Source organism: Bidens hawaiensis, unplaced genomic scaffold (genome assembly GCF_021521415.1).
Source record: "Bidens hawaiensis isolate Kalapana, Puna unplaced genomic scaffold, B.hawaiensis_p1.1 tig00050100_1, whole genome shotgun sequence".
Taxonomy (NCBI): Eukaryota; Viridiplantae; Streptophyta; class Magnoliopsida; order Asterales; family Asteraceae; genus Bidens; species Bidens hawaiensis.
The window spans coordinates 1,729-73,817 of NW_027498991.1; the positions used below are offsets into that span (position 1 = coordinate 1,729).

General features: G+C 36.6%; 2 protein-coding genes and 1 pseudogene across 2 annotated transcripts; all 3 read left to right on the forward strand.

Annotated features, from left to right (window-relative positions):
* Nucleotides 1–19,272: 19,272 nt before the first annotated feature.
* LOC143598422 (uncharacterized) lies at nt 19,273–20,373 on the forward strand. Its single transcript, XM_077076641.1, has 2 exons — nt 19,273–19,392; nt 19,510–20,373. Exons 1-2 carry the CDS (start codon nt 19,273–19,275, stop codon nt 20,371–20,373), a joined length of 984 nt encoding a protein of 327 aa, XP_076932756.1.
* Nucleotides 20,374–21,496: 1,123 nt separating this feature from the next.
* On the forward strand, nt 21,497–36,623 carry LOC143598424 (TMV resistance protein N-like; annotated as a pseudogene).
* A 31,306-nt stretch (nt 36,624–67,929) lies between these two features.
* On the forward strand, nt 67,930–70,469 carry LOC143598423 (TMV resistance protein N-like). Its single transcript, XM_077076642.1, has 3 exons — nt 67,930–68,447; nt 68,582–69,883; nt 70,023–70,469. The coding sequence occupies exons 2-3, from the start codon at nt 68,873–68,875 to the stop codon at nt 70,317–70,319; spliced, it is 1,308 nt and encodes a 435-aa protein (XP_076932757.1). The 5' UTR covers nt 67,930–68,447; nt 68,582–68,872; the 3' UTR covers nt 70,320–70,469.
* Nucleotides 70,470–72,089: the final 1,620 nt, after the last annotated feature.

A 72,089-nucleotide genomic window follows, 5' to 3' on the forward strand; every position in this document is an offset into this window, starting at 1 on the left:
GCATCATAAAGGCCATTGACCTGTGCTGCTACCAAGTTTGAATCAACATGTGCCTCTAGCTTTTTAACTCCGAATTTTTGCGCGATGCGCAGGCCAGCCAGCAGGGCTTCATACTCAGCCTCATTGTTGGTGCTTTTGAAGTCCATCCTGATGGCGTAAGTATATTCATGATTCTCTGGATCCACCAGTTTTAAGCCTGCGCCGGACCCTTCGTTGTTTGAAGCTCCGTCAGTGAACAATCTCCAAACATTTTCTTCATCATTGGCTCGCGGAGGGTCTACCTCGCGCTGAGCCTCTTCAACTCTTCCTTCGGGGACCTCGGCTATGAAATCAGCCAAGACTTGTCCCTTTATTGCTGGACGGGGCTTATAGGCGATCGTGTGCTCGCCTAATTCCAGCGCCCACTTTGTAAGCCTTCCCGAGAGCGCGGGGCGCCGCAAAACTTGCTGGATGTTGTAACCCGTCAGAACTTCAATGGGATGACCATTGAAATATCTATGAAGCTTGCGCGACGCGTGTGTTAGTGATAAAACTAACTTTTCCATGATGGAGTAGCGCGTCTCAGGATCTGTCAGCACCCGACTCACATAGTATATTGGCGTTTGGATTCCCTTGCGATCCACCAATAATACTGCGCCGATAGCGCGCTCTGCTGCTGATAGGTATAATGTCAAAGTTTCACCAGGAAATGGAGCTGTGAGCGCGGCAGATTTATCAAACACTCTTTTATCTCCCTGAAAGCTTGCTCGGCCTCAGGAGTCCATTTGAATTGGCTTTTCTTTAAGCAATTCCTCAATGTGTTGACAAATGGGGTAGATTTGCTTGCATGGTTCGCTAGAAACCTGTTGATTGAAACCAATCTACCATTCAGCTTCTGGACTTCTTTCATGGTGGATGGCGAGGGCATGTCAAGGATGGCCTCCACCTTCTCAGGGTTCACCTTGAAACCATCCTTGGTGACCATTACACCTAGAAATTTTCCCTCTAGTACGCCGAAAGTACATTTGCTCGGATTGAGCTTCATGTTAACTTCCTTTAGGCGCCCAAGGGTTTCTTCGATGTCTTTGAGCATTTGCTTTTCCTCCCTGCTCTTGATCACCAAATCATCCACATAGACTTCTAGGTTTCTTCCGATTTGCTCGCTGAAAACGGCATCCATAAGTCTTTGGTAGGTGGCGCCCGCATTCTTCAAACCAAAGGGCATTTTTGTATAGCAAAAAACACCCTTGTCGGTTCTGAAGGCGGTCTTGTCCTCATCTTGTGGTGCCATTTGAATCTGGTGATAGCCTTTGTATGCATCCAGGAAACATTTTAGCTTGAATGGCGCCACGGAGTCCACCTTTGCATCGATGTTTGGTAGGGGGTAACAATCATTTGGGCACGCTTTGTTGAGGTCCTTGAAGTCAATGCACATCCTCCATGACCCGTTACTTTTCTTTACCATCACAGGATTGACTACCCATGTCTGGTATCGTATCGGGCGGATGATGTTTGCGCACAATAGATCCTCAACCTGTTCATTCATGGCCCTCGCCTTTTCATCCCCCATGATTCTCTTCTTCTGAGCAATTGGCTCTACAGACTTGAAGGTGTTGAGAGAATGCTGAGCCAGGTCTCGCGGAACCCCAGTCATATCAGAGTGTTGCCACGCGAAGACCGACATATATGCTGTGAGCAATCTTTTCATTCTCACCCTCGTGTCGTCTGATATCGTTGCGCCAATTGTGATCTTCTGCTCCGGGAATTTTGGGTTGAGAATCCATTCCTCTGGCGCGTTGTCTGCCATTGGAAGTTTCATTCTCCCCTCTCGCGGAGTACTTGTCACTACGCACAAATGATCTCGGTATACAAAAGTTACACTTGTTGGTGTTGGGAACCCCAACGCGCCGTGCGCTGGCGACGGTATAGCGTTAAATTGGGCAATCGTTCCTCTACCCAAGATCATATTGTGGCAAGAAGTGGTGGGCAGAACCAAGAAGTTGACAACTTCGGCTCGCTTGTGTTTCTCATCCCCCATAGTTAGCTCAAATTGTATTTGACCTAGGGGATGAATGATTTCATTTGAAACACCAGAGATTGGTGCATTCACAATTTCAAGCCTCGCTTGGTCTGCCGGATCCAGTTTTCTGAAACATTGCTCATACATGATGTCTGATTCGCTGCCAGTGTCCACCAGGACTTTTGACACTTCGTAATGAGCAATGTGTGTAGTGATAACAAGAGGACTGCTGATGGAAGGGCCTCCCCTGATTCTTGGGAAGATGACTTGCTGCTCGCGCCAATCTCCTTGGATTTGCGCGCTTCTCTTTCTTGATGTCTGCCCTTGCCTTCCTCCCTCGGCTACACAGATTCTTTTGTACTTTTTGCTGGCTGAGGCTCCTGATTGTTCTTCGTCTGGTCTTGAGTTTTTCACCAGGTGAGCCAGCTTGCCTGATTTCACGTCCTTTTCAATTGCATCCTTCAAGTGGTGGCATGCATCAGTGTTGTGCCCTGTGGACTTGTGAAATTCACAGTACTTGCCACTGTCTGATGGTCCCTTGTAGTGTAGTGGCTTGGGGCTTTTGAATTGTACATTCTCAGTGTTTAACACCTGTGAAGGCGTTTTAGTGAGGGGAGTCCATATTCTTGGCAGAGGTCTGCTAGGATCTCTGCCGCCCTCCCTCTTGTCACCCTCCCCGCGATTACGAACATCTTTTTGGGGCTGGGGTGAGCTTGGTTGCGCCTGCTTTTATGCGGAAGAAAAACTGGTTGGTTGCAACCTGGACCATACAGAGTTCTGCTTGCCCCTTTTTTCTTTGTTGCACGGTGATTCAGCTTGATGCGCTCTTTCTCTTGCCCTATCTTGGGCAATTTGTTTTTCATTCCTCGCGAAAACTCGCGATGCTTCCATTAACTTGGCCCACGTGGTGGGCATGCCATCTCTGCTTACAAGAGCTCGGCGGAGTTGATCACTGCGCGCGCCTTGTATAAAGGCCACGCGCAGTAGTTGCTCAGTTATACCTCCGATTGCCAGAGACTCCTGATTGAAATGAGTGATGTAGTCTTCAATCGTTTCATCATTCCTGCGCACGCAGTGCATGATGTCATCAGGGTCGCGCATGTGTCTGCGCTGTTGTACGAAGTGGGCTTGGAATTTTTCCAATAGTTCCTCGAACCCATCAATTTGCCCAGTCGGCAAGCTCTCGAACCAGACACGCGCCGCGCCCGTGAGGCAGCAAGCAAACATGTGACACCATGTTGGCATCGTCCAGCTCTCTAGGTTTCCCGTGTTGTAAAAACCTTGCAAGAAATCGTCTGGATCTGTTGTGCCGTCATATTTACCCAAACCACTTGGCATCTTGGTTTTGTGCTGGATGGGAGCCTGCGCGATGCGCGCAGTGAACTTTGAATGTTTCACCAAGATGGCTGGTCTATACGGTGTGGTTACGTCCACTTGCCCTCTAACTGGTGGGCTGTACGGCATGTGCAGATCCAGATCGGCTCTGGCTCCAGGCGCCATGTTCACAGGCGCGCGGAGCTGTGAGCCTCCTGCATGAGTATCTCGCGTCTTCCTCATGCTGTGCACTTCTTCATCACTGAACTCAGTGTGTGCAGTGTGAACAGAATGTCCTTCTTCCGGCGCGCGCGGCCTTTTTGTCCCATGAACAGTTTGCTTATCAAGCGCTTGCCTTTGTGTTAAGTCGGCTAGCTTTTTCTGTTTGACCATCTCATTATACTTGTCCATTAGACGCCGCTGCTCGTTTATGAGCCATTCTTTAGGATCATTTGTTTCATCTTCTGGACCCATTGGTCCTTTTTGCTTCGCGCCGGCAAGATTTTGTAACTTGAGATCGTCTGGAGGAGTTTCAGTCTGGCCGTGAGGAGTTGTGATGAAGGGACGGTTACTGGTGGTGCGCGTAGAATCACGCGGCACCCTCAGAAACTGTTGTCCCTCATTAACAACCTCACGTTCAATATCCTCCAGAACTTGATCAACGTTATGAACGCCAGAAACCATGGTGAAAATTGGTTTTTTTTTTATAGATCTGATGAGATCTTGTTGCCGTTTGTAACAGTGGATGGCGCCAATGAAGAAGCGTGGATCGACTCACTGGTAGACGATCTACTTTCCTCGGGTGTGATTATGCTATTTCACCGATGGTTTCTCTTGGACCTGGGTTCTTCCACCTACAAAATGAACAGCACCGTCAACTTACCCCTCAGAAAGGGACAGAGGGGTCCTCTTTGGGGTAACCCTCCGGTGTGAGAATAAGTATTTGTGGAGAAGATAATAATATGAGAGTAAGGAAATCTGGAGAGTATTGCTTGATAGCTGAATACTCTGTGATTGAATATGATTGTGTATGTTACTGGCTGTAACTGTCTGTGATTGAATGTAATTGAATATGATTGAATGTAAATGAATGTATATCCCTCCTTGTGGAGTTGATGCTGTATTTATAGTGCTAGGGTTTCCATTGATTGGGCTCAGCCTTGTTGGCCTCCTCCAATCGCTTTGCGCCACGTGTCCTCTGGGACACCTGGTGCTTTCTCATTGGTTGTAATCACGTGGTAGCACATGTGTCATGCTGAGTTGTCCACCTTTCATTTGGCAGCTGTCAACATCTGCATATTCTTATTCCTTAAAAAGATACCTTCTGAAAGGTTGTCTGACGTGCACAATCAGGGTTGCCCTAATCCTGATTTGGATAAGGATGAGGTTGATTATGTGCATGTGTGATACGCGCCTATCCTGAGGATGCGCGAGGTCTTCTCTTTATTCTCACGCGCAGATGTTTCATGCGCAGATGTGAGATGCGCCGCGCGCATATGTGATATGCGTGAGCATATGTGATGCCTGAGCATATGTGGTGCCTGGGCATATGATGCCTGAGCATGTGTGGTGCCTGGGCATATGATGCCTGAGCATGTGTGGTATGCGCCATACGCATAGGTTTTGGCTTTGTGCCTTCGTAATGTCTTGATTTCAAGCCTGTTGTCTATATCTTGTGGGTTGACCCGCCTCGCTTGGTGTTGAGGCGGGTACATACCTCTTCACCAATCATGTTATGTTCGGTGCCTGTTATGCCTGAATGTTCTCCCGATCATGGTAGCTTGGTCATTAGTTAAAAACATTCAGTTTTATTTAGAAGTTGACACCATAGAGCAAGGGAGTAGAAGACAAAAATAACACAACACGCGGCTTTCAATGTACAAAGTTTAAAGGTTTTGATCTTAGTGAAATTCACACATGAACAAAATTTAACTTGTGATTTTTAGGTATGAACGTTTATAGTTTGGTTAGTCTAGGTTTGACTGTCTCAGTCAAACTAGTAGCAAGTGTTATAGTTTAGCAGTTATTTTGTAAAAAATCAATAGATTTCATGATAATAGACTACTTGCCACGGGGACTGTATAAATAATAATGTTTTCATAACCGGATCGGACAGTGAACCGGACAGACGACCGGTTCACGGGTTCAACAAGTTGGACCGGCCGAACAACTTCGGTAAAATAAACGACGGGTAAGGCTGGAAAAAAGATTTTTCAAAAAAAAAATTTTCATAGTAAACGGTCCGGTTGAACTGGTTTGGACCAGCCGGTTCTCTTGAAGCCGAGCGAACTACATAGAACCGGACTGGTCAATGGACCGAATCCCACCCCGGTTTCAACAATATTGTGCATAAAACTAGAAACGAGTACAGCGCTATATATTGTTGCTACTGCGACATCGCTGTAACATTCGTTACTTTTCAAACCTGAAAACGCGACATATTTTGAGTTTTCGATTTTGTTTATAAGTGTGTGTACACACACACACACATATATATTATAATGCTCTCAAGTTTCGTTTCATACGACATTTGCTAATGTTTATTTAAATTTGCTTTTGTATTCGTTAAACCGACCCATTTTGTTGTTTCAATGTATTCTTGTTCATCGTTTATCGTTAATATTATATTTCTGACGATTTACGATTATCGCTCGTTCGCTATATATGTGTTTTCATTAATTTACGAAACTCCGAAATTTAACGTTTTTATTAAGTTTAAACAATTTCCAAACTTTACATCTCTAATACGAAAATATCCTTTCCATTCTATTCTAACATATTTCAAATTAAGTTCAAGGTTTGTTATATAAATAATAGTTATTTTCTGTTTTAAATATAATATGAAAGTAGAGGGGCTAAAATGATAAATCTAATTCAATATATATTATTTAATAAAACAAAACCCAGCCGTCGTCCCCCCCCCCCACTTTATTCACGTTTTTCCGGCGAAGTGGATTCCGACGATGGCAGCGGCTCCGATGAACTCTAAAAACACCCCAAATCTCTCTCTTTGTCCCAATTAACTCGTATAACGATGTAGATTGTAATAACCAAGCCTTAATCATTATCAATTATATGTTTTAACAACTAATACGACCAATCTAACCTGAAACCGCCGGGGAAGGCCGGAGATTAATCAAAGAGCAATTAAGAGAATTAATCCATAGGCGCTCAAGTTGTTAGTATAAACACAACCTTCTCATTCATCTAAACTTGTTCATAATCTCTAAAATTACCAAGTTACTCTCTAAATCTTATAATTTCACCGTCAAAGTTAAGATTCCAGCGAGTCTCCGTTCACCTTCAAACAAGATCATTTCCAGGTAATTTTTATATGTTTCTTGAACGTTTTTCTAAGATTAAGAAAACCCTAAACTAATTTTAACGAACATGGAACCGAATTGGAGATTCAAAGTCTAGGGTTTGTTTTGTTACGATAAACATGTATTTTTATATTTAATAAATCGTTTATGAAAGTTTATCAACTGATCAGCTAGTGCATGTGGTTATTTCAGTTGGGTATGAATCTCAAGACTTGGTTCGAACCCAGATTAGCACTTTTAATATATTGTTTTTTTTAAAACCGTTTATTAATCAAATAAATTATTAAAAATTATTAAAAATCACACAAAATCTTTTTAAGTTAAATAAATTTATTATAAATTAATTTCACCAATTTTCATCCAAAAACACAACTTTTTCATACTCGTTAAGTTCGTGATTCCCGTTAATATTATATTATATTCATTTCCATGTTGTTAACTTTTATAATATGTTAAAGTAATCTTATTCGGAATAAAATTATATTGTCAAAATTCGTACTTCGTAATCAATATAAATTCCCATATTAATAACAAATTATTAATTATAATATTATAATCAAATAAGTCGTTAAAATTTCCGTTAAGCTAAAATAATATTAAAATAATCAAATACCATAAAATAGTAAAAGATATAATGAAATATTACATTTTCCCAATTAAACTTTATCAATCCCGTTAGTTAGACTTTAAATTTTTGTATTTATTTTATTTATAGTTCGTGAGGTTCAACCATTTCGACTTCTTTGATGTGCTTTCAGCCTTATCTTTATTTCCGCTTCAATTTCAAAGGTGAGTTTCTCATTGTACCGACATCTTCTGTTTTGTATTTGCGGTCCAAAGACTCCCATAATTCTTTGGCAGTCTTGGCCTTGCAATACACATTGTACAGTGCATCCACCATACCATTCAAAACATAATTTTGGCACAAGAAATTCGAATGATTCCAAGCTTGAACCGCACTCACTGAATGAGCATCCATTTCCCCTTCATTAAGTTGGGGAACAGTTTCAGTCAAGAATCTCGCTAGGTTCAATGTAGTCAGATAAAAGAACATCTTTTGCTGCCACTGTTTGAAATCACACCGGTGAATTTTTCCAGTTTCTCAGCATGAGACGTAACTGCGTGCATTAGGCAGTGTTGCAACCAAACCGGTTATGTCAGCAATAGCAGACGTGACGATCGTGGAAACGACAGTGCTCAAGGGATGGTATTCCATTATGAAATGAAAACATAGGAACAACTAATCTGTTTAAGTTTGTTGGTAATCCTGTATTAGAACCTGAAACAAGAAAATCGAAACAATATACGATAACGGTGAACCGGGCTTGTGTTTAACACAATTCCCTTAAATATATTCACGGCCTGTTCCCAGGGTACGCCGGTTCGAAAGTAGCCACAGTGTGCTGCCGGACTTGACGACATGCCTTAAATGAAATCGATGTAATGCTACCAAAAACTAGAGAGTGCTATGTATTTTTGGTGTGCCTAGAACTGCCGCATATGGTCTAGTTTTATAACCACAAAACCATAACATAATTCAAACTGAATAATGACCATTAAAGTGTAACAAAATCGCATAATGGTCCTTAGTGCAGCAGATGAAACCGAAAATAATAATAATACTCATTAAGAGATTTATTTAACTATACTATTAAAGCAACACAAGTTGTCTACATGGCATTTAACTAGGCACTACACATAGGATGCCAAGCAGATGTCATGTCGCTATTTCCTATTATATTATGACCTATGACCCATTTTCCTATTATAACTCATGACCCGTATGGCTTTATAAAATTTTGAAAAATATATTATTGTGTGATACAAGTTTCGAACCTAAGACCTCATGTTTCAAACCAAATGTGTTTACCAACTCCACTAAAATGGTAATTGTGTTTGATTTCTTGCCTTACCATGTATAAATGTGATTTCTTTCTTCAAGTATAAAACCAAAATTATATTTAATTGTTAACATTTTCATAATTCACAATATAACATTGTCTTCTCATATTTTTTAACACAACCATTTAAGATTATTCATCGTTTTTCTCTTTATTTTAAAATATAATATATTTTTATTTATTTTCTTTTACAACAAAACCTTAGTTTTTGTAAATTTAGTTTTTAAATATGTGACAACAATTTGTTATAAATATTATTATTATATACACACAATAATTAATATAAAAATATCGATATGAATGTTTTATTTGAAATAAATCAATCATCAAGATTTGGTTTTTAACTTAAAATTATAGTGCATAATATATCAAAAATTTAATAAAAAAAGTCATAAATAAAAATTATTATATGAAACAATTGAATTTACGTATTATATATAATAATTTTTTATTTTTATTATGTTTTTCACCCGTGTAGAACACGGGCTCTAACCTAGTGATCATTAATAATCATTGACCCACAGTTCTGAATTCTCCAAAACAAATGCAAAAAATTGCCTCACGCGGGCCCGGGTTTTCAGAGCTGCATTCTTGTTCTCACTCCTCGAGATGTGCGGGCACGCACGAGTTCAAAGGATTTTTAGTGTAGAAACTCAATTTTGCACCCCTGCTGCACGTAGGTAGGATTTGCAGTAAAACACATCACAAAGCTTCAAATGAGTAGTAAAGGTTTTACCTTATAAACCACTCTTCATTTTGTTCCCAATCCGATGTGGGACAAGTTTTTACCACTTTCATTTTTAAGACATTCATTCACACACATATATACCCAAAGGAAAATTATAAAGGAAAAAGATAGGGGCGGCTTGGAAGTTGGCAGTCTAAAAGCAATGAACACAGCATTACTTGCGAAATGGTTGTCACGACTTAAAACGGATAATTGGTCCTTATGGGTAAGAGTTATCTCTTCTATTCATAGAGGGTCTCACAAGTGGGAATTGGTACTTGCGAAGCGCTCACTAGGTGGCTCATGGAAGCAGATTTACCAAGAAGATAAAGAAAATAATAATGGCAACATTAGGATGATGGAAAGGTTAAAAGTGAAGTTGGGCAAAGGGGGATAAAACATTATTTTGGCTTGATAGATGGGTTGGCGAACTTCCGCTAAACGTGTTATTTCCAGATTTGCTCATGTTAGAAAAACAAAAAGATATATTGCTAATGGAATGTTATGAATGGGTTGAAAATGAAATGAAGTGGAAATGGAGATGGGAAAGGAGGCCCGTTTCGCCCGAACGTAAGGTTGATTTAAAAAACTGCATCAGGATTATTTCTTCGGTGGTTGTTTCCTTGAATCCGGATTGTTGGTTGTGGAAGGAGTGGGATGGCACACGTTCAAACTACGCGGTTAAATCGCTGCGGTGGGAACTTGATAATGCGGATCAACAAGTGCAAAACTCTACCTTCTGGCTCAAGTGGTTACCCATTAAAATAAATTGTTTCATATGGCGCCTATTGTTGGATCGTATTGCTACCAAGCATGCTTTAAGCACAAAGGGTATTAATGTGGGGGATTTATGTTGTGCAGTCTGTGGTTCAGTTCCGGAGACCACACAGCATTTGTTTGTTCGTTGTATAGGTTTCATTAATATTTGGGCGATTATCTTTGATTGGGTGAAGCTTCCTAGACGAACGAATTTTGAGTCAGTTGAAGAAATCATGGAATTTCCAAGAAAAATCATCAAGTGCAATGAAACTTGTTTGGCGGTTCAGTGTATTTTGGCAACAACATGTTGGATGATATGGTTGTCGAGGAATAATATAATTTTTAACATCCCTTTCTCAATGTCTAAGATGGTAGTTGAGATCAAATCGGCGTCGTTCTTATGGGTTAAACAAAGGAGCAAGAGGCCATGTTTGGATTGGGAGAGATGGTGTAGGTTCAATTTCGTTAACTTCCCATTATAGTGGGTCGTCGATCGCCTATGTTGTAGTGTTCTTTAGTTTTTTCTGTTTATTTTCCTTTGTTTGCTGGCTACTTGCCTCTTGTAAGTGGTCCTCTTTTGGTTTTTTAATATATTTGGCTTTTCAAAAAAAAAAAAAAAAAAAAAAAAAAAAAAAAAAAAAAAAACATATACCCAAAACTCACATTTCCCTCAATAAGATATCAGGTTAATCTCCGGCTAAAGTGTAGCCCACGATTACAGCAAAGATTGATTATGTTACCTTGTTTAGTTTATGTTTTCTTGTATTAATAGATAGCTTTTCATGTAGAAGAATTAAGCAATAAAATCAATATTATTTCATCTGCTCCTGTACTATGCAAATTCCTAACATGACATCAAAGTGGTGTTCTTGGTTCTAGGACCAACCTGCTCATCAAATATGGCTATCCTTTTTTTTTTCTTGTCTGATATCCAAAACAAACTGGGCTGCCGTAAACCGGGTCAGAACTATCAACCCAATTTGCCAATATGTTCATTAATGGCTTTAATTTCCATCTTCAAAATACAAAACTAGGTGACCCCGTCTCTTTAAACTTTAACATATCTTCTTCCAGTTTACTTCCCCGGAAGATAAAGGAAACAAAAACAACCCCTTCAAAAAGGGGGAATGCAAGTATGGCTCAAAATCATTTTGAAAAGGAAGATAAATCGGATATTTGATTGTGGGCAATCGACACCATAACTTATGAATTGTTGGATTTTATGTCGTCTTTAAAGCCGAGGAAGACACGCATACAAATGACAAATGGAGGAATAATGGATGTAAAAGAAGGGGGAACGATGGAGATTTCACCGACATTGAGACTCCCTAATTGCCTTTATGTTCCATCGTTATCACATAAACTACTTTCAATAAGCCACATGACAAAAGGACTCAACTGTACAGTTCTAATGCATCCTACATTTTTCATTTTATAGGATATATACCAGTACGGGAGTAATTATTGGGCATGACACTAAACGACAAGGGTTATATTACATGGACGAGGTGACTCGACAAGGTACCACGATGTTAGCTCATGGCACTACAATTCAGGAACCTTGGCTACGACAGAGACAACTAGGACATCCTTCCACCGGGTATTTACACATTTTATTTACCAAGCTTTTTCCTTCAAATAGTCAATTGGATTGTGAGATTGTCTGTTAGCAAAAAGCCATCAATCAACTTACAAACCAAGTGAGACGAAAGCTAACTTACCTTTCCCCCTCATCCATCCATTCGGATGTTTTGGGTCCAGCTCCTATTGATGGGGGACAAATTTTTTGGATTTTTTACTCTTTGTTGACTATTGTACCAAAATGACGTGGATTTATTTTTTAAAACATAAATCCGAAGTGTTTGTTAAATTCATCATGTTTTATACTATGATTGAAAACCCAATTTCAAAGAAACATTCAGGTCTTACAATCTGATAATGGTGAATTTGTGAATAAATTCTATGAAATATTTTTTAAAAAAGATGAGGGATGATTCACCAAACATCATGCACCCATACCCCCGAACAAAACAGAGTTGTTGAAAGGAAAAACCGCATTCTTTTAGAAATACCCCGAGCTCTACTAATTGAATCCCAAGTTCCTAAATCCTTCTCGCTCGAGGCTATTTCTATGGCTACGTATCTCCCAGACCGTCTTCCAACCAACACCCTCAAACTAAAAACCCCTCTCCAAGCCTTATCCAAGTTTACTAAGCTCCCACCAGCCCTCACTCTTCAACTATGGGTCTTCGATTGTTTTATATTTAACCACATACCCAAGGTCATGCGTACCAAACTTGATCTTTCCGCTGAAAAATGTGTATTCTTTGGTTATGGTGTTAACCAAAAAGGATACCGATGCTACATTCCCAAGAAACGTCGCATGCTCACCACCATGAACTGTAACTTTCTTGAAACATAATTCCTCTACACCCAAAAACAATGATCAGGTGGATAGAGACTACGACACACTGACTTGGTTAAAATATGTACCATCATTAGAAGAGATTAATCATAGTACCCAAACCGAGTCACCATCATCACCACCTCCCACAAGTCTCACCATCCTTGGCTATTCCTATCAGTGTCACCAAGAATGATTCTCCCGAGCTAACATCCGAGGTAAGTAACTCTGAAACCCTTTTGAAAAATAACTCTTCTGAGGCGTTTAATCATGAGAACCTTGAGATAGTCACAGAACATGATGCATCCTTATAAGAAGAACAAATAGGTGCACCTTCACAAGAAGAACAAAGTGCACCAAGTCATGAAGTACCAACCGAGAGGTAAATTTGTCCTCCAATAATGAACAGGGGAGTCCTATCAAACAATATTCTCCATAAAAAGAGAGTTGAGGTTCTAGATACTCTGTGGCTAATATAGCCGAGGGAAATTCGTCTAAAGAGGCTAAGGCTTTTGTTTCATCTTTATATCTGAAGCGATTCCAAACTGTATTGACCTAGCTCTTGAGTCAAGAAATTGGAAAAAGCAATGGAAGTCAAAATGGAGGCACTATTCAAAAACCACACTTGGGAAAGATGTACCCTCCCACAAGGGGAAGAAACCCGTCGGGTGTCGTCGGGTGTTCTTCGTCAAATATAAACCGAGAAAGATACAAGGCAAGGTTAGTTTCCAAAGGGTACACTCAAACTTACGGGATAGATTACTTCGAAACTTTCTCTTCATTTTCTAAGATTAGTACAATCAGGGTCCTCTTCCCAATAATCGCAAATATAGGGTGACCCTCCATCAATTTGACGTGAAGAACACCTTCCTACATGGAGAATTGAAAGAAAAAGTTCACGGGGAGAGACCACCCATGTTCATGGGAAAACTTAAAGCAAGGGAAGTATGTCGACTAAAGAAATATCAATACAGGTTAAAGCATTCCAACAGCATGGTTTGGAAGGTTTAACATGGCTATGACAAAATATGACGTTAAACAAAGCGAGTATGATCACACTCTCTTCATTAAACAAAGAGGAGAACTTATAGCTTATTTGATTATATATGTTGATGATATGATTATTACAGTGGATGATAAAGAAGAAATGACAAAGTTAAAGGAGAACCTTTTCTTTGAATTTGAAACGAAAGACTTGGGAAGGCTTAAGTATTTCCTTGGAATTGAAGTGCTTAGGTCCAAACAAGGGACATTCATTTGCTAAAAGAAGTATATCCTCGATTTATTGGCAAAAACAGGAATGATTAACTGCAAACCATCAGACACTCCAATGATTATTAATTATAATCTCCACATGGTAGAGGTAGCCGAACTTGTAGATAAAGAAAGGTATCAACGGATGGTGGGAAAACTTATCTATCTCTCACATACTTGACTAGGTATAGCCTATGCGGTAGGGGTAGTGAGCAAATTCATCCACCAACCTCAAGTTGCCCATATGGAAGCAGCATTGAGAATTATCAGGTACCTCAAAGGAAAAATTGGCCAAGGAGTATTGTTCAAACCAAATGGGAATCTGGATAGCCAAACATATACGATGCAGACTGGGTGGGGGATAAAGGAGACCGAAGATCGACATTTGGGTGCTTCACTCTAGTCGGTGGGAATCTTGCCAAGTGGAGAAGCAAAAAGCAAAAAGCAAAAAGCAAAAAGCAAAAGGCAAAAGGTAGTTGACATTTCAAGCACAGAAGCTGAATACAGAGAAGTAACACGGGTTTGGGAGAAGTAGTATGGATACAAAAACTCTTAATTGAAATCAGGTTCCCACCAACAATGGCTAGCGGGATTATGTGTGATAATAAAGCAACAATTCAAATTTGCAAAAACCCAGTACAACATGATAAACAAAAACACATCAAAGTTGATAGGAACTTTATTAAAGAAAAATTGGAAATGGTGATTATTGAACTTCCTTCCGTTCGATCAGAAGACCAACTAGCAGATATATTAACAAAAGCTGTCAACGGAAGAATCTTCAGTAACTGCTAGGCCAAGTCGAACTGTGATGATTCCACTAATCAACTTGAGAGGGAGTGTTAGAATGGAAATAACTAACGGGATCAGTCAAACATCATTTCCCTTGATAAAAGATCAGGACATTCTCCAGCTAATGTCTATCCTACGTACGATCAGCAAATATTGATTATGTTACCTTGTTTAATTTATGTTTTCTTGTATAAATAGATAGCTTTTCATGTAATGAAGAATTAAGCAATACAATCAATATTATTTCATTTGTTCCTGTACTATACCAATTCTTAACAAACAGTCACCATATTGTACATGGTTGTGTGTGGAAGCGGGAAAGACCCACGTCTGATAACAAGTGTGATAAGATGAAAAAAAATTGAAAAATACGAACACCAAATGATAATGTATATAATAATTTTTCAAGTTAATATCTATGATATATATAAACGAAAGCCTTTAAAAGCTCTCTGGTTGCTCTCTAAATTCTCTCAAGTCATCAGATTGCTTTATTTGTAAATGGAGGCTTCTCATGCACTTGACCCGAATTCACGGGTATGGGTCTCACCAAACCCATATAGCTCTTAAACGGGTTATAACATCTCATTAAATTAAAAATTAATCTTACCAAATATTTGATTAGAAAATCCTATAAAATAGGGATATACTAAAAATTAATATCTGATTTAAAAATATATATATTACTAGGTTAGAACCCATGTGACACACGGTTTGGTCAAAGATATAATAAAACAAAATAAAATAAACATATATATATATATATATATATATACATAATAAGATAGATAATGGCTTCATATTATATAAGCAATTATACTACTTTAAGTAAGCATATAAATTACAATTCTCTAAATATTTTCTTAACTTTGGTTTACAGTCATCGCAATATATGTACCGGAAATTTTAATTTATATCAATTAAATTTCAATAAAACTACTTACAATTATTTTGAACTAAACATGACCCTAAGCCGGTCATTTAAAATTACTTACAACTAATTGTATGATAAGGGTGATATAAAGTTGTATTATGATGTGGAGACTGATAATATATTTGGGAGGGATTCTTCTTTTTGTTATCACAAACCATTTTTCTTATCATTCGGTTTTCCTTTAAGTTAGCTAAACTTTAAAAAAATATATATAATATGATATAATAGTGATAGTAACATGGCTAGTTAAAAAAAATGAAACTTACAACTTATGGTCAATCTTTGTTGTGTTATTTGTTGTGTAGAGATTAAAAATTCTCATTGGTGATACCTGTAAAAAAATAAAAAAATTAAAGATGGTAATTTTACTGAATAAATAAATAACTATTATGTAATCAATAATAAGAATAAGAGTTTAGAGATATATACCATCAATAATATTAGATAGAGATATTCACAAAGTAGTATTGCTAAATGTAGAACATATCATCTCCTTAAAAATAATAAAAAGACTATAGTTCTTCGAAAACAATCAACTAAGAATAAAAGTAATTCAAAACATTTCATATTCGAAGACATTTACTTGTTAATCTATTAAACATTAAATCTTGAACTATATCAACTTGCTTTTTGGATAGTTTAATGTGTGTTTTTAAAGATAATATGTCTTTATTTAAATAATACTTATCGATAACTGATGACGTACTTTATTTTGTTTGTAATATATCTCTAAGTAAAAAATCGATGTTATATAATGATCATAGAATTAGGGTTTCAATTGAAAGACAAAGGATTACATATAAATCAACTACGTGAATCAGATTATATGACTCGTAGATTGATCGAATGAACCTGTGAATTGATTGAATCTGATTGAATATGTGTAGGTGAATCGACTGACTCCGATTGAGGATGTTAACCCGATTGAATCTGTGAAGGTGAAACAATTGAATACGTGAATCTTATTACAAATGTCTGATAGCTACCTTGAATACTGATGAATTTCAATGTGATAGGTAGATAGTGATTGCAAGGTTAAGAACATGTGAATTGAGATGAAAAAATTTTTGAATATGACAGGCATCGCAAGTTTGATTTTGAAATTGAATTAAAGTAATTAAAATAATTAAGAAATGTCATGTGAAACTTTGAAGAAATTTGATGTAAAATAGAAGGAGAATTTGATGGAAAATCCACTTGTCATGTACCATTTTGAAAACTTCTTGTTAATTTAAAATAAAAGGAAAGATATTGAGTTTTGAATTTAAAATAATTAAAAAATAATAGGAATTGATATGTGGCATTTTGAAGACTCCTTGTTAAATATAAAAAAGGAAGGTTTTTTAAAAATCCACTCTTTTATTATATAGGTAGATTTATAATTAAGAAATAATTTTATAGTACAAAAGATAAACGAGTCATGGGTCACCAAATCCAAATAGCTTTTAAACAGATTATAACATATCATTTATTTGTGAAACCCTTTCATCATCAAACCAAACCCTAATGGGGTGTTTGGGTTCCTTATTTTTTTTCCTTCTTGTAACTTATTAACTTTTATAAGTTAAAAAGGTGTTGGGTAATGTGACCTTTTTAAGTTTTTAAAGAAGGCAAAAGGAGGTTTTGATAAGTTTGGAAGGAGTAACTTATCAAAACCAACTTCCTAATGGGGTGTTAGGGATTCCTTATTTTTCCTTCTTGCAACTTATTAACTTTTATAAGTTAAAAAGGTGTTGGGTAATGTGACCTTTTTAAGTTTTTAAAGAAGGAAAAAGGAGGTTTTGATAAATTTGGAGGGAGTAACTTATCAAAAACAACTTATATAAGTCAAAAGGAGGTGCAAATAAGGAATCCCAAACATGGCCTAAGTATATTATTAACTTTCTTAAAATAAAGAAATTTAAAATCCAAAATATTAAAAATTGAAAAATATAAAACAACATCCGTAATACATGGTTCCGATGTTATATCCTCAACAATTCGAGAGATTATTTTTGATGTTTTATTTGTAAATGGAGGATTCTCATGAATTTGAACCGAATTTACGGGCATAGGTCTCACAAAAACCAGATAGCCTTTAAACAGGTTATAACATCTCATTAAATTAAAACTTAATCTCACCAAATATTTGATATGAAAATCTTACAACATAGAGATATACTAAAAAAGATATTATTAATAGTTAAAAAACAATTTTATAGTAAAAAAAATTAAGCGGATCATGGGTCTCACCAAATCAAATAGCTTATAAATCGGGTTATAACATCTCGTTTATTTGTGAAACTCTTTCATCATTAAACCCTAAATATATTATTAACTTCCTTACAATAAATTAAATTCAAATACAAAAAAATATATAAATATTATAAACAAATAATGTAAAACAACCCCGTATAGAGAATTCTGTAAAATATCCATAAAATAAGATTTTCAAAATTTTTAATAAACTTACTAGCGAAATGAAATTTAAATAAATATTTTCAAAATAGTTTATTACAAATTCTAACAAACTAAAAACGAATAATATAATCAGTTCAAAAAAAATATTAAATAAAAGACTCTGAAAAAAAAAATTAACATTTAAAAAAATTAATAAAATATACGTCAAAAGTTGTAGTTTATCTTATTCAACCAAAATACTATTGACTATTCAAAATGGGTATTTGTCGATCAAAGTAACTTATGTTGTTAGTTCACCAAATAACGCATTTGATAATTGTTAGTATTTTAGTGTAATTGGATTAACTGAACGATTAATATAATCATAATAAACATTAAACAAGTTTTGACCAATTAATGTAATCATAATAAACATTAAGTAACTTTGGAATGTGGATAGTGCACGCTTGCTTTAGTCTACTATGATGTTAGGGGCGGAACCCAAGAAGAGGGTCAGGGGCAGCACCCCGGTTATGAGGTTTTAGTGGTGGCAGCCCCTAGCAGGTTCCAATGGGCAGAGCCCCTGGCTAGATCAGCTTGGAAAATTTAATTTTTGTTAATATTGCTTCATTAAAAACCCATGAATAATATTTTATGATTATGTCACACATAATCATAAGTATTTAATTTGGAGGCGTATTAATTAAATTTAAATTTTGAAACTAAAATAACACATTATTTTAAATAAGTATATTAATAAAAATTCTAGACTCTAATAATATTAATACAAACATTGTACATAATATTATTTAATCTATTATTTAATATTTCATAAATCTTAAAAATTTAAACTCGATAATCGTTATTGTTTGATCAATATATGTTAGGTGTTAAATTATTTTTAAGCGTTACACTCTTAAAACAACCAACAACCTTTTACAAATTTACAGCTGACAAAAGACCAAATCAAGAACCTTACGTTACTCGAAATCCAGAAAATCCTACAACAAAAAAACTCAAGTCTAACAAGGTATGAGACAATGCCTTTTCCTGATAAAGAGTCCTTATTTGTTATCATTAATTGCCTTATTCTAGACGAACAATCATACGATCAACAAATTGAGATGACAAAATTTGAAAAGCTATTTAGATTTATAACCTCAGAGTAGAAAACTATTTTGACATAATAACGAAAGCTATATAGCAGAATAAAGGTGGTGCCTTTTTTGTTTACGGTCACGGTGGGACAGGGAAAACATATTTATGGAAGACATTGTCTTCAGCCATACGATCCCAAGGTAATATTGTTTTAAACGTTGCATCAAGCAAAATCACATCATTATTGTTATCCGGAGGTAGAACAGCACATTCCAGATTTCATATTCTGATTAACCTAAACGAGGACTCATCTTGCGTAATAGAATGAGGTTTAAATGAGGCCAAATTATTAGAAAAAACAAAGCTAATAATTTGGGATGAAGCCCCAATGACCCACAAAGACGCATTTCAGGCTCTGGACAAAGCTTGCAAAGACGTCTTAAAGTCAAAATCATTATTTGGAGGAAAGGTTATTGTCTTTGGAGGCGATTTCAGACAGATTCTGCCGGTAATGTAGAAAGGAAGCAGACAACAAATAGTAAACGCCTCTCTGTGCTCGTCCTATATTTGGCATCATTGTCGTGTTCTTAGATTAACAAGAAACCTAAGGTTAACAATTGGTCAGATATCGGCTAACATAGAAGAGACCAAAAAATTTTCTAAATGGCTACTAGCCATAGGAGAAGGTAAAGTCGGTGGACCTAATGAGAGTACGGCAAAAATAGAGATACCAGATGATTTACTTATTGAACAATGTGACGACCCTACCATAAAGCTAATTCAGTTTGTTTATCTGGACATTCTAAACAGCAGCCAAGACCCTACATACTTTCAACAGAAGGGGTTGCTTGCACCAACAAATGAGGTTGTTCATGAGATTAATGATCGTCTGCTTGAATTCTTTCCTGATGACCCTGTTAAGTACTTAAGCTCCGATTCTGTAGCTAAGTCCGACTATATGCATGGAAATGTCAATCCAACTTTATACTCTACTGAAATACTTAACTATCTTAAAATATCCGGGTTGCCAAACCACAAGCTTATACTAAAATTCGGCGTACCCGTGATGCTTCTAAGAAATATTGATAAAAAAGGCTTATGTAACGACACTATGCTTCAGGTTGTTTCTTTGGATACGCATGTAATCGAAGTGAAAATTCTTTCGGGGAATAATACTGGTGAGAGGATCTCTATTCCAAGAATCTCTCTAACACCTTCTGATAAGAACATAGCATTTACGTTTACAATACGGCAACATCCCTTATCAGTTTGCTTTGCTATTACAATAAACAAAAGTCAAGGACAGTCATTAGGTAGTGTGGGTTTGTACTTAAAGAACGATGTCTTCTCACACGGACAGCTGTATGTCGCACTATCAAGAGTTACTAGCAAAAAGGGTGTGAAGATACTGATTCTAGACAAAAATGACAAACAGGCTAAGAAAACGACAAATGTCGTTTTCAAAGAATTTTTTTCTTATTTGAAATAAAATTTATTGTTATCACTAACAATATTATGATTTCTAAATTTAGAACAATTTTATAAATTCGTGATGTACAACAACAAAAATAACATCACAACAATGAATTATGGATTTAATAGAATTTTATGAATTCATGACGTATAATAACAAACAGTACATGGTAACGAGTCAAACTGGGCTAAATCAATAAATAAAAAACATTTAAAAGTAACCCGCGTAACACGCGGGCTAAAAGTTAGTATATAATAATTTATCTCGGGCACTAATCTCGGGCACACATAGTTTTGCTGTATTTGTTAAATATCTAAACTAATTATGTAAAAAAAACTAATATACAAAGGTTAAATAAAACGAGTGGATAATTTTTTAATACATGACAGCCCCATATTTTTCTCTCTTTTGACCTCGCCTCCTTGTAACTTTCGTATTCTCAACTTTTACATGTTTGACGTTTTGGCAAGGAGTGTTACAATGTATTACACAATGTACCTAACCTAGTTTCATAATAAATAATATTTTTTGGGACGCTCATAATTTTTGTTGTATTTATCAAATATCTAAACTGATTATGACTTAAAAAAGATAATTTATGTCCAAATCTGTTTCGTATTTTCTGGCTGATCTCCGATACTGCCTACATTCTGGGTAAAAACTCAACCCATATTATTATCATCTGTATTTGAATTTTTCATTTTTAGTAAACAAAATAGTCACAATTATAAAGTCAAAGTGAACGTGTAATCAATAACTTATTAAGAAGGGTCAGGACGTTTATATCTCTAAATAAAATAGGAGTCTTTTATCCCCACCTTATCATAGCAAACAATTGTTTTAGTTGATCCATTGATTTCACTTTATTTGATCCTTCAAGTAAATGGGTCTAAGTTATTTATTTTTTAAATGGTTTAGCATTACAAGAATACAACATCATGGTGGATATTCATGTCAAGCATGAATCTTTTGAAACATGGTTAAAGCGCCTAACTAATAAGTTTGAACAAGGGTTAGGTAGACATCTTATCTTTTGTCCCCTGACCATTATAAAGGTTTTCAAACAATTCATCTCTTAAGACTTCATACAAATTATCCCCAAACATTCACGCTTTCATCTCATTCAATTCTTCAAGCAATGGCATCTACTTCAGCTTCACCCATTCGAAGGAGCTTCAAGTATGATGTCTTTTTAAGTTTTAGGGGTGAAGACACCCGCAAGAACTTTGTCGATCATCTCTACCATGCTCTTCAACAGAAAGGCATTATAACTTACAAAGATGACGAAAAAATCTAGAAAGGGGAAAACATCAATGATGAGCTCATCAAATCTATTCAAGACTCGAGATTTTATATCATTGTTTTCTCCAAGAACTATGCGTCCTCATCATGGTGCTTAAATGAGCTCCTAAGATTATGGAGTGCCAGATGATGAACGAGAAGACTGCTTACCCAGTCTTCTATGATGTGGAACCCACCGAAGTCCGCCACCAAAGTGGGGCATTTGGAGAAGCCTTTGCAAAACTTGTTGCCAAACATGAAAAGGGCAGTGGGATGTTCTCCTTCTTTAAACGGTTCACACGGAAGAGGAAGAGGATGTTGGAATATGTAATTGTTCATTGAGATTTGGATATTGAAATTGAAGAAGTTTCTTAGACTGTTGATACTAAGAAAGTTTTGCACTTTGTCAAACAGGAAACTGAAGATGATTTTGCAAAATGGAGAAATGCTATGGAAGATGCAGCCGGCCTCGCTGGGTGGGAGTTGAAGAGCACCGTTAATGGGTAATTGCTTCATCTCATTTTTGTTGTCAAATATTTCTAACTCAAAATCTTGAACATGAAACATGATAAGGTAAATCACTATGTTGTTGCTTCAAATATGATTCTATGTAGTGCCAGATACATGATTTTTTTCTTACGAGGCAAAATATAGGTCTGCCAAAATGAGTTGGGTAATAAACAGGTGGGTTAAAACAACAAATGTGTAGGTCCTGACATCGCCGGATCCGACAACGAACGGTTTTGTTCTTGATAAACGTGCGAGACGGGTGCGGTAAATCAAACGACTAAACATATAATATAACTGAACATATAATATAAATGGAAACGATCTCATTATCGGTTTAAATAATTGATATATTAATAAACGAACCAACCCCACCCAAGGTGAGCTCCCCTTGAGTGGGTGATTTACACCATTGAAACACATACTAAAATGTGACATACAAGTCCTATTTATAGCAAAAGCATAAATATTCTAGAAGACTTTCCCCCGTTGAAGCAAAACGCATGCCCCGAAGCTCTCGTTTCGTATCCGGATTCCTAGCTGACATTAATTATTATCTTGACCGTGAATAAATAATGGGTTTCGTAATTTGATATCACAAGTCACAAATACCTTACAATCACCCCCTTAACTTGTGATCTCAAACATCGTCGAACCATGTCTCGCATTTTCGCAAATCGATAACCGAAGCTTCTTCAATCACCCCCTCAAGGTATGATCCACCTAATTCATTCATGAAGACGTTCTCGCTTCTTTATCCATCTCGGATCTTAAGCAGTATAGGTTCAGAAGTGCTTGACGAAATACCGAGGGCAACGATCAAATGACAAAGCTTATTATTTCCGTGAATGAAATTATTTAAGTAACTCACCCTTAATAAATAAGTATCCCAGATACTCATATCCCACATTTTCAGGTTGAGAGCTTAAACAATTTAATTCCCTATTAAATCCAACTTGTTCAAAAATTATCACCTTAATAAATAAGCATCTCGGATTCTCGTAGCTCACTTTTTCAGGATCCAATTCTCGAACGCCTTGAAAATAACATATAAATAAGATGCTTTGAACACGGTCCAATAATGACGAAATCCGAACAAATTTGACTTTTTCAGTTTGGTCAACATGAAACAATTATTTCCTGGCCCAAAAACATCTTGCAAACATGTGGAAAAAAAATATTAATCTCAGCAGCCCAAATAGGAAAGAAGTGGACCGGCCTGTTTCTTGATCAATTTTAGGCCGCCCATAATATTAACAGCCCAACACATTAGTAAGCAACTGACCCATCAACAAATTCAGCTCATACCATCTTTGATAAATATCCAGCCCAAGCCCATTTCCCTATATTTACTTATATCAGGGCACAAAAAACATCTCTTATTGCTTCTGTAGGTCCCAAAACCGGAACGGTTTTGTTCTTGATAAACATGCTCGAGACGGGTGCGGTATAAACAAATGATATATAATATTGAACGACTCCGTAACCAGTAACAAAAGATTCATAACATAAAAACGAACCGATCCCACCCAAGGTGAGCTCCCCTTGGGTGGTTGTTTTACACCTTACACAAACACATAAATAAAACCAACAAAGTCCTACTTATAGCTAAACTAAAAACATTCTAGAAGACTTTCCCCCGTTGAAGCAAAACGCGTGCCCCGAAGCTCTCGTTTCGTATCCAGATTCCTAGACGACATTAAGTATTATCTTGACCGTGAATAAATAATGGGTTTCGTACTTTGATATCGCAAGTCACATTTTTGGCCTTACAATCACCCCTTGACTTGTGATCTCAAAACATCGTCGAACTGTGTCTCACATTTCGTAAATCATCTAGATAATCGAAGCTTCTTCAATCACCCCCTCAAGGTATGATCCACCTAATTTATTCATGAAGATGTTCTAGCTTCTTTATCCATCTCAAATCTTAAGCAATATAGGTTCAAAAGAGCTTGACGAAATACCGGGGACAACGATCAAATGACAAAGCTTATTATTTCCGTGAATGAAATTATTTAAGTAACTTGCCCCTAATAAATAAGTATCCCAGATACTCGTATCCCACATTTTCAGGTTGATAGCTTAAACAATTTAATTCCCTACTAAACAGTTCAAAAATTATCACCTTAATAAATAAGCATCCTGGATGCTCGTAGCCCACGTTTTCAGGATCCAATTCTCGAACACCTTGAAAATAACATATAAATAATATGCTTTGAACACGGTCCAATAATGACGAAAAACCCAATCACATTTGACTTTCTCAGTTTGGTCAATCCGAACATTATCAATTTCACCGCTTTTTTTTTTTCCCATAATCAGCCAAAAATCTTGTTATAATTTTAATTGGCATGCCCCAAAACTAACAACAATCCATTAGCTCATAAGCATAACATGCTGGACCTTTTGGCCCAAGTCTGATCCATCATCTTATGGCCCATAAAATATCTCATGACTCCATGAGGTCCCAACAGTTTTGATGAAGGCCAGCCCAAAACAATTAACTAGAAAAAGTATTCAGTAGAGTTTCAAGAACGCAAACCTTAAAAGATCATGGCAGCCGCCACCAGATGGATGCAAGGTCATTCACCGGAAAAACGGATTCCGGAGGCCCGCCGACCACCGGAAAAACGCGCCCCTGAAAAACCTGCCTTCCGGCCACCGTCGCACCCTCCAACATCATACACACAGTCACCGCAGCCACCCACACACCACAGCGGTTTCAGTCATCAATCTTTCACTTTATTCTCGGCCACCAAAAAACGAATTCCGGTGACCACCGCCGTGCGCCGCCTTCACCAAAAGCCACCAGCAACCTTTCTGGCCGGAAAACTGTTCTTCTGCCAACACCCTGCGCCAACAGCCACTCGCCTCCACTGCCGTGACCCTCTGCTCTTCACTGAACCCAATAAACAAGGCTGAGATTCCATATCTACACACAAGACGAACTTCAAGCAACTTTATTTCCCCAAATCTTCAAACCTTATTTCCAAAACTTCAACGGAATTAACGTCTCGGTTCGGGTAATAGCGGAAATAAAACCCGAATATCAAGAACAAAGTTGAATAATAAGATTCGACCCGCTCTGATACCAATTGTAGGTCCCGAAACCGGATCCGACAACGAACAGTTTTGTTCTTGATAAACGTGCTTGAGCGGGAGGTGTATAAACAAACGATAGATAATATTGAACGACTCCGTAACCGGTAACAAAAGATTCATAACATAAAAACGAACCGATCCCACCCAAGGTGAGCTCCCCATGGGTGATTGTTTTACACCTTACACAATACACATAAATAAAACCAACAAAGTCCTATTTATAGCTAAACTAAAAACATTCTAGAAGCTTTCTTACCGTTGAATCTAAATGCGTGCCCGAAGTTCTCGTCTCGTGTCCAGTTTTCTCGCCTACTTTAATTATTAACTTGACCGTAAATATATAACGGGTTTCGTACTTTGATATCGCAAGTCACATTTTTGGCCTTACAGCTTCAGTATAGCTGCCGCCATCTTCAGACCCGATGACGGCTGCCGGAAAACTCGTCGGAGACCCTATCACCGGTGACCGGTTGCGGGAAAATCTAGTTCCGGTCACCACAGCTGCCACCGGTTCAAGGATCGCCGTCACCTGATAACTTCAGCCACACCCCGCTCACCATTACCGTAGCCACCGGCCACATCCTCCGAACGTCCATCTTCAACATCGTCGTTACAGTGTACAACCAGTACCACCGCCTCCGAGTCTTCAAAATAACCTCACCGCCATGGATGAAGAATACCAAAAATAAAGGCAGCAAACATCAAATCGGAAAGAACTGATCTGATATTGTAGATTAAATATAAATCGAGCAATATCTGACATAATTGATCATCATGGCACAAGAATCAGATTTCAATTTGATGGAGCAGAACCTTCATGAAGAACATGAAAATAAGACCCAGATCTGCAATTACCTTTTTATTTACAAGATGAAATCATCTCTAACAGGTAGAGATGCACGAAAATAGCTTCTAATCATCAATATGTCATCCAAGCATCAATCTGAACATCATATGTTGTGATTCGTTCATGAAACAGCCTCTTGCTCTTTGTGATAAGCCCACATAAATTTCATAAAAATATTAAATATTCATAAAAAAAACCGAACATTTAAACAGCAAGGAATCCGGATCTACAAATTCGAGACAAACTTCAAACACTTTATTTCTCAAATCTTCAAAATTTATTTCCAAACGTCAACTTTATTTCCAAAACTTCAACGGGTCTTCAAGAAATTAACGTCTCGGTTTAGGTAATTACGGAGATAGAACCCGAATATCAAGAACAAAGTTGAATAAGTTGATTCAAACCCGCTCTGATACCAATTGTAGGTCCTGACACCGCCGGATCCGACAACGAACGGCTTTGTTCTTAATAAACGTGCGAGACGGGTGCGGTAAATCAAACGACCAAACATATAATATAACGATAATATAAATGGGAAAGATCTCATTATCGGTTTAAAGAATTGATATATTAATGAACGAACCGCCACCCAAGGTGAGCTCCCCTTGGGTGGGTGATTTACACCATTGAAACACACACTAAAATGTGACATACAAGTCCTATTTATAGCAAAAGCATAAATATTCTTGAAGACTTTCTCCCGCTGAAGCAAAACGCGTGCCCCGAAGCTCTCGTTTCGTATCCGGATTCCTAGCTGACATTAATTATTATCTTGACTGTGAATAAATAATGTGTTTCGTAATTTGATATCGCAAGTCACAAATATTGCCCATACAAAATGATATAAACTAGGTTAGGTACCGTGTAGAACACAAGTTAAAATAAATAAATTTATATAAATAATAACACAATGTGAAATATAAAAAATATGCTCAACATATAAAAAATATAATATATGGTAAATAAATTAAACAATACACAATATGAAAATAAAAAGTTAAAAATTTCATAAATCTCTAAATATTCTTTGTATACAATATTTATAATTTAATTTGTAACTTTATCCTTCATATTAAAATTAGTAGTTTCAATTTGTTTTTGGTTTCAACTCTATATAATGGAACACATAATTAACCTTGTGTTAAAACAGTTTATATTAAAACAAACAACATATAAAGTGATTGGCCTTAACTTTTATTAATCTTCATTGCAAAAGAAACAATAAGTGAAAATTTCTTTCTTTAAATTTGAAATTAATTATTTTATCTAAATCAACGTGAAAATTTGTTAATTATAAAAGCTTAATATTAATAACTAATACAATATATTTATATAAAACTAAATAATATATTTACGTTGGAATTAAATTTTTTAAATCAGGAAATAATTATTAAAAAGAGAAAATAATAGATCAAATAGAAAAAAAATAAAATATGAAACTATTAATAAGAAAAAAAATATATATATTTAATATGAGAGAGATGTGGAAAGTTTTGTAAGGATCATTCATGTGTAATAACATATGAATTAAGACCCGTATAGATCACGGGTTATATTAAATACATTACCTGTGTAGAATACGGGTTAGAATGAATAAATTTATTTAAATAATAACATAATGTGGAATATAAAAATATGTTTAACATAAAAACATATAATATATGATAGAATAAATTGCACAATACACAATATGGAAATAAAAAGTTAAAAATTCATAAATCTCTATATATTTTTTATACGATATTTTTAATTTAATTTATAACTTTATCCTTCGTATTTAAATTTATATTTTCACTTTTTTTTGTTTTTAACTCCAGGTAATGGAAAACATAATTGACCATATGTTAAAACATGTTATCTTAAAAATAAATAAACCATCCAATGCAATTTGCCTTAGCTTTTATTAATCTTAATTGCGAAAAAAAAGTGAAATTTCTTTATTTGAAATTTGAAATTAATTATTTTATCTATATTAACGTGAAATTTTATTACTTATAAAAGCTTAATATTAATAACTAATACAATATGCTTATATAAAACTAAATAATATTTTTATGTTGGTGTTAAACTCTTTAAACCAGGAAATAATTATTAAAAAGAAAAAATAACAGACCAAATAGAAAAAAAATTTAAAATATGAAACTATTAATAAGAAAAAGGAACATATATCTAATATTAGAGAGAGGTGGAAAATTTTATAAGAATCACTCATGTGTAATAACGTATGACATTAAGACCCGTGTACAACACGGGTTATAATAAATATATTTATTTAAATAATAAGACAATGTGAAATACGAAAAATATGTACAAAATATATAAAGATATAATATATGGTAGAATAAAGGGATATTGTATGTTAATAATCTAAACTTTGACATATTGACAGGTATTAATCCCAACTTAAGAAATTTCCTAGGTTAATCCCAACTTTCTTCCTATTGGCCTCCATCGAGGCTTTTCCTAAAGGAGACTAACCCGAATATTTTTAGAGCAAAAAATTGCCAGTTCTCCAATTTAATAGGGACAAATGAAAAACATAAATAAACTTCAAAACCTAGCACCACCGTCATTGTCACCTCCACCACCACCTCCGCCGACCACCGCTACCCCGCCTCCGCTGTCACCACCACTACCGTTACCTCCGCCGCCACCATCACTACCGTTACCTCCAGCACCACCACCACCGCTGTCGCCATCACCGCCGTCGCCACAAACGTCACCTCCGCTGCCGATACCATCACTATCACCACATTCGCCGCCACCGTAGCCCGCCGCTGCTGCCGCCACTCTTGCCTCCGGTGCCACCACCATCGCTGCCGTGTTGATTATAGGTTTATGGGAGAGCTTGAAAATTTATATTATTTTCAATTAATATATATATATAGTAACGAAAAAATAAATAAATAATACATTTATATATATTATTTTTATATCCTTTTTTTATTTTTAATTTTAAATATATAAAAAATCATTAATTAACGGTAAACGAGCTGAACTAGAGCCTAAAAAACTACCTATGAGCTGAGCCGAGCTTCAGAAATAAAAATAGAATCGAGTCGAGCTCGTGCTCGTTTCGGCTCATTCGCACCCTAGTTGGAGAGAAAAATAAATGTGGTTTATAACATACAAAAGTTTTTCACCCCATCAACTTGAAGAAATGACATATTTTTCCCAAAAACTAACTGGGTTAGTCTTCGTTAGAAACAGACTTAGTGGAAACCAATTTGGTGAAAACTGGGATTAATGTTGGGAATTTCTTAGGTTGGGATTAATGATGGCCAAAATGTCAAAGTTTGGATTATTAAATCTAATATCCCTAGAATCAATTACATATCACACAATATGAAAATAAAAAGTTGTTGAAAATTCATAAATCTCAAAATATTTTTTTGTATATAGTATTTGTAATTTTAACCTCCATATCAAAATTAGTAGTTTTGTTTGCTTTGAACTTTAGATAATAAACACATAACCCTTATCATGCGTTAAACCAGGTTTTCTTAACAACAAATCAACCATCTATAGTGATTAACCTTAGTTTTTATTAATCTTTATTGCAAAACAATAATAAAATGAAAATTCATAAATCTCTAAATATTTTTTGTATACAATGTTTGTAATTTTAATATCCATATCAAAATTAATAGTTTTGTTTTGTTTTTGCTTTCAACTTCAGATAATAAAACACATAACTTATCATGCGTTAAAATAGGTTTTCTTAAAAACAAATCAACTATATATATATAGTGATTTACCCTAGATTTTATTAATCTTTACTGCAAAACAAGAATAAAATGGAAATTTTTATCTTTAAAATTTGAAATTAATTATTTTATCAAAATTAACGTGAAAAATCATTACTTATAAAAGCTTAATATTAATAACTAATACAATATATTTATATAAAACTAAATAATGTATTTATATTGGTATTAAAGTTTTTAAATCAAAAAAAATTATTATTAAAGAGAAAAAATAATAGAGTAAAAAGAAAAAAAAGTTAAATATAAACTATTAACAAGAAAGATAAATATATTTATGTCACGCCCCGTTGAGCGATTTGCGGAAGCGTAAAACGGAAATGTAACAGATACAACTGGTATCAAATACATTGTTCATAAAGAAACATTACTAACTAATTTACAATATATTACATCGTTCTAACATCTTTTACAACTAGGTGATACAATCAAAACTAGCTCTTCAACTACTTTACTTCTAACTCACATGCTCACAACATCGCTCATAATCCGAACACGAAACACATATGCAATCTATTCCACCTTTCTGATTACCTGAAAAGCATGTTTAAAAACGGTCAACTACGAATAGTTGGTGAGTTTCATAAGTTTTAACGAACTCAGTTCTGCGTACAACATAGTCATAGCTTGTATGTACGTGCGTATGTAAAATATGTATTTACGATTGTATATATATGTTCAGCCGTATCCTTGTGTGTACATATGCATACATGTAAGTTGATAATATGAGTTCGAATTTGCGATGAAATCGTGACTGTTTGTTCATATTGCGTGTTTTCATTTTTCATATTTAATCAACCACTGGGCCCCCCTTCTGCCCACCACGGTTCCACATAAAATCAACCGCTGTGGCCCCCCTTCCCCTTCCGCCCACAACGGTTCCTCGTAACGTCAACCATCGTGGCCCCCCTTTTGCCCACCATGATTCCACGTAAACTCAAACATTACACAGTGTACACACAGATAATTAGTATTTTCTACACATAGTATTTCCTACGCCTATTCACATAGCATGTATATAGACACACGTACACATATAGTATTTATCACGTATCACTAAACACTGTGGCTCCCCATCTGCCCGCAATACGCATAATCACATTAGTTTCTTAACATTCATGTCATAATCAAGTTAGTTTGTTTAGTTGCAGCAGAACTTGGCTCATAAGCCATACTCAACTTTAGTTTATTAACTTGCAGCAGAACTTGGCTCTAGGCCATACTCAACTTTAGTTTATTAAGTTGCAGCCGAACTTGGCTCAGAGGCCATACTCAACTTTAGTTAGTCCCTTCCGCCCACAATAGCCCCATGGTCATCACAGACCACGTTATTCCCCATGGCCGTTACAGACAACGTTATTCACCCATGGCCTTACAGACCATGTTATGTTTAACAGTACACAACATATTTGTATAAACGTGTAGTCACGTGTAATTTCATTATGTTTTGGTATTGGTACCAAATTCACTTAATTTGTCATTCAAGAATATTATTCACCATTCATTCGCACGTAATCAGTCGTTATGTTTGTAGGGAATTTTTGTAAGTAAACATTTAGACAATTTATATCCTGAACCGTTCCAGGTAGATAGCGTATATAAATATGATTTTCACCCCAAAAAGTTCGTAAACAGTTTGAAAAGAGGGGTCATGAAACTCACGGTTTTGTAGGCACTCAGTGCGAGATCAGCTCGGGGTTCGTTTCCCTTGCTATCACTTAGTCCCTATAGTTAATATTATAATAATATTAATATTTTAATATTATTATAATGTTTACACTAAGCTAGGCTGCATAGTTAGTCTGGGTGTGGCTGTAACACCCAGTAAGTGTCAATAGGCTTAGATTGTGATGTTGTTCAATGCCTAATGTTTAAAATCGAACTTGGCTCAGTTTCCTCGTTTCACCAGCTGGGCCAAGTTGTTCGTTTACGCGTTTGGAAAACAGTTATGGGGATGTAAGCTTGGGTAAATGTGCTGGTTAATAAAATGATTAAGTTATAAAGAAAGATCACAATTTAGGGGTCTGGATTTGCTATAGGGCTCGTTTCCGTTTATTCAGTTTGAGTTGGAGAAAAACGTGCACAATCTACCCAAATTGTCTGGATTTCTCACAAAAAGTTCATTTTTACATAATTAATCCGAAAATACGCTTCTTGATCGTTTTTTATGTTCTGATATCCCAACAGGTTCGTTAATCACGAACTTGCCGGTTTTCATCAGAATTGAATTTGTTTAATCTTCAAATTAGCATAATTAATTATCCATTAATCATTAGATCATGAAAATTTAGACCCTTATCAAATAAAATATTTATATTTTTATAAAAATATTTCTGGAATCATTTACTGATTTATAAATTTATAAAAAATTATTTTATATGCTATAATTAGCTCGAAAATCATCCGTTTATATCAAATAATTTCCGAAAAATCCATAAAAATTCCTAAATGATCAAAATACTTCTCAAAATAACCTGTAGCAATTCCAGAATCTAACAATCTTGCCAAATGCCATTTCGAACCAAAAACGACTATGAAAATCCGAATAAATGCAATTGCAGAAAACATACCTAGGGTTTTCCAAGTGACCCCAAACTTCATATGTGATCATTAGATATAAAATCTGAGTTCGCCAAAAAATTTCATAATTTTTCCAGTACTTTAAGTAATTTTCCCAAATGAACGCCCAAAATCGGTAATAAATTCGCCAAATATTCTCAGATGGTCAAAAACTTACCAAATTTGAATAGGGACTCAATGATATGGTCCCTGATGTCCCTGCAAAATTTCATAACCTAACCATATGAACATCACAACCTTAACCTAAACAGCCCGTAATCGAGTAAATCGGTATTACCTCTGCGGTTTTGGTTCGTTTTCGCTTTCTTAATCAAGTTTCCGGGTTCTTGTGCTTCTATGTAAGCTAGGTACAAGTCCTATATCACAAACCAAGCATGTATCATCAAGAGACCAGCCCTGAAAGTTAGGGTTTCGGTTAGGGTTCTAAACCGAACTTTTAAACCGTAAATACTTCGTTTAAACCCTCTAATCCGTGTTTATGGCCAAAAACACTATCAAACCAGGTTTCTAACCATGTGTTTGATCAAACCATATTTTTAAACAATTATTAGGGTTTTTGCATGGTTAGAAGTGTTTTTTGGTAATCAAACTATGTTTATATGTAATCAAACATGTTTAAACAAGTTAAAAATTGATCAAAATGACAAGTTTACCTAGGGTTTTGGTTAGAACATATGAAGAAGCACCCTAGCAGTTGCAAATGGCCAGATTTGTTTTGTGGAAAAGCTTGTGATTTAAGCTAGAAAAAAAATAAATAAAAAGGGGTTTCCAGTCCACTTTTGCGGGCTCGACTTCTTGGCCCCCTTTTGGGCCCAATTTTGGCCCATTAGTCTCGTTTTCCTTGTCCGATCGTGAAATCCCGAGTCCAATTTTATTTCGGGTTTGGTTTTTGGCAAGAAAAATATACCGGGTATGATAAACAGCGCGAAAACGAGTCTTTTTCAGCCGTTTTTGTGTAAATTTAGAAAACATACCATTTGTTTGTAAAAATCGAAAATATTTTCACGGATAGCTTAAAACATCCCCAAAAGGTGTTTGATAGATCTCTTTCGGCTTAACGGATGATACAATGCTTGTTTCGGAACTATCTTTCGCGTTTAAATCCATAGCGGGTAGTTAAATGAGCATGTTTTCGTTTAACTAGTTTGCTATCATACTAAGGTCTTAATATCAATATGTTGGCTTATAATAGACGTATATCACTTATAGATGTCCCCCCGGGATATCTGGGTCATAACCAGACCCTTTCGGTTATTCGTTTGTTCGATACGTAATAAGCGGTTAATCGCTTATTCGATAAACAATTGCTAAGGTATACTCGATTTTTGTCACGAATGTCACAATTTAATAAGAGAGAGATGCGGAAGAATTTTGTAAGAAGCTATCTTGTGTGATACCATATGGCATTAAGAAACCTTTGTTTATTATATAGTATAGATAAGATTAAAATTTCAATATTAACTAATGATACTTAATGCATAATAAAGTTTTTGTTAACTATGAAATCCCAAGATTGTGTGATTTCCATTCATGTGGGCCTTTTACAGATAATAGTATCCTCAAAAGCCATATTTAACCTCAAGAGAGAACTAAGATTTTTTTTTTTGTTTATTTTCTACCTTTTCTACTTAGGCATGGAACCTCCTTAATTAATAAGTGGATTTGCTAATGGTTGGATTTTAGGTTCGTAATTAACTATTCATATGAGGCTTTGAGTAATTTGATTGAATCTTCTTTACCATACAGGCATGAAGCAAAGTTTATCCAAAAAATTGTTATAGACATTTCATTAAAGCTGAGTTTCATCCATTGGAGCGTTGATGAGAAGTTAGTAGGCATGGATGCCCGGGTAAAGGATGTGGTTTCATCTTTAGCAACTGAATCTGAAGATGTTCGCATGATAGGAATAAAGGGGATAGGAGGTGGCGGCAAGACCACTTTAGCGAGAGTTGTTTTTGATCATATATCCAATGGGTTTGAAGGTAGTAGTTTTGTTGAGAATGTTAGAGAAGTTTCAAAACACTCTTTGTCTGGTTTGAAGAAATTGCAAAAATAGATCCTTAAAGATGTCTTAAATGATCAAAGCATTGTTGTAAAAGATGTTTACGATGGGAAAAATAAAATGATCAAAATGTTGGGTAGTAGCAAAGTTCTTGTTGTTTTAGATGATGTGGATAATATAGGCCAGCTTGAGGCATTAGCAGGTAATCCAAATTGGTTTAAGCCAGGAAGTAGAATCATCATCACAACAAGAGATGAGCAATTGTTGATAGCACACCGGGTGCACTTCATTCTTGATGTCAATCTTTTATCAAATGAGGAAGCACTATGCCTTTTCAGTAGGCATGCATTTGGGAGAGAGCTTCCAATTCACGGGTACCAAGAGCTATTGAAAAAAGTTGTGCAATATGGTGCAGGTCTTCCATTAACACTCAAAGTTTTGGGTTCACATCTTTGTGGTAGAAGTGAGCCTGAATGGGTAGATGCCATAGAAAGACTTAAAACAATTCCGTTGAAGGAAACTTTGGAAAAATTGGAACTAAGCTATAATGGTCTAGAGGATGATGAAAAAGAAATATTCCTAGATGTTGTATGCATACTAAAAGGTGAAACAAAAATCAGAGCAATTAGAGTACTTCAATGTCGTGGATTTAATGCCCAAATAGGTTTAAGAGTTCTTGAGCAGAAATCTTTGATAACTGTTTCTGCTTCTAAGTACGAAGGTTTGGGCTTCCATGACCATATTGAAGAAATGGGCTGGAATATTGTTCGGCGCTTGCACCCTAACAAGCCTAGCAGACATAGTAGATTACGGATTCAAGAGGAAATAGAAGACCTACTGGTTAATGAAACGGTAAATTTCAATTTTATACGAATGGTGGAAAACTAGAACTTCTTTATTTGCTATGACAGTTTCATAACAATTATTATTTAATTTTATTTACATGGTACTAAAGAAACAAAATGTATAAAACTAGACTATACGGGTCTCGATGCACCAATTATTTTGAAAGGTCTTCAAAAGATGAAGGGACTTAGATTTTTTTATGTGAATAGTAGATTTTGTTATTGGAATGTTAATGATGTCAGCCAATATCTACCGGATTCTTTACAGGTTCTATCTTGGCATGAACACCCTTTTCAGTTTTTACATGAAACCTTTCAGGCAGAGAACCTTGTTAACCATGAAATGCACCGAAGCAAAATATCTGAACTTTGGGATAAGGGAGAAGGAAAGGTAGAATAATGGTTGATCAGTTATTTTGCACAATGCATATAATGTTATATTTTTTCATTACACTAATTTTCATGCAATATTTTCCTTATGACAGGTTCTTAATAAGCTTAAAATCCTTGATCTCAAAATGTCAAATTTTAGAACCTTTGACCTTAGGTTGACTCCACATCTCGAAGTGTTAGATTTTAAAGGATGTGATAACTTTGAAGAACTCCACATGCTTGTTGAATGTCCGAACCTCAAAGTCCTGAAACTTAATGGTTGTAAGGTAAGTAAACTTAACCTTGGGCTGACTCCATGTCTTGAGAAGTTAAATCTTGACGGATGTGAAGACTTTCTAGAACTCCAACTGCCCGTTCAATGTCGGAACCTCAAAGTCCTCAAACTAGGTGGTTCGAAGGTGAGTAACCTTAACCTTGGAATGACTCCACATCTTGAGCTGTTAAATCTTGAAGGATGTGAAGACTTTGTACAACTCCAATTGCCTACTGATTGTCCGAACCTCAAAGTCCTGAAACTCGTTGGTTCTAAGGTGAGAAGCCTTAACCTAGAGATGACTCCTCATCTAGAGTATTTTTCCTTTGGTCCATACGTTTACGAAAACCCTGAGTACATTTTAGAAACTATTTGTGGTTTACAACATTTAAGAGAGCTAACACTTGAAGGAAGTATTCCTCAGGATGTGTGGCGGTTGCAAAGTCTAGAGAAGCTATCTTTAAGGGAGCAACAGTTTCGGCATCTTCCGGAAAGCATTTGTATGTTGAAACACCTAAAATCACTTGAACTTGATTCTTGTCTGTCTCTTGAGCACTTACCTTGTGAATATTTACAACTTAGGGCGTTTAGAGGACTTAATCATATGGAATTGTGTATCCTTACGAGATATTCCGAACAACATATGCAAGATGAAATGTTTAAAATGGTTAGAGCTCAACTCTTGTGATAATATTAAGAAATTGCCAGAGGATCTTGGGAGTTTAGAATGTTTGCAACAGTTATGGATAAAAGATATGGGCATAAGTCGTCTTCCGCGGAGCATTTATAAATTGAAATGTCTGCGCATTTATGGGTCCATGGAGCAGCTAGTGTCCTTTGGTTTTACATCCGTGAAAAATTCCTCGGGATTTACGCACGTAGATCTGTAAATAAGATAAGCAAACACAAATTGAGTATCTCAATCCTAATATCTTTTTACATTATTAATCATTGAATAGGGTGACTCAAAATTCTCTAAATTTTAACACATTGTTAATCACTACTCCCTTTTGTTTTTATTGGAGAATAAAAAGAGTGTTAGTATATTTTATGTTGTGTCATGGTCTGTATAGGTTAGGTTGATAGGGCTTGCAAATTGACGTAATAGTTAAATTGTAATGTTAATTATGTGTTTTGTACCCTATACCCATGGCTTATGTGCGTATGGGAGGCCATGTTCATGGGCCATGCGAGTAAGAATGTAATGCGCATGAAAGGTTTCTAAATACCAAAACCCCATGCGTATGGAATAGTTTTTGCACAATCAATTAATGAAAAATATGTTTAAGCATTGTTACTCTATCCAAATCTCACCAAAACATCAAAACAGTTAAATCGTTCATAGTCATCCCAAGTGTCGGTTCTAATCATGTCAAACACGACTAATTAGATTATGCATTGTTAACCAATACTAGATATCAAAGAAAGAGATAAAATAACGTATTTACAACTCGTATCAGAGCTAAAGTTGCTCGTGATACATCGTGTTCTTTGTCCGCTACTAAATATGATTCGAGATTTTTAATTAGTGTTCGGTTGTTGAGATTGATTGCTGATTTCGTGTTGCTAATCAATTCCCGAGCCTATTAGGATTGATGGTGATTTAGGCGTGCAGAGATATGAAAAACCCCCATATGCCTTGATCTGGTTCCATACGCATGGAAACCTTTCCATACGCTTGTAACCGCTCTAAACAAACTCATATGCTTAATGCTTCATATGCATACATGTTTATGCGTATGGGAGTACCTCATACTCATATTTCATCCTCTAGGGTTTCCATTTGTCTTAGATCATTCTGAGAATTCGATTCAACTAGAAGAAATTCGATTCTAGTCACAGGGAATCCGATTCGATTGGAAGAAATTCGATTAGATTTGTTTTGATATTCGATTCGATTCGTTTGGGATTCAATTCAATTCGTTGTGGAATTCGATTCGAGTCATTTGGAAATCGATTCGTTTTGAAATTTGATTCGATTCATTTTGAATTCCATTCGATTCGTTTTCAAATTCGATGCGATTTGTTTCGGATTCGATTCAATTCGTTTTGGAATTCGATTCGATTTGTTTTGAAATTCGACTCAAGCCGAGGGCTCTCCCCTTGGACCCTTCTAGGGGCAGGACTCCGCTGCTAGGATTGTTGCACCAAACCCCGTTTGTTAGGGGCTTCACTACCCTAGAATTTGTTAAGTGAGGATGTGCGAAAATATATATAACTAATAAAACGATTCGCAACTAAGCTTTAAAAACCAAACAACCTAACCTAGTTCACACAATCGGCAAGTGTACCGGTCGCGTGTAGCAAAGAGAAAGGAAGTCTGGGTATCAAACTCAAGGACACTAGAGGTGGCTCGGATACTAAACCCTAACTAAGTCCTGCCCTAAAACAATATTTAATTAATTATTATTTTTTTTTATTTTGTTTTAATTAATTTAAACTAATTTATCTAACTTACTTAACTTAACAAAACTAACGGAAAAACTTAACGGCACTAACGGAGCTCTCAAATATGATGAAGGGCAACCACCTAGGTAAGGAATCTTAACAACTATCAACGACGCTCGGGTGACAACGAACACATGAAACCGGGTTCTAAGGATGATCTAACTAGACAATAATAAGGGAAAATAGATCCCCACGGTCAGTTTTACTAAAGACCCCTAAAAACGTCTAGAAAGAAAGGTAAAGTACGGTTGATTTTCTAAGTACCCTAATGATTTGTTACTTGGTCCATATCAAAATCACAAACTCCACTAAGGCTCGTAATCCTAACAAACCTAGGGAATAAGGGGTAATTCAATATTAAAGATTAAATAACTCGGCTTACAAATTAACCTAATCAACGGCTAGAAAACCGAACGAGGTCTCGCAACGGCTAACTAAATCGACTAGACCAAAGAGATAAAACCGACTCCTAGTGTCTTGGTCCGACTAAAAGGAGATGAACTACTGAGATGGACAACTCTAACCAATCAAACCCTATGGTGACGTCTACCATAAACAACCAAAAACACCAAGTAATCAGTCTAGCATGCAATCCTAAACAAAACACAAAACTAATTCATGTAAAGATAAAATCACACGGGGTTTAATTAATAAAATATTGACAAACTCAATAGCAATCATAGAATAAAATCAAAATAATATGAACTTGACAATAAAATAGAAAATCACTTATATGTTCGTTAGCCAACCCAAATCAATCGTCAACACATCGTCAATCAACCAAACCTAGGTAGCTTTAATGAGTTTAACTAATCATAATAATAATAATGAACGAATCAAAATTATTTGGGTTCATGTCAAGAAATTAGAAGAAAGAGAAATAAATGAGTTCGAACCAAAAATATATATGATGAACCCTTAAGCTCCAAATAATTTATCTTTACTTGCCCTCAAGATGCTAAAATCAAGCCTCCACCAAAAACCACTATGTTCTCCTGTTTGAATATAACAGCGGCCAAAAATCTTTGTAGTGCACTTCTCCAAAGCTTCTAAAAGGACAAAATATATATATATATTCTGTCTCGTTTTCTTCTTTCTAGAACCCACGGCTCCTCACTTGATTTTCTTGTCGTCTGCTTCTGTCCTTCCTTGCGGCGCCCCAACAATTCTTTATATCATCATTCTCTTCATTATTGTAGGGTTTGTTTCTTTTTCTCCAAGTTGTCATATGTTAGCTTATGGCCCACCAAGTATGTTAAAGTTCTCACAAAAAGCCCCAATACTCGTAGCTCGCCACCGACAATGCATGTTGGTTTCCTTGAAGACCAAAAAATTATTAATAACCATTACATATAATAATATTAGATTAGATTAAAATGTAAACGAATTCAATCATAAGCAAATATTAATATATATTGATATTGAACTTTTGAAACACATGTGAAGTAAAACTAACTTCACGTTTTTTTTTTCTTTTCTTTCTTTCTTTCTTTTTGTTCTTTTCTATTTCTTTTTTCTTTCTTAGCCCAAAATAAACATAAAACCAAGAGACGTTTAAACCAATCAAAAAGGATTATTGTTGATTTACTCTTTATTTCTTTGTCTCTTAAAATACCTTAAATATTCACATATAAGCCACTTGAAAGTAATATTTAACAAAAAACTTGCTCAAAAGTATTAAAAAGTGTAGGAAATCATAACATTATTTATATATAATTTAAAGCACATCAAGTGATGCTTGTAATTTGTTACATTAGTCATGCCTAACTGAAAAGAGGTGTGACCATAAACTCCGATAGTAATAGGATTCGTAAGTTTCTAGCCCCTTTCTCTGTTATGTTTTCTGGGCTGTATGTATACTCCTATGTGCTTAGTTAATACACTTACCTTAAGTGTATGCTATATGAATGTTTATGAATGATATAGAAAGAGTAAGAATATGCACGTGAATGTATATGAATACATGTATATATATAACATAAGGTGTGTAAAGTATGTATGGTTGTATGGTAACGTATGTATGGTCGTTTGGCAAGATATGTATGGTTGTATGGAATGAGAAGAAGGGACCGTACCTTAATAATATCCGAGGTATGCAGTGCACCGGTCACTAATAGTATCCAAGGTATGTAGGGCACCAGACCCTAATAATATCCGAGGCATGTAGGGCACCAGACCCCAATAGTATCCGAGGTATATAGGGCACCGGACCCTAATAATATACGAGGTATGAAGGGATCGGACCCTAATAATATTTGTGGAAGTAGGGCGAAATGCTCTTTAAAACGTAGAAATAATTGTGTACGTATTGGTAAGTTAAAGTAAGAAAGAATGGAAGAATGAATGTATGAAAGCAAGAATGTTTGTATGTATTTACAAAAGAAAGCTAATCAGGTTAAATATGTAATGCATATCTTCGGATACGTATATGTAAGTATGCGAATGTAATGTATGCTGCCTGATTAACTAGAACTCACATAACGTAGCTGACTTTTACTATGCACGTAGGTAAATAGGTTTGAAGCAAGGGAGACACATGGCATGAACTTAAGAGATTGGCATCTGAAGGGAAAGAATGTTATGATGTTTTCTTTTATTATGTTTGATTAGTTAAAGAAAAGTGGATGTTATTAAGACAAGATTTGAATGTTTTGCAATATATTATTTGAAGTTTTAATATTCCGCGAAAAGTTTTAATTCACTCTGATATTTAGAAAAGTGTTTACGAGTAAATCTAACGCGAAAGTAGGGCACCCGGGTTTGGGGCCTTATAGCTCTGAATCATACATCCTATTAATAATCTCTCCCTTTTCCATTGCTGATGAATACCGAATATCCAACAAATCATCAGTCACAAAAATGGCATTAACAACTCTAGAAATTAGCTTTGAAACCCTTGTTTATTCTTATTACTAGTTCCGTATGAAGCAATATATCCAGGTTATACTTAAAATCAATTTACAATTAATCGCAAATGCTTGAATAGAATGATGATGTTTATTTAAACAGCTGATTATGAGGCTCAATTGAATTAATTCCACACATTTGCATCGAATTTAATTTATGCACACCATCTGCTCGAGGAAATGCAAGTGTGAGAATTTTCATCTTCAAATTAGAATTTCAAAATATGTTGTCCTGATTGTGACCAACAATAGAAAGATCAAATGGCCTTCATTTTGTCACCTTGTCTTGGTATTATTTAAGATGTCTTCTTACACGTTTTTTTAAATTTATCTGCAAAGTCAAATTTTCAAATGAAAAATCCTTGTTTAGAATTTGTTTTGTCATATTCCAAGATGAAATCAAAATATCAAAAGGAATCACTAATCCAAGATAAAAACATTCGGAGGACTTTTCTGACAAAAAAAATCTATAACTGTCGGCAAAATTGTTTATTTTTTTAATCTAAAAAGTTTTTCTTACTTTATACACAATAAATAGGTCATCGATTTAGTATTAGAATTAATCAAGTATTTACTTCCAAACATTTGCAGGAACATTTAAGGTTTTAGAGGAACGTGTATGTTGGTTCACCAGTAAAAAGTGTTGTTATTTTATTTATTTATTTTTTTGGTGATTATGTCGATAATCACATTGCTACCTGAGCATGACCGTGGACCAAGTCTAAACCGGTCAAGTTGTCTTTTATTTTGTTCTTTAATATTAAACTAGTTGAAGAAATTGGAATACAAACCTAATTAAGTTGATAGATCTAAACCATGCCTATATATGAAAAATATGGTAGATGAATGTCCAATTGAGAGGGGGAAAGCCCTCGAGGACAAACACGAATAACTAGCCCGACCCTGGCTATGTTGTTAATTCTTTAAATCTATATATTGAGCAGTCAATTGATCATATTAATGTTCTTCTAGAACTTAGTAAGCTCTATGATTCCATATGTTTGTTTAGCGACTTTGATTGTTCGGTATTCATGTTAGAGAAATTAGCTTTAAATGCCTTATCTATAATCTATATTTTTTTTTTACTTATTAAACATGTTGGATGGACAACATGGTAATTTACCACTAACAAAGGAGACTCCACTATTTTCAAGTCCCAGATCGATATCAAACACGAACTAACGAATAACTCTCATTTATATTAATCAGATAATATTACTAAAAAAATACTGATTACAACTCTCAAACTCTAACTAGGTTTGACTCTTGATGTAAGACCCCGAACCCAGGAGTCCTACAGTTGATCATCATATCCAAAATTTTCAAAAAAAAAATAAAAGCCAAACGATTTCAATTTATTAAAAATACGTCTAGAGTTACATGCAGCGGAAAATAAACAGGTAAATCCCAAAACTGGGAAATATGCCCAAAAATCAAAATTTAAATACGTGTAATAATAAATGAAAAGAAAACAGTTGCATTATTAATTCTCCGACTAGATATGCCTTCAACTGTCAAGTAGTCTCTAGCACGTCTTCCCAACCTCTCACCCTGAAAATCAATCTAATATACACACAAAGTCAGCTAAAGTTGAGCGAGTTCATGTTTTTATAAGTGACATTCATAAATCAATTTAAATAAAAACAAAAATTTTGGAGAAAAACAAAAGTAAATGAATAAATAATTTTCCTTGGTCAAACACGCAACACGGGCCTCCTCACCCCGAGTAATATATTTGACACGGTCGCGGTTTAACAAAACAAAAATCACGTAACATGAGCCTCCTCACCCAAGTCTTCCTCGAATAATATATTTGACTCGGTCATGGTTTAACAAAACATAATCACGCAACACGAGCCTCTCACACCGGGTCTTCCCGAAGTAATATATTTGAATCGGTCACGAGGATATTCCCCAAGTAATATATTTGACTCAGTCACGGTTTAACAAAACATAATCACGCGACACAAGCCTCCTCACCCCGGATATTCCCCAAGTAATATATTTGACTCAGTCACGGTTTAACAAAACATAATCACGCGACACAAGCCTCCTCACCCCGGGTCTTCCCCTAGTAATATATTTGACTCGGTCACGGTTTAACAAAAAAAGATTGCGTAAAACGAGCCTCTTCACCCCGAGTCTTCCTCGAGTAATATATTTGACTCAGTCACGGTCTCACGAAAAACCGAGCCTCTCACCCTAAGTCACGAGACATGAAGTCAAGGGCTCAAGTTATATATTTGACCCGCCTAAACATAAACATGCAACACGGGCCTCCTCACCCCGGGTCTTCCCCGAGTACTATATTTGACCCGGTCACAGTTTATAAACACATCCACATCCATATACACACTTACAAACATCTTAATCGATTAATCAACCAAGCAATATCATCACGTGTTATCCATAAATAATGGATAGTCTAGGAATTAATACCAGGCCTAATAATATTCTCGAGCTTAGACCATAAGTAATATATATAATCTTAAGGAATATATGACCATAGACGAGTCTAAAATATCCTAAGGCGTAGAATATAATTCACACATGGTTTCATAAATTTAAAAATACAAATAAGACTATGCAATACCATCCAAATAGTTTAAACGAGTAAAATCAAGTAAAATTGTGATAGGGTGTGTATGCTAGCCAAAAACGTAAAAAGGTAAAAAGGGGCATCATGAACTCACCTGACGCAAGTCACACAAGTACCAATGAGCTAGAGAATCTCTTAGCATTCCCGCAATCAAAAGCCTGTCGGGTTGCACACAACAATTACTAACTAACCCGAATCGACTCGCTTATTCTACGAGGCGTCCTAACATAATTTAATTGACCCGAAACCTCACCCATGATAACATCATTTACATCATCCCCTGAGGCCTTTAATTTACAAACATTACCCTCAAATAAAACCGAGGACAAAAGGGTTCCTGAACTACACCCGGTTTACGCTAATTGTGTCGAATCCGCTCGTTATCAAGTCGTTTAAGTAATTACCAACCAAATCAGGCCCGTTTAGATAAAATATGGTATTATTATAGCCAACAAGTCCCCACGACACTACACGAGCTGAACGGGTCGGAAATCCCCTTGTACAACGCAAGAATTCGCGCGTTCTACCGAACCGTTTGAGCAATTACCAACCAACTCAGCCCCGTATAGATAAAATATCACATCATTATAGAAAATAAGTCCACATGACATTACACGAGCTGAACGGGTTGGCAATCCCCTTTACAACGCACGAATTACCGTTTAAGCGAGACTTTGCGCCCTACCGAACCGTTTGAGCAATCACCAATCAATTCAGCCCCGTTTTATTAAAAATTAATGTCTCAACAGCCCATTAATCATATTAACAATACACAAACTGATTTGGTTGTTAATCCCCTCAAACAACACGCGAAACACATCAATTAACAATTTAAACAACAGAAATCCTAGTTTTCGAACTATTAACGATTGACCCATCAAATCAAATCCATTGGCCAAGATATTTTAGTATGAAGTATGTGACATACCTAGGGAGCTATTAGAACAAAAAACCTAGTCAAAAAAGCCCCAGAGTAACTTAATTGGGCAGCCACCGATTTTAACCTAAACCGAAAGTATCGATCAATAACAAGTCTAATATGCAGATTTTAGCATGCAAAGATGTATTTTATTACATAGTAAAATAATAAAAATAAATTATGAAACTTTTACCAGACTTGCATAAATATCTTACATTTCAAAAAATATTTTGGTTATATTTTTCTAGTGCTCACAAAAATCATAAAAATTCATCCAACACAGAAAGGTACGTGCAGCTATTTCAATGTGCAAAAAAAGGGTTTTATCTGTTTAACAATTAATACCAAACCAAATTAAACGATTCCAATTGGGTTGGAATCCTAACTCAAAATTTAAAGTTCCAGAAGTGGAACCAACCAATTTGGACATTTCATAAAAGAGTTATGATATCGGGAAGACAGACCAAAATTTGACTCCCCGCATCAGCTTTAACACATGTTTTTATAAATCATAAAACCCATTCAAATATCATCCAAAAATTACAAATTATACCTTTCTGGAAACTAGACTCAAATTAGAACATCATGAAATCAAGAATCAATCAAAATAAATCATTTATCAACGAGTTACAGACCAAACAATAAACGAGTACGAATCTGTTAGCAAACTATTATCATCAAAACTCAAACCCTAACATGTTTATGACATCTCTAGGGTTCAATAAACAGTTTAATGGTGAAAAAGACATTCCTTGATGTAGTACTAACATGGAATTAGTTGATTATGATATGTTTAAGGCTGGAGCATGAAAAAAATCGATGATGGTGGTGATGAGAAGAAGCCGATCGCAAGGGCTATGTGGCGGCCTAGGTTTTTAATATTTTCAACATTTTACAATATTAGCCCCTCTAATGTGAAGTTGAGACAATTGGACCTACAAGTTAAATATATGGATTGTTAAGAAGTACCAGGAAGCCCCTCGAGTAGAAAAAATTAATCTCGATTAATATACGAACTCCTCAAGATACATAGGCCAATAAATGAAATTCCGGGTGTTACACTTGATGAACCCTAACTTGGTTGCATCAACTTCATAATCTGTAATGTTTAAACATAACTCGGTTTATATAAAGTAACCTAACATGCTAGATAAGATATTACCAAATATAATAAAAACCCTTTTAATTTTTGGGTTGGGCCTTACACTTGGCCAACAATCACCCCCCCCCCCCCAATTGTTGTATCCGACTCATCCCCTGATTTCCAACTCGAAATAGGCAGGTCTTTAGCTTCATGCTTTTCATCATTCTCTTGATTCTCCCGAGACTTTTCTTGATCCCTTGCAATGTTCTTTCGGCTACACATAGAAACAATTGCTTCGTTTGATCATTATTCGTCTTCCCTTGGGCTTGAATCTCGTTCCTGATCATGCTATTAACTTCCAGAACACTCTTCTTTGGACTTTGACTTTTGGAACTCGGATCTTTGATTGGAATCTGACTCGTACTGGCCTTGTTTTCTTTCAGTCCAATTCTTTGAAGATCCCGACCTGCAAAATTCTTTATTCCAATGATAGCTTGTTTACCGGGACTTGTTATCTTGAGGCTAATATTGTACAATCGGTTATTGGTCCTTGTCACCTTCATCAAAAGCTTACTTGTATCATCTTTAATGGTTAGCAAATCATGTTTCATGTGAATCTTGTATCAACCTTCTGTTGCTTGACCAAGACTTATGATATTGCACTATAGGCTAGACATCGGTCAACAGGCGCTGCTCCCATGTTTTTCCTTCAATTGAAATCACCATTTTCCTCTAATATCAATACAAAATTCATCTTTGAACTTCACCTTTCCCGTGACACGTTCATTGAACTCATAAAAATACGCTTTACTACTTGCCATATGATTTGATGCTCCATTTTTGAGATAGCAAACATCTTTCTCCATCGGATCGGTTTCAAACGCTTTGGAATCTCACTATTTTTATTCAGTAAAACGATCTTTTGATCACCTTTTATCATAAATAAAGATGGATCAAAATCATCAGTTATGTTCAAATTAGATTCTTTTTTAAGGATGAAAATGTCACTTACAATATCAAAATAACAATACCCGTTAAATATATTATGGTCAAGTTAATAATTAAAGTGGGTAGGAAATCCGGATAATAGAACGAGAGCTTCGGGGTACGCATTTAGCTTCAACGGGGAAAAAGGCTTCTAGAATATTTTTGTTTTTGCTTTAACTATGTCACATGTTGTCTTTGTATGTGTGTGTTCTTATTGTGTAAATCACCAAAGAAGGGGAGCTTACCTTAGGTGGGTCGATTTGTTTATTATATATTAGTCTTTTTCAACCGATAACGAGATCGTTTATTATTATGATATTATCTGTTTATTATTTACTCGATCATTTGATTTACCGCATCCGTCTCGATCGTTTATCAAGAACAACATCCGCTCATTGTCGGATCCCGTTTCGAGACCTACACATGGTATCAGAGCGAGTCGAATCACCTGGTTCAACTGTGTTCTTGATATTCAGGTTCTAATTCTGCGATTTCCCGAACCGAGACGTTAATTTCTTGAAGACCCATTGAAGTTTTGAAAATAAAGTTTGAAGATCTTGGAAATAATCGTGCTAGAAGTTCGTCTATGTAGATCCGGCGTTTCGAGACCGTTCTACCATGCGCCGAAATTCTGGCGATGGCGACAATTCCAGATATCGGAGATGTATAAATCAATCTCCGATATTTAGTTTGTATCCAGTGAGTGTTTGTTATCTTTGATTGTTGTGGCAGGTCGGTTTTCCGGTGGGTAAAAGATCCGGCTTGTTTTTCTGGCCGGGTGACCTCGATGTTTACAGATGTGTGTTGGCTAGGTAATTTGAAATCTCAATCTCGTGTGTAATGGGCTGAGTCGATGTGGAGTTGGAGTTGGGTGGCAAGAAACCGGGTTTTCGGTGGGTTACGTGATGGCACACTAAGGTTGTGGTGACTGGAAACAACCGTACAAAGTTGGTGCTTGTTGGGTTAAAAGGTGTCGTCAAGAAGGTTGTCAGTCTTGAAGAATGGATGTGGCCGGCGGTGGTGATGAGGCCGGTCCCCGTAATAGGTGACGGAAGCGATTATTCCGATGGTTTGTAAGGAAGACGACGACTGTTGGTTGTGGTATGGAGGTATAAGGGCGGTTTTCCGGCTATAGATGTTACGGTGGACGTGAAGGATGGATTTTTAGGCGACTGGCTAGTGGCGGTAACCATTGAAACAATGGGGGATGCAATGTTGTGATGAAGATTTGGTGCTGCCAGATTCGGTTTTCCATCGAGGTGGAGGAAGCCGTGAAGGTGGCTAGTTTTGTTGGTGACCGAAGTATTTATTTCCTGCAGGAGCAGCAACGGTGATTGGTTTTCCGGCTGGTTCAAAATGGGTGGTGGCTGTTTGCTTTGCTACTAAGGTAAACTCTTCATGTTTGCAGCTAGGGTTTGCTATAACCCTTTTCATGTTGGGCTTCACTCATGTGTTGGGCGGGGCAGAAACTTTATTTCTTTTGGGCCTGGATATGTAGACATGCCATGATAATTTGGGCATAGCTATTTAATCAAAGTTTGAGCCGGTTATGCGAAATAGTTTTGGGCCGAGAAATAATTATATGTTCGGATTGACCAAACTAAGGAAATTCAAAATTGATCGGGTTTTTTTCATTGGTAAACAGTGTTCAAAGCTTGTTATTTTTATATTATTTTCAAGGCTTTCAAGAAGTTGGTGGTGAACTTTGAACAAATTAGATATGGATTTGGATTTAAAGAAGAAATAATGACTTCTGTCATGTGATCGTTGAATCTGGTAATTCGAAATCTATTTGTGGATATTCGAGCTTTTCTCAACCTATATTTCTTAAGATCCGAGATGGATAAAGAAGCGGGAATTCCTTCATGAATTAATTAGGTGGGTCATACCTTAGGGGTAAATTGAAACGAAGAGGCTTCGGTTTATCGGGTGATTTTTGAAGATGCAAGACACGATGTGACAAAGTTTTGATATCACAATTCAAGGGGTGATTGTAAGGCCAAAAAGGTGACTTATGATATCAAAAGAACAAAACTTGTTAAATATATTATGGTCAAGTTAATAATAAAAGTGGGTGGAAAATCCAGATACTAGATGAGAGCTTCGGGGCATGCGTTTAGCTTTAGCAGGGAAAAAGGCTTCTAGAAGATTGTTGTTTTTGCTATAAATATGTCACATGTTGTCTTTGTATGTGTACATTCTTATGGTGTAAATCGCCAACCCAATGGGAGCTCACCTTAGGTGGGGTCGGTTTGTTTGTTATATATTTAATCTTTTGCAGCCTATAACGAGATTGTTAATTATTATATTATCCGTTTATTATTTACACGATCGTTTAATTTACCGCACCCGTCTTGATCGTTTATCAAGAACAAAATCTGTTCGTTGTCGGATCCGGTTTCGGGACCTACATCTTCCTTTTTCTTCATACGTTCCGGACACATATACGCAAAGTGACCGAACTCATCACAACGGTAATGCTGAACCGGTGGTCTATCCTTTCTACCCCTTTGACGATCATTCATTCTTCTTTGACCTGTCGTTTACCTTGACCCATGATATTAACCATCTTGGTTGTCACAACAATCTTGATCCTCATCCTCGGTCTTGACATCTGGTTTCACGACCTCCTTCACATCCCTGTGTAACTACTTTCCGATTTTCCTTTGTAACTACTTTCCGATCAATTGAAAAGTAACTGACCTTGTGAATTTGAAATGCGTTCTCTCCCTCGTAAACATTCCTCAAATGCCTTGAGTCTTCCACCATCTTGAGTTTTTCAAATTCACTTTTCAATGTTAGCAGTCGAGCATTTTGAACTCACTCGGCCCCAACATACCGTGTTTTCAAAGCCATCCATTTTTCTGGGGCATTCTTGTATTGAGAAATTTGAAGAAGAATATCACCATCCACCACTTGAAACAAAAAAACGGTCATGCCACCTTAGTCTTCTTCGCACCAATAACCGCACCCTTTTGTGGTTGAACAACTTCCCATATGTCTTGATCATCCAATATCGCTTCCACCACAATCGCCCATGTGATGTAGTTAGTTCTATTCAACTTTGGAACCTGTAGTGATATCCTCCGATCGCTTTGGATTAGATTATTGGTCTTTCTTCGCCACCTACACATTGACGTCGAACACCCTTGCTCCACTTCGTTGGAACAAATAAAACGCATTATCTTTATTATCACCGGCCGACAGTCTTTCTTAGTCATTACTGCTCATTAACTGAATCATAACCGTTCTAGCAATAACAACTCAACCAATCATCCTTGCAATATAATTGTTGGAACCTTGTTTGAGATCTCGGTCCGTTGTTAGAGGTTTTCCTATCTGAAATTGTTTTTAAGGTACTACAATCGTGTCTTGGTTTTCTAGTTTGCTCACTTATAATCTCATATAAGCCTTCAATTTTAAGTTCTTCATCATGATCATGATCATCATCATCAACATCATCATCATCATCATCATCATCATCATCATCATCAGCAGCAGCAACAACCTCGCCGGTTGATTTCAGCACATAAGGTTCTCTTTTATAAACCCTCACATATTTTATATGTTTTGTTGCTTATGTAATCTCTGAAACTCCTGAATAATCAAAATGCAGCTATTAAGTAACAATTCATACATTTCCCAACCCAATTGTATACTCACATCAAAAAGTTTTAACATAGAGCACAATGACCAAAATATCCTTACTTTGAAAAGTTTAAAATTGGATATAAGAACTGTTTGGACCTCCAGTACAGAATTTTCAGTCCAATAAAAATCAGGCAACGACTTATAACTCTAATCACAAGAATCAACCTTTGATCCTTCATAACTTCCATTAAGACAATGGCTTCAATAGATTGATTTTTGTGATTGTGTACTATGTTAGTTAGTCATAGATCTCATTAAAGTTTCGGTAAATACTTAGTTTATTTTATAATAGATAAACTTTGTTAGAAAGTTCTGTTAGTGTAGTTAGGGTGTCAATTGTAATTAGTTATAGTTAGTATGTTAATATGTAAATACTGTAAATTATATTATATCGGTGATCACGTTGTCGAGGAATATTATATTGTAAACTAAATACTGTCAATTGTAATTAGTTATAGTTAGTGTTAGGGCAAGGATTTTCAGTATCCTCAGCAAACATTATTCTGAGCCGATTTGGGATGCGGTATCCTCGGAGGTAACTGGTATCCTAATTACATTATATATATAACACGATTTTTGCTTCTTTCTATGTTTACCAGGTCAAAGATTGTTATTGTGATCTCCCAAAGACTCGCACTTTCAGTTAATAAAGAGTGACAAGAAAGGAAACGTGCTGATTGAAGGGCTAACGGCTAATTGGAATAATTCCGTAGTTTCCTTAAATATAGGACATATTGTTAGCTTTATTTTTTGTATAAATAGAGCTCAAAACCGGATCATAACACACACTCTAGCACTCGAGAACTTACTAGTACCCGCATTATTTGTAATCACGATCAAGTTTGAGCTCCACAATTGTAATCACCTTTGTTATTAATAAACCGGTGGTGATAGTTTTCACCGCCCGGGGTTTTTTGCTTGTTATCCTAGGGTAACGGGATTTTTCCTCGTAAGAAATCCTTGTGTTCAAGCACTTTTACTTTCATTTTTTACAAGCACCTAGTCCAGATTACTAATTTGGTTACGAAATCACTGTTGTTAATTTTTGATCAAAACAATTTGTCGCCCACCGTGGGGCTAACGGTGCTTTAATCCATTAAATTCGTTTATTTCATTCACCTTCATTCTCTTTACAATGGCCTCACAACCAAAAACCAGTTCAGTCTTTACTCCGGTGGTCACTACTGCTACAAGTGTCAACCCAGGACCTCCACCACTGCCGAAGAAAAATACTCAGCCCAAAGGAGAAATTCCACCATTTGCGGGGTCCTCCACACGGATAGACCCGATTATTTCTAAAAATGATATTTTTGCTTTGATGAAACAGGTCAAAACACACATGGAGCAGCAAGAGAAGACCAACTCAAGGCTGTTCAAGGAGATTGAAGGAATCAAGAAGAAACCAGGGTATGAGGCCACTCCGATCATGCCCAGGGTCCTTGATTTTGATTCTCCAGGATCTTCTATCCTTCAGAATCCCGGATCCTTGGGACACAATCAGCAAGGATTCCATCGCAGCAGCAATCAGGATACTGGGGAGCTTTTCCTTCGATATCCTCGGAGTTACCCAGACCAACAAGGCCAGGGTCCGTCAACATGCAACCTCGCTCAACCATGCCAGCGGCATATTTTCATCAGGATCCCCTATGGTGTCCTCAGAAGTGCATGTTGGAGATGACACCCCTATGCAGGCACCACCTTATCCTGAGGATACCATCAATGGAGGAATTAACCACCCAAGCTCAGGATACCAGAGACCTAACCAAGATCCTGGTAACAGTTTGCTTAAATCTAATTTGTACACTAACTGTGGATCTGTGCAGGACAGGGGATATCCCCCGATATAGCCAGGGAATTACAGAAGATGAAAGATATGATTTTCAGTATCCCCGGGATAATCTGTCCCATAGCTGAAGTCCCGGCGGGTAGTCACAAACTTTCCAGGTTCACTTGGCCCATATGCGACGTGAAGATCCCCAGGAAATTCCAGACGCCCAATATGAAACTTTACGACGGCACTACGGATCCTGAGGAGCATGTTGCTCAATATAGAGAAAGGATGGAGGTCAACCCTATCCCCACTGAAATCAAAGAAGCCTGTCTATGTAAAGGGTTTCGTTCGACACTAACAGGGCCGACCCTCAAATGGTTATTAAGTATTCCTTCCAATACTATCACTTCCTTTGCTCATTTAATTAACTTGTTTAATAATCAGTTTTCGTGTAGTAGATCTTTTGAGAAAATGATAGGTGATCTATATAGAATTGTTCAACATAACAATGAATCCCTAAGGGATTACATAATCAGATTTAGCAGGGAAGCTTTGGAAATCCCCTGGCAGCTGTTGTTGAAGCTTTCAAGATGGGACTTAGGTAGGATTCTCCTTTCTATGACGATCTCGTCATGACTCCATGAAGGAATCTAGATGAGGTCAGAAACAGGGCGTCGAGATACATCCGGCTGGAAGATGATAAGAAGGCTCATGGAGGTTTAGTGGTCCCAAAATATGAGTCTACCAACAGGAAATCAGACTCCCCTCAAAAGTTCTTTAGGCCAAAGCCTTATTCCAAGCAGGATAATCCCAAGATCAATGTTGTGGAAGAAGACAAAAAATATCATAAAATATTCGAATATTGCTTTAACTTAGATATTGGTGGTATAATCTGTGCCATGCAGGATCTAGGTGACAAGGCTATATGGCCTAAGAAGAGCGAGAAGCCCGGATCCAACAAAGACAAGTCAAAATGGTGTGCATTACATGAAGACTTTGGCCATCGGACAGACGATTGTATAGCACTCCGAAAAGAGATAGGATACCTTCTCAGTAAGGGACACCCGAAGGAACTATTTGGAAGAAATAAGAACAAGAGCTAGGATCCCATCAAGATACCTGAAAGGGCACCTTCTCCACCACCCGGGGCTAAGGTGATATCCTTTATCTCGGGAGGATCTGACATCCGCGGGACCTCATATTCAGCAGCCAAAAAACGTTCTAGAGAAACGAAGATGGACAACGGAGAAAGACCTCTCCGTACTTCCACATTAACAACTCAAAGAATCATATCCTTCGATGAAGAGGATAGATGTGACCTTGTGGATCCCAACTACGACGGTTTGGTAATCACTTTATGTATAGCTAACTATTTTGTGCGCAGGATACTCGTTGATGGAAGGAGCTCTGTAAACATTATCCAAATGGATGCTTTGAAGAAAATGGATATCCCGGAAATAGAAATTATCCCGAAATCCTCGGTCCTTGTTGGATTCAGTGGCAAAACCAAGAACACCCTGGGAGAAATCAAACTTCCAATATATATTTAGGGAACCAACTCCCTACAAAAGTTTTGTGTTATTGACTCTCTGTTTTGTTGTAATGTGATTCTAGGTAGGCCTTGGATCCATAGCATGAAGGCGGTACCCTCAACCTACTATCAGTGTGTGAAACTCCCAAGTCCTTGAGGAGTCATCAAGATTGAAAGTGATCAACAAGATGCCAAGGAATGTTATGCTTCGTCAACGAAGTGGACTACAAAGCCTACTCAAGCATAGCAATTATAGAAACAGCCGGGGAAGGTCCTGCAAGCAAGAGAGCAAGATGTAAAGGAAGTATCTTTGAATCCTCAGGATACTGAGATCAAAGTGTTGTTAGGATCAAGTATTCCTAAGAATATTGAGATGGAATTGATATCGTTCCTAAAGAAAAGAGCTTCTACCTTCGCCTGGAAACATGAAGATATGACAGGTGTCTCCAAATCCATAATTACTCATAAACTGGATATAGATAAATCTTTCAGGCCAGTACATTAAAAGCGAAGAAAGTTTACCCTTGAGAGAAACACTATCATACAAGAGGAAGTGCAGAAACTGCTCAAGACCAAAATGATAAAGGAGGTCCATTATCCTAGATGGTTGGCCAATCTAGTTGTGGTCCAGAAGAAGAATGGAAAGTGGAGAGTGTGCGTAGACTTCACATACCTAAATAAGGCCTGCCCAAAAGATCCATTTCCACTCCCACACATCGACTCAATGGTGGATGCAACTGCTGGCCACGAACTGCTAACCTTCATGGACGCATCCTTAAGATTTCAACAGATTCAAATGGAGCCTTCAGATCAAGAAGACACAGCCTTCATGACTCCCACAGGTGTATACTGTTATACTGCAACGCCTTTTGGACTTAAAAATGCAGGTGCAACATACCAAAGGCTCGTCAACATGATGTTCAAAGACCAACTGGGGGACACGATGGAAGTCTACATAGATGACATGGTTGTGAAGTCAAAAAAGGCCGAAGATCATCTCAAAGACTTGGCGATGGCATTTGATATCTTGGATGAGTACAACATGAAGTTGAATCCAGCCAAGTGTCACTTTAGGGTCAAAGCAGGAAAATTCCTGGGATACATGGTGACCAAGAGAGGAATAGAAGCAAGCCCATAGCAGATCAAGGCTATCTTGGATATCAAATCACCAAGGAATGTCAAAGATGTCCAAAGGTTGACCGGAAGAATAGCTGCTCTTAACAGATTCATCTCAAGATCTTCAAAGAAGTGTAAAGACTTCTACGATATCCTAAGGAAGAATTAAAAGTTCGAATGAGGAGAGAAGCAAGAAAGGGCATTGGTATCCCTAAAGGAATACCTATCCTCAGCACCACTTCTAATGAAGCCAGTCGATGATGAGCCTTTACCCCTATACTTAGCCGTTTCTGGGAGTGCAATTAGTGCCGTCTTGGTCAAGGATCACGAAGGTCAACAGCGTCCAATATATTATGTAAGTAAAAGTCTACTAGATGCTGAATCCAGGTATTCTTATCTTGAAAATTTAATTTTAGCACTTATAATGGCTTCCACTAAACTAAGACATTACTTTGAAACTCATGCTATACATGTAAAGACTAACTATCCTATTAAAGCTGTTTTGAGAAAACCGGAAATGTCAGGTCGGATGGCAAAATAGGCTGTGAAACTTAGTGCATACAATATCTTGTATGAACCAAGGACCGCCATAAAATCTCTGGCACTTGCTGACTTTGTGGCTGATTTTAGCCAGGATATACTTGAGGAAGTAGAGAAGGAGGTTATACAATTGGACATCAAGAAAAGTTGAACTTTGCATACCGATGGGGCCTCCATCATAAGAGGAACAGGTCTAGGTATCCTGCTAAAATTGCCACAGGGGGACATAATACCTCTATCCATATCTTGTGAATTTCAGGCTACTAATAATGAGGCTGAATATGAAGCCTTAATAGCTGGTTTGCAATTAGCTAAGGATATGAAGGTCAGGTATCTGCAAGTTTATGTTGATTCTTTATTATTAGCTAACCATTTCAATGGATCTTATGCAGTAAATGCAGAAAACCTAGCGAGAAATTTAGAAATAGTTAAGCAATTAGCTATGCATTTCGAGACATTTGACATAGTGCAGGTACCAAGAGAAGAGAACACTGAAGCAGATGCCTTAGCAAACTTGGCATCAGCTCTTAAGATACCAGGAAATGTCAAGATACCTATCGTGTATATCTTGACTCCAGCAACAAAGGAGAGCCTCGAAGTCTTAGAAGACTTCAAATTCCAAGGATAATCCAGCATCATGGACTAATCCCATAATACCGTATCTTCAGGATAACGAGATCCCGGAAGGGGAAAATCCCAGAGTTTTCCGGATGAAGGTAACCCAATACATTGTCTTAAATAATATTTTGTATAGAAAATCACTTGCAGGTCCGTACTTAAGATGCCTGGAATATCAAAAAGCACAAGAAGTTCTCAAGGACATACATGAAGAAGATTGTGGAAACCACACTAGGGTAGAGCCTTAGCATCCAAGATATTAAGGATAGGCTACTTTTGGCCAACAATGAAGAGAGATGCAATGGATTTCTCCAAGAAGTGTGATGCTTGCCAAAGACATAGCAACATATTGCATTAACCGGCTGAACCATTATATCCTATCGTCTCCCCATGGCCATTTATGAAGTGGGGAATGGATATTGTGGGAAGGCTGCCCAAGGCTCCTGGTGGAAAAGTCTTTATGCTGGCCATGACAGATTACTTCTCCAAGTGGATCGAAGCAGAGGCATTTTTTCAAGTCAAAGAAAAAGATGTGATCTCGTTCATCAAACGCAACATCCTAACAAGATTTGGTATCCTAGCAGAAATTGTTTGTGACAATGGGTTACAGTTCATTGAAAGAAGAACAACCAACTTTTGTGAAAGTTGGTGAATCAAGATGGTGACTTCAACTCCAGTACATCCTCAAGCTAATGGTCAAGCAGAATCCATTAACAAGATCATTATCAACAATCTGAAGAAGAAATTGGGGTCCAAGAAGGGCAAATGGGCTGAGGAACTACCATTTGTTCTTTGGGACGACAGGGACCACTTCAAAAAATGCAACAGGACAGACACCGTTCTCCTTGGTGTTTAGGGCCGATGCCGTTATCCCTACAGAGATGGTGATCCCTACAGCAAGAACCAGCATCCAGGATACTGAATCCAACAACCAAAGTCTTACCGAAGACCTGGATACCATTGATGAAATCAGAGATCTTGCTAGGATCAGAATGGCAGCATACCAACAAAGAATATCCAAGTCTTACAACAAGAATATCAGGGTTCGAAGGTTCCAAGTAGGAGATATGGTATTAAGAAAGGCATTCCAGAATACCACTAACCCAGCAGATGGAAAGCTAGCTCCAAAGTGGGAAGGTCCTTACCTGATAGATTCAGAGGCAGAAAAAGGGGCCTACAGGTTAATCACTATGGAAGGTGTTCCTATACCAAGAGCTTGGAATGCTATCCACCTCAAGGCGTATTTTTGTTAATATGCTTAACTGATATGTTGGTATCCTCAAGAAGAAGGTATGTTTCCTTATCTATTCTTACAATTTTTAAACCCTATTATCTCTAAATCAAGTTTACTGACATAAGCATCGGAGGGGTGTTAGCCAGGCTAACACCCACCCCTCATCAAGAACTTAGTGTTTTGCAGTTATCCTAAGGATACGTTACCTCAACAACGATCAGAGGCTGATCACCTCCCACACGAATATGATATCCCCTAAGGTTTAAAGGTCTTCATCTTTCCAACGAATGCCAGGGACGCACGAAAACAATATCCCGGATATCTCAAATAGTTTAAAGGTCTTCACCTTTCCAATGACGCCTGGAGCGCACGATGATTCGGGTATAGTTCGAGACAGGCTGACCAGACCAGCTGACAATCCGTCTGTTGTTGGCTATATACCGGATCCTTAAGAAAAGTGGCAGACGTGTCACACATATGGTTTATAACATTTTCATGTTATCTAAGGTTTATAACACATCCGTGTCATCTAAAGTCTTGGCATAATCATGCCCATGTGTTTGGAACCTTCCCCAGTTTTATCTCAAGTTCAGACATTTTCATGTCTCTAAAGTAAAGGCCTAGTCACAGTAAAAAGGCTTTATCGCCAGTATTATCTAACTTTGTTTTGACATATCGCTAAATCTAAGAAGGTTACTAAGTTGTTTTAACTTGGCAAAATCCCAGAAGCTTGATACTTAAAAAGATCAATGATTGGGGACATCACATGTAAGCCCATTAGATTTATAAATGATCTCCACGAAGGTACTCTTTACACTTAGTTTTATCACTCGATTTATACTTCAAAGTATAATCTTTTGGTTTGATTGTGATAACTTACACAAGGCATAAGGATACATTATCCTTAAGATATTTTTTATTGGTTCCTAGTAACCCTTTTGATTATGTTTTCTAAAAACTTATAATCATTAAAACATTTTATGAACAGAATACATTATTCTCAAATGTCAAAGATATATAATCCTCAAAATATTTGAGGACCATGTTTTCAGGATACATTATCACCAAAATAACTTATTTCAGACAATAAAAGACATATAATATTCCAACTAAAGTTTACAAGTTATTGAGCACGATACTTGTATCCAAAAGATTATACTATCACTAACCATAAGTGCAGGAAACTAAAAAGGCAACACCCGGGTTTCGTCTTGAAAAACCAAGATCCCTCCACCCGAATATTGCCATATGTTCAAAAGTCAAGATAACATGGGCTTCGTCTGGGAAAGTCAAGATCCCTCCACCCATGTATCCTATTATCCTAAGCTTACTTGTTCAAGACATGAAAATAAAAATTGTTCAACAAACCATTACAACCCAACATCACAAACCATAAACACATAAAAATTGGGCTCAAGCTTTTCTTTACCGCCATCACTGCCCAATAACACCTCATCACCAACCGCCTTTGCCGCTCCCTTGATCGCCACTTCCACAGCCTCCTCTGCAGACTTCTCCGTACCACAAGGACCTGCTTCCTCCACCTTCTCCCCACCAAGCTCAGCCAGTATCTTCTCCCAACCAGCTACATCCCAAAAAGGAGTGTCCAGACCAGCATACTTTGCCTCTTTAGCCGTCTTGAGCCGGGATTTGAATACAGAAACAGCAGCAGACTTCTTCGCCCCCTCCATAGCATCATAAACCTTTATCAAGCATTCCGCCTCTTGATGAACCAACTCCTTCTTGACCAGTGACAACTCCAGTTTCAGGTCATCTAGCTCTTTGGTCTTCTTATCAAGAAGACTGGTCTTTGTCACCCCATCTTCATCAGTTCAGAGATATGAGTATGGGCTTCATGAAGTTCAAGGATCATGGCAGCAAGCCGGGAGGAAAGATACTCGAGGCCCTATAAGGATAAAGAGTCCCCAATATAAGTTACTCTCAGGATATGAGAAATTATGACAAACGAAGAAAATACCTGCTGAGTCTTATTCATGGCGTCATGAAAATCAACATCGTGCACGGGAACGGATTCGCTGGTCTCCTAGCTCTTCCGTTTCTTAGAACCTTTCGCTCGGCTACCTTATGGACATGGGATAGAGCTGGATATGGGTTCTTTCTTGATAGCGCTTCGGGTAGATACCATGCTTTCAATATCTTCAAGGGCAAAAGCAGAAGCAGACTTGCCTACAAATACACAGGTTAGTATCCCTAATCTTTAAAATGTTTATACTAACATCTCAAATGTTTCTTACCAGACATAACGGAACTTAAGGATGGAGATGGTTCTTGAAAGCTTGATTGAAGATGAAACGTCCTTTCCTCCTCGTCAATAAGAAAGAAGGATGCAAGCTTGTCCTCAGTTTCTCTGGTAGGAGGAGCGATCTCAAAGAACTTCAAAGCTGCAAGAATAAAGAAAAACACATCAGTCACAAAAGATATCAGTACATGTTCAAGATACAGTATCCTACTTTTGGAAACCCAAAGATAAGAAAGAGTATTGGGCTGTGGAAGAGAATCTCTCCTAACAAAGAAAAATTGTCTCTTCCACTGACCATTGTTGTCACACCCCAACCTAAGGCGGAAATGCCGGGGCGTGATCCGATTGCTCACAGCTCGAAGATACTATCATAAATATAAATGACAATATCTAATTAATTATTTTATTCAAATAATACACACAATAATCAAATATAATCAAACAATTCAAATAAATAAATACAACAAGTCTAAATCCATGTATGTCTTTATTATAATCCTAAGGTTTTTCTAAGTGTCCATCCTTCAACTCAGGCAACCTGCATATGCGTAGAAAATGGAGCTTTGTCAACAAATATGTTGAGTGAGTCTATCACCAATTTTGACACCAACAATAATGTTAATATAATAAATAAGCAAAACGTAATAAATGCGGTAATCAAATCAACCCATAAGCAAATAAGTTGTCGATTAAACCATTGCCAAGCGAATCGGGAGCGGGTAAATCAACCATGAGCAAATAAATAGAATAAGACCGTTGCCAAGCGAATCGGGCGGTGCTCAATAGAATGAGAACCCTCTCCAAGGGGATATGTCAAACGAATGAATACAATAACACATAAGCACATAACAAGTAGATGTGATTAACCACACACAATTACACGTTTACTATTTTTGATATGTATGTATATATAGATATGTATGTATAGTATTATATACACACATGTCCCCAAAACATTTATGAAAATCGAGTAAAATAGGGGAATGATAAAACTCACCTTAGATGGAAAGAAAGTGAATATAATTAAGAATAAACGAGTCAACGGATAAGCGAGTCGTCCAATACGTATCAAACGAGATTAATGATCAGAACCTGAAACTTTGTGATATGAAACTGTAAATAAAAACGAACTTAATGCCCCTGGAATCAATCCAAACGGATGAGTAGAACTCTAGTTATGTTGAATTAAACGTTTAAGCGAGCTGGTACTGACCAGAATCCGAACAGCGAGTCGGAAGTCAGGTTTTGGTCAGTAGCCTTAAAATCATGTTATGAGAATAAAATTCTTCTGGACCGAACGTTGAATCCAACTAGAAGTATGAGAAAACGGATAGTTAAACTAGTTAACTATTTTGTCCTTTAATGAGTTTTAAACGATTTGACCAGTCAACACCCTTCAACCACTGAAATTGATTGAAGGTTATTGACTAGGAATATATATGAATGATTTTACAGTTTACAACTTACCCGGAAAGTGAAAGAATCAAGAGAAACAATGAGTCAAAGGTCCAATTATAAGCAAAGTCAAACGAACGAACTTGTATCTTCAACAAATAAGCAAAAACCGAAGAGGATGATGATGGTCAGAGGAGGTGACGGCTGGGAATGGTAAATTAGGGTTTAGGGATGATTTGTGGTAGAGAATATATGACATGTTTATATAGGATTCACTAAATCGAACTAAATATGGTAACTTACTCGTTTTAAGAACAGAATGGGCCTTTAATGATTAATTCAATATTATAACCAGTAAGTTTTGTTCTTGATCAAGGGTTAAGGAGTGTGAACTTGTATCTAAGCTATAATATTTTTTTGGTCTTAAAACAGTCGATTGTGTTCTAAAATAAGCGATTTCGGGCCAAAAACGAACTAGGAATGCAATAAATGACAAACGATCAGATCAGTTGGGTCATGGCGCCGCGCGGCCAACCCTTGGTCGTGCCGTCGCGCAGCGCCCTGGCTACATGGGGTGGAGATTTGATTTGTTACATGTTTGGTCCCTAAAGTTTGTTAATTCGTCTTTTATTGGATCTTTTATGAAATAGTTAAGGAATGAACATAATATAAAGTACACAGGGCCTAAAGTGAACATATGGAAACTTAATTGAATATAGCTACTTGGTTTTGATTAATACCAATGATCCAAAATATTTTCGGGTCTTGTTATATGCAAACGAATACGGTTTGAAAAATCCGAAATGTTACAATTGTTATGGGTGTTTTTCAAGACAATGGAGATTGACCAGATTTGATCTTAAGGAGATATCTTGAAGACCCATGGATGCGATGTCACACCCCGACTAGTACAATGCGGAAGCGTAAAACGGGAATGTAACAGACACCTCTGGTATCAACACATTGTTTATAAAGAAACATTACAAACTAATTTACAATATATTACATTTCTTTGTTCTATTATTGTTTTACAGTCTAGGTGGTACAAACAAAACTAATTCGTTAACTAAACGTTCTTACTACTAACACCCTTGCTTCTATTCACATAGAATCGACCACACACTTCAAGCAAGTAACAGATCACCAAATTACTCCGATTTAAGTACACCTGAAAACAGTTTAAAATGGGTCAACTACTAGAGTTGGTGAGTTTCACGATTTTCAAGAAAACAGTAATGAGTATTCACAAGTTAACACTTGTAATCATGAAATAAGTATGTATGTATGTAAATGATGTATGTGATGTAATTATGCTAAGCTACAGTGAAGCCTGAACTGTTCGTGCTGCGTGCCTCCATTTCCCACGCTCAATCAACCACTGTGGCCACTTTCCGCCCACAACATGCCCCGGTAGCTATGTCTAACACTACATAGCCTGTTTGTATAAATATGGTCATGTGCAAACGGCGCTATGTGAGACGGCAACCAGGCCGATTTCGTTTGGGTTTGTCAAACCAATAGTACTATTCACAAGCCACTGGCTCGAAGTTAATCACTGTGATCGTAGGGACTTTCGGGTGTTAGCACTTAGATAATTCACATCAGTACATGTTTCAGGTATGTATATGTAATCAAACATGCTTTTCACCCCAAAAGTTCATAAAACAGTTTAAAAGTGGGGTCATGAAACTCACGGTTTAGTAGATATTCGGTACTGTATCCGCTCGTGGTTTGTTCGGTCCGCTATCAGTAGTTCCTATAATCAATATTATAATAATATTAATATTTTAATATTATTATAATCTCAATACTAAGCTGGGCTGTATAACTAATGTGGGTGTAGCTGGAACGCCCAGAAAGTGGCAATAGGCTTAGGTTGTGATGTTGTTCAATGTCTAATACTCAAAACCGAACTTGGCTCAGATTCCCGTTTTCTCAGCTGGGCCAAGTTGTTCGTTTACGCGCTCAGAAAACAGTTATGGGAAAATAATCTTGGGTAAATGTATTGGTTAATAAAGTGATTAAGTTATAAAGAAGGATCACCTACTGGGATTCCGGATTAGCCACGGGGCCCATTTCCGCTTATTCAGTTGAAGAAACGCGCACAATTCACCCGGATTGTCCAGGTTTCTCATAGAAAAGTTCATTTTTACTTAATTAGTCCAAAATATGATTTTTGATCACTCTTGGTGTTTTGATATTCCCGCAGGTTCACTAGTCGCGAACTTGCCGGTTTTTATAAAAACTGAATTTGTTTAATATTCAGATTAGCATAATTAATTAACCGTTAATCATTAAATTATGAAAATTTAACCACTTATCAGTTAAAATATGTAGATTTTAATAAAAATATTTCTGGAATTTATTTACTGATTTATTAATTTATAAAAATTCATTTTATCAGCTATATTTTGCCTGAAAATCATTCGTTTACCCCAAAAAATTTCCAAAAATTCCACAAAAATTCCTGAATACTCAAATCATGTTCCAAATCGATCTGTATAAATTCCAGAATGTAAAAGGCTCATGCAATATTCTTTTCGGCCCAAATTCGGCTGTGAAAATTCACACGAATGCAAATAAACAAAACACCTTTAAACTTCTCCAAATGATCCCAAAATTCATATGTGATCAAAATACATCAAATAAGAGTTCCCAAAAAAAATTTCATAATTTTTGAAGTATTTTAGCTATTTTTCCCAAATAAACGTCCCAATTTGGTAATAAATTCGCCAAATATTCTCGGATGGTCGAAAAATTACCAAATTTGAACAGGGACTCACTGACATGGTCCCTGATGTCCATGAAAAATTTCAAGTCCTAATAATATGCACATCATAACCTTAACCTAAATAGCCCGTAAGCGAGTGTTTCGGCATTACCTTAGCGGGTTTGGCTCGTTTCCGACTTTTTAATCAAGTTTTCAGGTTCTTTTGCTTCTAAGAAAGCTAGGTACAAGTCCTATATCACAAACCAAGCAATATTTCATCAACATAACAGCCCTTAACTTAGGGTTTCGGCTAGTGCACAAAAACGAACTTTTGAAACGTAAAAACGCCGTTTCAACCCTTTCATCCGTGTTTATGGCCAGAAAAACTATCAAAACAGGTTCCTTACCGTGTTTATGATCAAAAAATGTTTATGGACCATTTTTAGGATTTTTACACGGTTAGGAATGATTTTTAGTAACCAAGACATGTTTTTATGGTATTAAACAAGTTTAAACAAGCATAAAAGCTACTTATTTAAGCCCCTTACCTTAGGGTTTAAAGGTTTTTGGCTGGAACAGAGCTTATGTCCAGAGTTTTCAAGAAAATGAGGCTAAAAATATCTTGGATCTAGTTTAAATATGAAAGAACCAAAAGGGGGGGGGGGTTGCTGTTTGCGATCGGGATTATATGGGCCCACTTTGGGCTCATTTTGGCCCAAGTTTCTGATTCCTCAAGCCCAAATACGAAAATCCCGGTCCAAATTTAGTTTGGGTTCGGTTTTTGGCGCGAAAAACTTATCGGGTGCGTTAAACAACGCGAAAACGAGTGTTTTTCGGCTAGTTTTATGTAAAATTATAAAAACATACTATATGTTTGTAAAAATCAAAAATATTTTCACGGATCGCTTAAAACATTTCAAATAAGTGTTTGGTAAGTCTTTTTCGGTTTAACGGATGATACAATGCTTGGTTTGTAACTATCTTTTGCGTTTAAATCTATAGAGGGTAGTTAAACAAGCATGTTTTCGTTTAACTTGTTTGCTATCAAACTAAGACCATATTTCTAATATTTTAGCTTGTATAGATCGTATATCACTTATAGATGGCCCCCCGAGATATCTGGGTCATAACCCGACCCGTTCGGTTAATCGTTCGCTTGTTACGCAAAAGGCGTTTATTTGCTTAATCGGTAAATACGTACTAAGGTGTACCTTGTTTTGGCTCAAATGTCACATTCTCCCCCCGTTAGAAAATTTCGTCCCCGAAATTCGATTATTCAACTTTGTCTTTATTTGGAAACAGGTGCGGGTATTTCTTTTTGAATTCGGATTTCCGCTCCCACGTGAATTCGGGTCCCCTTTGTGAATTCCCCTTTGTCACATGCGAAGGGCGTATACAGAAGCAAGCTACGAGAGGGTAAAGTCGAGAGCATGATCGGCGATTAGTCTCTCAAAAACAAGCAAAGTCCTCCAAACCATGGGCATGGTTTGGGCATAGCTGAGATCAGTTCTTGAAAAGAACTCGGTGGTAAAGGCAGGAAATGGATAGGAAAAATCAGTTTTAAATGGCAAAAAAGGAAAACATATCCAGATTTTTGAAACATGGTCAGAAGATATGACGGCGTCAAAAGGCCTAAAAACTGTTCGCGGAGGAAAACATCGTCGAGACCGCAAGCTGGCGATGTCTGCATCACCAAAAACGCATATTTCACTTGCTGGACTAGCAAGGAGATTCTGTGATACAAAATCCTCAATACCGGAAGGGTGAAGCTTCGGACTCATGATTTGAGGATAAGGAATAGAGGAAAGTTACCTGGACAGTGGAAGAAGATGGATGGAGATATTATTTATCCGGGTAATTATAAAGCCGATCTAGGGTTTACCCAAAGAACGGATGAGTGACACGTGTATCAGCAATCCACCGCACATGCAGAAATTTGAAATTCAAAATTCAAAAATTTTACAGCTGTAATGCCTATCCACAGCTGTTAAAATTTGGGGACAATTGTTAGGGCACGGATTTTCAGTATCCTCAGCAAACATTATTCAGAGCCGATTTGGGATGCAGTATCCTCAGAGGTAACTGATATCCTAATTACATTATATATATAACACGATTTTTGCTTCTTTCTATGTTTACCAGGTCAAAGATTGTTATTATGATCTCCCAAAAACTCGCACTTTCAGTTAATAAAGAGTGACAAGAAAGGAAACGTGCTGATTGAAGGGCTAACGGCTAATTGGAATAATTCCGTAGTTTCCTTAAATATAGGACATATTGTTAGCTTTATTTTTTGTATAAATAGAGCTCAAAACCTGATCATAACACACACTCTAGCACTCTAGAACTTACTAGTACTCGCATTCTCTGTAATCACGATCAAGTTTGAGCTCCACAATTGTAATCACCTTTGTTATTAATAAACCGGTGGTGATAGTTTTCACCGCCCGGGGTTTTTGCTTGTTATCCTAGGGGTAACGGGTTTTATTCTCGCAACAAATTCTTGTGCTCAAGTACTTTTACTTTCATTTTTTATAAGCACCTAGTCCCGATTACTAAGTTGGTTACGAAATCACTGTTTGTTAATTTTTGACCAAAACAGTTATTATGTTAGTATGTTGTATCGGCGATCACGTTGTCTAGGAATAGACACGCTTGCTCAAAAGTAACCTGCTAGCAAGGGTATAAATACCTCGGGCCACCACCGTTCTAATAATCCTATTTCAAATAAACTTTCAATACACAAATTCTTTCTTGATTAATTGTTGTTATTTATGTGTTTATCATTGTGTTAATCGATCCTGACGCTTTCGGTATGGCAGAACGACCGACTTCGTATAGTATGGACTGTGCACAGATTATCATTCCACAAGCAAGTAAACCATAGATGAAACTGTAAACAACGAAAAGTAAATGCGTCACTGTAGCACACAAATCAAAGATTCAAATGATGATTTTCAAAAAAAAAATTTCTAGGTAAAGATACACATCACATTTAACCATTTCAATGAAGCTGCCATAAATACCACATAGAGCAGGTGAAACACTGCAACCTGGAAGTAATTATTATAAATAGCATACCCATGGAATTCTCAATCCATTTGCTTATAAATGGGTTGATTTGTATCATGTTTCATCTCTAAGAATGATAGACTAAAAAAACCAAAACCACGTGTGAAACCGATCAAAAGGACTATATTATTCCATTCAAGCAAATTGCTCCTCTTCTATTAGGACTCATATTTAATCATTCACATATTGACATTGTGTATATAGCATTCTGATCAATCAAACCTTGCTTCCAACAAGGAAAGGAGACAAAGAAGTGTATTTCAGACCAAGCCTCTAACGAAGTAAGTAACCTATGCAAATTGAAGTAAGAACAATATGGCCGGTTGGTGGTTATATTTAACTGCGTAATAAGATTACAAGAGCCCTGTGTTCTTTATATTAGCTTGAGCTGAAAAGAACAGGTTAAAATGGCTTATTTACACAATGTTGGGTGGGCCAGCTAATGTGTGTAAACGAGCCTCGCCTCGCCCCTCGTTGAGTTATATGAAAATTATATTAAATTTTAATGAAACTCCTTATAAATGAATTTAATGTATTGTTTTTTAGGCAACTAAACTAATTAATTTTTTAACTGATACGCAATACGTTGAAATATATTTCACTATTTTAGATTTAAATTTCTTAAAAAATAAATTAAGTCTCCGGAGCATTATGTTATAGTGCAAATGCTTATATCTTCTAAATAACGTAACAGTTGTATTTGTGTTTAAACTTTTGTTAAGAAATCATGAAGAAATAAGTAGTTAGCGGGGATCTGAGGCTGCTTTCATTAAACTGTTGTTTCCTATTCATATAATATATATGTTTTTTAATCATCGTCCTAGATTAAATATATGTTTTTTTTTCCTGTTTCTTTCGGTATGATTCCTAAAATACATCAAATGTTAATATATTTTTATATAGTTCAGGAGTTACATAGCAAATTGAACCTTAACAAGGCTATTTAACAGATATTTATTTTATGTGTTATCTGTGCTAATTATTTATATTCCATTTGTCTTTCTTTTTTGTTAAAAGAGCAGACAAGGAATCTTATCTTATCTTGACCAAAAAAGTTGCCTTTACTCTCTACATGTAACTGCACATATTTTTCCACTGAAAATTTCAGCTCTTGAAGGCATCCACTTCCCAATAAATAAAGATTTCATTTTCCGATCCTTTAAGCTTATATTCAATGGCATCTACTTCAGCTTCATCAGTTCAATATAGATTCAAGTATGATGTCTTTTTAAGTTTTAGGGGTGAAGACACCCGTAAGGGCTTCGTTGATCATCTCTATAACGCCCTCCACCAGAAAGGCATTATAACTTATAAAGAAGATGAAAAAATCCAGAAAGGGGAAAGGATCAACGACCAGCTCATCCGATCCATTAAAGACTCGAGATTTTACATCATTGTTTTCTCCATGCATCTTCATCTTGGTGCTTAGACGAGCTTGTGCAGATCATGGAGAGCCAGAGGACGAACGAGCAACAGACTGCTTACCCCATATTCTACGATGTGGAACCCACCGAAGTCCGCCACCAAAGTGGGGCAGTTGGTGAAGCCTTTGCTAAATATGTAAAAGACAATTCGAATGCGTTTCTGCCTCTCGACTATCTTTGTTCCGATGTAGCATTTTGCTGCAACAGATCTTTTTCTTCTTCATCAGACGATTCCACAATTGATCCGGTAGCATCTTTATCACTCCTATTGTATCTGTATTATTCAGTGAACCATTTGTTCTTTAGAATACCAGAAGTTTTCAATTCAAATGTTGTGTAAAATCTTGTTGATACCAAAGTTTTTGCACTTTGCGAACACAGGAAAATGAAGATGTTGCAAGATGGAGAAGTGCTATGAAAGAAACAGCCGGCTTAGCTGGGATGGAGTTGAAAAAAACTTTTTGTGGGTAATTCCTTCATCTTGTATTCTTCGCATTTGTTTCCTACTAATCTGATTGTATGCTATAGATTTGTTCATGTGGAAGTTTGAGTGCTCCAATTGAATATTCGTTTACGTACAGGCATGAAGCTAAATTTATCCAACAAATTGTTCAAGAAATTTCACTGAAGTTACATTTCATTAATTCAAGCATTGATGCGAAGTTAGTAGGCATGGAAACCCGGGTAAAGCGTGTAGTTCCATCTTTACAAAGTGTCTCCGATGATGTTCACATGATAGGGATCAAGGGGATGGGAGGTGGTGGGAAGACCACTCTGGCGAGAGCTATCTTTGATCTGATATCCATTTGGTTTGAAGGTAAAAGCTTTGTTGAGAATGTTAGAGAAGTCTCAAAAGGCTCTTTGTCTGGTTTGAAGGAATTGCAAAAGCAGATCCTTAAAGATGTGTTAAATGATCAAAGCATTAATGTAACTAGCGTTTCTGGCGGGAAATATATGATGAAAAAGATGATGTGTAGTAGAAAAGTTCTTGTTGTTCTAGATGATGTGGATGATATCGACCAACTTGAGGCGTTAGCTAGTGAGCTTACATGGTTTAAGCCAGGAAGTAGAATCATCATCACAACAAGAGATAAGCAGGTGTTGTTAGCACACCGGGTGAACTTCATTCATGATGTCAGTCTATTATCAAATGAGGAAGCGGTTTGCCTCTTTAGTAGGCATGCATTTGGGAGAGAGATTCCCGTTCATGGGTATGAAGAGCTATCTAGAAAAGTTGTACAGTATGCTGCTGGTCTTCCCTTAACAATCAAAGTTTTGGGTTCACATCTTTGTAACAGAAGTGAGCCCGAATGGGTAGATACCATAGAAAGACTAAAATCAATTCCGTTGGAAAAAACTTTGAAAAGATTGGAACTAAGCTATAATGGTCTAGAGAATGATCAGAAAGAAATATTTCTAGATGTTGTATGCATATTGAAAGGTAAAGAGAAAGATCATGCAATCAGAATACTTAAAAGTTGTGGATTTAATGCTCAAATTGGTTTAAGTGTTCTTGAGCAAAAATCTTTGATTACTATTTCATTTAAAAACCGTTTAGATTTCCATGATCATATAGAAGAAATGGGCTGGAATATTGTTCGTCGTATGCACCCTAACGAGCCAAGCAGACATAGTCGATTATGGATTATAGAGGAAATAGAAGATATATTGGTTAATGAATCAGTAAGTTTCAAGTTTATATGAAATGTGGAAAACTAGGACATTTTTTTATTTGTTGTAACAAATTTTCATACCAGCTTGTTGTTGTTGTTGTTGTTGTTGTTGTTGTTGTTGTTGTTGTTGTTATTATTATTATTTGTAGGGCACCGAAGCAACAAGAAGTATTAAAGTGGGATATTCCAGCCTCCATCCTGAAATTATTATGAAAGGTTTAAGAAAGATGAAGGAACTTAGATTAATTGACGTGGATGTTGATGCATCAACAAAAGTTGATGAAGGTAGACAATACTTACCAGATGCTTTACAATCTCTATGTTGGCGTGGATACCCTTTTCAATCTTTACCTAATACATTTCAAGCAAATAAGCTTGTTAACCTTGAATTGCGTGAGAGCAAAATATCTAACATCTGGGAAGGGGGAGAAAGAAAGGTAGTATAATGGTTGATCGGTTGTTTTGGTTAATGCATATTGTTCTATATTTTGTTATTACATTGATATTCATCCATTTTTTCCTTATGGCAGGTTTTTAATAAGCTTAAATTCCTTGACCTTAGCAACTCAAAGCTAAGAACCTTTGACCTTAGCATGACTCCATATCTCGAAGCGTTAAAAAAACTTTACAGAACTTCAATTGCCCGTCGAGTGTCCGAGCCTCAAATTCCTCAACCTAAGTCATTCTAAGGTGAGTAGCCTTAACCTTGGACGGACTCCACATCTTGAGAGATTATATCTTAAAGGATGTTCTTATCTTCAAGAAATTCACGCTCCAGTGGTATGTCTAAAAAACCTTGTCGACTTTCGGTTAATTGATTGCTTAAACTTTGAATATTTTATGGTTGACAAAAAGCACAGATCAGCAGTTCTTGATTCTATAGTTACAGTAACAATAAATGTAAGTTGCATAAATGTATGCCGGCTGCATCCTAGACTTAATTTGCCAAAGTTTTGGTTTGACTTTGAATATGATGAACCTAGATGCTCGTGGAGCGGAAATTTTGGAAAACTTCTTTCTTTTGGTCCATGCGTTTGTGAAAACCTTGTGTATATTTTAGCAACAATTGGTGATTTAAAGCATTTAAGAAAGCTTACACTTAGAGGAGGTAGTCGTCGGGATGTGTGGCAGTTAGAAAGTCTAGAGAAGCAATCTTTGAAGGTGCAACAGTTTCAACGTCTTCCGGATAACATTTGTATGTTGAAACATCTAAAATCGCATAAACTTTTTAAGTGTTTGCTTCTTGAGCAGTTACCTGAGAATATATGCAGATTAGAGTGCTTAGAGAACTTCATCATATGGATGTGCAAATCCTTACTAGATATTCCAGACAACATATGTAAGCTGAAATGTTTAAAATGTTTACAGCTTGGGTTTTGTGATAAAATTAAGAAATTGCCAGAGGAATTTGGGAGTTTTGAATGTTTGAAAGTGTTAGATATATATGGTACGGGCATAGGTCGTCTTCCACGTAGCATTTATCAATTGAAAGGTCTGCGTATTTATGGGTCCAGGGAGCAACTTGAGTTGAATGGTTTTACATCCATGGCAGAATTGATTTGTGGCATCTTCTACCGGGTAGAGCTGTGAAGAACATGAGTATCTCAGTCATGATAGCTACGACTAATATCTAACTCTTAATCGGTGAAACAGGTAAATCAAAATTCCGTCATATTTATTTATTGTTTGCCACGCTGTTAATCACTACTCTTTTCTGTTTTAAAAGCACGATAAAGCAAGTTAGATTGTTCGGTTTGCATTTGTTTGGTATCATGATACACAAATTAGCTTCAAAATTGTGCATGCTATAGTTACAATCAATTCACAATTAATGATAAGTGCTTGAATTAAATTTTGATGTTTGTTTAAACTGGTGATTATGAGGCTGAATTGAATCAGTTTCGACAAAATGCACATGTGGGAATTTTCATCATCTAATCAGAAACTGACTAAATGACTTTCACTATATTGCCTTCTGTACTTTCATTTTATGTGGTGATTTGAACAGACCAGTAACCAGATACCAACCGAGCTTCTACAGGGATTTCGATCCAGGCTCGGGTTTTAAGGGTCTCATTTTGGTAAAACACACAAGTTGTGCCCTTTCCAAATTTATAGAAAAGGAAAAGAGTTTCTTTCTAAATGAACCCAAAAGTCCAAACCAAAACCTGTCATTCCATGATGTGTGTGTTGTTTTTTTCTTTCTAAATCAGCAT

Coding starts and splice junctions, on each gene's coding strand:
- LOC143598422 (XM_077076641.1), top strand. CDS start 19,273: ATGACCCACAAAGACGCATTTCAGGCTCTGGACAAAGCTTGCAAAGAC. Junction 19,393..19,509: donor ATTTCAGACAGATTCTGCCG/GTAATGTAGAAA, acceptor ACAATTGGTCAG/ATATCGGCTAACATAGAAGA.
- LOC143598423 (XM_077076642.1), top strand. CDS start 68,873: ATGGAAACCCGGGTAAAGCGTGTAGTTCCATCTTTACAAAGTGTCTCC. Junction 69,884..70,022: donor ATATATTGGTTAATGAATCA/GTAAGTTTCAAG, acceptor TATTATTTGTAG/GGCACCGAAGCAACAAGAAG.